We start from the raw sequence: 72,089 nt of genomic DNA, 5'->3' as shown, positions 1-72,089 counted from the left end.
ACTAATTGAAGTTTTAGATAGTCAGATAGGTGGTGCTAATGTTTTACTTTCTTGACACTTTACTTTTACTTCTTGACACTTTACTTTCTTGACACTTTCACTTACAGCCCTATGAATCCCGCTTATTGAAGATATAAAAAAGTCACTGATATTTTCTAACTCCTTCCTTTTCAGTTTTCTCAAGCAAAGGTAGCTATAAATAATCTAAATCACTTGCCATCATTATCACTCTCTATAAGACCTTTAACAGAATATTTTGTAAAAGAACTTGCATTTAATGTCCTTATTCATTACGTCACATGTAGAAATTTGTACCTACCATTTGAATAGTTAGACAATATTTTTTATAAAGTCTATACTTCCTAGGTCACACTGACAGATAGAACGTAGGATACTGGACCAGATCTCCTGTCATGTCATAGCAAAGGACACTATTTCTCAGCTGCACCTTCTTTCTCTTCCCAAGATCCCAGAAAGCTCATTTTTTTTTTCCTTGAAATTAATATAAGTGGTTAAGTTCTCTAGAAGACAATAGTGCAATCCTTGGGCTTCATTGTCCCATTATTTCCACTGCTATTCATGGACCCTGGATGTCTAATAACTTAGAAAAACTCCCTTGTTTTTGCTGACCACTCTTATCTCAATTAGTTTTAGCTGTTCCTTCACTCTTAGGTCATCTGTGGATGTGGAGTAAATGGCATGTCTCCAAGTAACTTTCAATCTTATTTCATTTAAGTCCAAACAAAGAACTTCCTCTCAGTGTATTTCAAAAATTCTAGTTTGCCAATTATTTTTCTTTACTCAATATTTCAGATTTAAAATATTCCTCTTCTTGATAACTTGGCCGAAGTATCTGCAGAGACTGAACTTCAGGGTTGTGAATGACATATTAGTACAATGCCAACTTAAAAATCACTGTACTCACATACACTCAGTGCCCAAACTTAGCTTATGCTCTTTAAATATTCTCACCATAGAAAGATAACTTCTTAGTCAATGCAGAATATGAGATAGATTATAGCATCCTATCTTTCTTTTCTATTTCTGTCATCTCCAAATCAGAAATTCTAGACCTGAAAAATAAGAGTTAATTGTGTCTGGTTATTTTTCCAAGCAGTAGGTTAAACCAGTTTCTCATCAATTAGAAATTCCAAAAGCCAACACATGGAGTTGCACTTATGCCTGAAATCTTATAGTGGATATGCATAATATATCATCTCTTTGGACTCTCAATCCACCTGAAGAGCTAAGTGCAAAAATATATGTAATCAGAAAACTCTTCTTATGCTTCCTTTAGTTTATATGCTTAGTAGGTATTATAATTCATAAATATTTGGTTCTGGATAGTGTCCTATAAAATCAACACAAATCTGTTATCTAACCCCACACATACTTTCTATTGTCATATAAAAAATAGATTTATTTTTACCTGAGAAATTGAGGATTTTTATCTCATTTTGATACATCATCATCATAGTTTATAATCTAATTGTTTATGTCTGTAAAACCCCTTAACAATAAATACCGCTGGCAAGACTGAGAGCCCTAATCACTGTCTAGAGTTCAGCCTATATAGACAACCACCAGCACCTTCCTTTCTGAGATCTTGTTTACCATTCTTACAGTGTTGCCAGTGAGTGGGAACTAAGTTCTTACTACTTGTGGGACCATCATTATCCATCCCCATTCCATTATAGAGGAAATATCTATCTTCTTTGTATTTCTGCCGTCCCTCTTCCCTCTGTTTTTCCCTCAAAATTCACTTCAGATCTCAGTCTTCTGCAAAAGAAATTCAGGAAAGAAAATTGTCTGGGCATGGTGGGTAATGCTCATAATCCCCACACTCTAGAAGGCTGAGGCAGGAGAATCACTTTAGTTAGGAGTTCAAGACCAACCTGGGCAACATAGTAAGACCTCATCTTTACAGAAAATAGAAAAACTAGCCAGATATGGTGGCATGTGTCTGCAGTCTTAGCTACTTGGAAGGCTGAAGAGGGAAAATCATTTGAGTCCAGGAGTTCCATGCTATGGTGAGTTACGATCTTGCCACTGCACTCCAGCCTTGGTGACAGACTGAAAAAAAAGAAAAGAAAGAAAGAAAGAAAAAGAAAAGGAAAGAAAAGACAAAAAAAGTAGCTCCTTGTATTTTTTCCAACTTTTTTTTAAAAAGTAAAACAACCTTGCCAGAAACAAGACAAAGAGCCCTGATGCCTTTCTGGAGCAGGGAAAAGATAACATGAGAATAAAGTAGAAATTAATTTTGAAACATTTTTGCAATGTAACTCTGCATAGTAATTCTTAGTGTTCACTCAAAGAAAACTTACTCTATATCTCAGTGTCCATCACAGGAGAAAAGCATATCCATGCTTATCACAGGTATCTAACTCTGCTCTGAATTTGCCCCAGCCAAACTGCATTTATTCCTTGAAATAAAGAAGCATTTGGATATTCATATGATCCACAAAGGCAAATAATTTTTTGTACATTCAACTTTCCTTATTGGTTTTACCTTCCCATACATAAATTGATTCTCTCTGATGAAACCATATTGTATAAAATTTTCTCCAGGTTTGCATAACATTTTGTTTTACCTAATATTATCCTAAGGCTTATCCTAAAGATATTATATGAGAAATTAATTTTGACTTATACTGTGAGGCATTTCTTCAAGATATATCTTCAGTCTTGACTTTTTCTTTGTTGACGGTATCCACAGCCCATCAACAGCTTTTAGTTTCCCTATGGATTAACAGCCACCTTTGGCCCGGCATCCTTGTAATCCTAGCACTCTGGGAAGCTGAGGTGGGAAAATCGCTTGAGGTCAGGAGTTGGAGAACAGCCTGAGCAAGAGTGAGACCCCCGTCTCTATTAAAAATAGAAAAAATTAGCCGAGCATGATGGTGTGTACTTGTAGTCCCAGCTATTCAGGACGCTGAGACAGGAGGATCGCTTGAGCCAGGAGTTTGAGGTTGCTGTGAGCTATGCTGATGCCATTGCACTCTAGCCTGGGGGACAGAGGAAGACTCTGTACAAAAACAAAACAAAACAAAACAAAACAAAACATAAAATAGCCATAGCCATCTTTGTGACTCTTGGAGGAGAACCTGAGAATGGCAGCTACCTTATGAGTGGTTAGCCCCTCTTACTGCCTAGCTCATTTATCAGATAGGTTTTTAGACCTTTCTCTGTCTTTGGGGGGTGGGGGGTGGAGGTGGAAGGAAGCCCTGCTAAGATTAAAATTTGGTAGTAGGATGTTATGAAGAAAAATGTCTGTAGAGATGAGACATAAGATCACAATGAATCATTTGCTATTTCCTTCCAATTTTATGAGGTAGATAAGGATACGCTAGCTTCCCAGCCCTTTAATATAGACCTTTCCTGAGAGAAAAGTTGAAGTTATGGTCAACTTTCTGATAGGCTAGTAGAAAAAAGGGAAATACTATGCAAAAGCATACACTTAACATGTAAGTAAACTGCCCACAAAATCACTCATTTTGAAAAAAAGTGTGGCAATCTATAAAAAAATGTACTTAAGATTACATTGTGATCACAGATTTAAAAATATAGTCTTAGAGCCGGGTGTGGTGGCTCATGCCTGTAATCCTAGCACTCTGGGAGGCCAAGGCAGGCAGATTGCTCGAGGTCAGGAGTTCAAAATCAGCCTGAGCAAGAGTGAGACCCCATCTCTACTATAAACAGAAAGAAATTAATTGGCCAACTAATATATATAGAGAGAAAAAATTAGCCAGACATAGTGGCACATGCCTGTAGTCCCAACTACTTGGGAGGCTGAGGCAGAAGGATTGCTTGAACCCAGGAGTTTGAGGTTGCTGTGAGTTAGGCTGACGTCACGGCACTCACTCTAGCCTGGGCAACAAAGTGAGACTCTGTCTCAAAAAAAACCAAATATATATATATATATATATATATATATATATAGTCTTAGTGCCAATTTGATGATGAGTAGATGTGTAGGAGGGGAAGGGTATGTACTTACATGGTGGGTTCGGTGCACACCACCTGGAGGATGGACATGCTAGAAGCTCTGGCATAGCGGGGTGGGGGAGAAGGGTAGGGGCAAGATATGTAACCCTAACAATATCTGTACCCCCATAATATGAAGTAATAAAAAATAAAAATAATAAAAATATAGTCTTGCTCTCTTGGCTTCAGATTGAATAGAGTGTTACAATATCTTAGTTTTGTCTACTATCACTGAAGTAAACAGGGACACTAGCATCAAATGTTTCCTATTACTAAATATAGAAAATGTGGACAATGGGGTGTTCAAGAAATATGGTATTGATAAGTTACCTACACTATGGATCTATCACAGTGAATATATTATCTCAATATTATAATATTACAACAACCCAGTAGCACTGCTCCACTTAGAGAAGAAAAAACTAAGTTTAGAGAAGTATCGTTACATAGACAAAGCAGCAATAAATGGAAGAATTCAGATTTGAGTGAGTCTATATTCATCACATAATTTTCAGTTCCCACTACATGTAGTACTGCTTCCTGTCTACCTATTAGTATAGGCATGTGGGCTATTTAAGCAGTACCATATGTTTCTATTTTCAATTGATGTCTGCCTCCTATTGCTTTTATGACATATGTAGACTTGTACTTGGAAAACTACAAGAAAATGAGTTCAAATGTTTTCTATATAATGATATATGTGAAAGTGAAAAAAACAGTTGGATAAACATGAATTTCTATTTTCTATCTTTTTTTTCTCATTTGAAAAAATAAGAAAATAAATTTTTGGCAGCTACCACTAAGCCTATTATATAAAAATATATAGTTTAAATAAAAGGAAAGATATTTTTAATAAAAAGAAAAATATCAGACAAATAATATTACTATAAGTATCTTTGGTAATGCACTATGAATTTTATATACAGACTTTACTTCATCAGAAGTGACTATAAACTTTTGTTTTATTTAAGATATTTTGACTGATAACTAAGATTAAATTTGTATTGTTTTAGATTCTTTGTATACAAAATATGCACCTTTCATTTAATTATGCTTGAGAATAATAAAAAGAATAGGCCTTTGCCTATTCCTTAGTCTTAGCACAGTTAGTAGTGGACTGATATAAACACATTTTAACATTTGATGTTTTAGGTAATAAAAGAGTAACACTCTATCATTGTCTCAAAGATAGGAGAGAAAAACAAAATGAATAACCTTTTCATGATCACTACTTTTGCAAAATACTAATTTTCCTTCAAATGTCATAAATCATGTAAACAGAATGCATTATTTTGTTGCTCATACCATCCATCTACTTAATTTTATAGCCCTTTTGTCATGTGTGAGTTCTTTAAGTTTATCCATGATTTATTTACCACATATATTCAGTAGGGCACAAAATTTTCTATCACCTAGAACATATTAATTACTCCAATTTAGCAGCAAATTGTAGCATACTGGTAGACAAAGCAAAAATGGGAAAGCATTCAGCTATATAGTACTAGCAATACTCAAAAACAGAATTGTTTATAGAGACATCACTTTATACTAACTTTAAATCTTGAGGCAAATGTATGATACAAACATTTTACATGAAATCTACATAATTTTAATTAAAGAGTCTTATAATAAAAATGTTTCTTAAGGAATTAGTTTATATTATAACCTTTTATTGAATGTTAAGTTTAACTTAATGAAGTTTAAATGGAAGTATATATATGACATTATAAACCATAGAGACAATTCAAGACATATAGTATAAGAAGCAGTTAATCAATGAAAAAATTCCCTAAGACTTTAATATGTCTTAAAATACACCTAATCCAACATTGATTATCTGGCTGGAGTCCCCACTGCAAGTTTCTCTCCAATTTTTGGAGAGAAAAATATGCTTTTGAAACTAGAAAGATGTGTGAATTGTATGCCCAACTATCCTACATATTCAGAAGTAGTAACTACTCTAAATATTTGTAGAAGTGAGTTGCAGAGTTGCCAACAGAAAAAAAAATCAACATTTTATCTCAGAAAAGAACTTGATATTGTTCATAATGGAACAAAGAGTACAGGACAACCTGGAGATAGTTTTTCCTTGCAAGAATTTAAGAGATTATGTAAAAATTCAGATCAGAAAATGAATGTTGGTTAAAAACTATACATCTCTAAGTAGGTTCTATCATGTACCAATAAAAATAATTAAAGAAACCACCATTTATGTGATTATATCTAACATCCCTGAATTATGTATGGAGCTAGATAATTTAGCCTGTGGAAATTAATTCTATGGCTTCTCAGAGATCTTTTTTTTTTTTTTTTCCTTTTAAAAACTAACCTGGGGCTGGGCACAGTGGCTCATACCTGTAATCCTAACACTCTGGGAGGCTGAGGCAGGAGGATTGCTCAACGTCAGGAGTTCAAAACCAGCCTGAGCAATATCGAGATCCTGTCTCTACTAAAAATAGAAAGAAATTAATTGGCCAACTAAAAATATATATAGAAAAAATTAGCAGAGCATGGTGACGCATGCCTGTAGTGCCAGCTACTTAGGAGGCTGAGGCAGGAGGATTGCTTGAGCCAGGAGTTTGAGGTTGCTGTGAGCTAAGCTGATGCCATGCCACTCTAGCAGTGGCAACAGAGTGAGACTCTGTCTCAAAAAAAAAAAACACAAAAAAAAAACTACCCTAAAAAGAAAGACCTAAAAACTTAGCTTAGTTTTATGGAATTCTTATAATCTATCTGGATGCCCTCCTTTGTGAACATAATCTGATGATAATTTTAATCTAGTTTGGAAAACAACCACTACCCAAAGGAATATAAAACAAATGATGGTAACTGTTCAATGAGCTATGGAAATTAGTGAGGCAAAGAAATCTTTTAACTCCAATTTGATTTACCTTACCAATTAAGTTCTATTTGCTAACTTATTATCTGTTATTTTGTTTAGGTCCTATTGCACTTAGTTTGTCACTTCTTTATATGAGTGTTCCAAGTGACAGGAACTAATCCTGAAAAGCTATTATCTTATTGTTGTAAAGCTTTTTTGCAAAAAAAATAATAATTATATTTTTTGAAAACAAAGAAAATAATTTTTGATGATGAAAATTAAAACAATTTTAAAATGTGTGGAAGCTGTTTATAAAATAATGCCTTAAAAATAATTAGAGTGAATCTATAATTTCCGAGTTAGCTCTGCCTTGGTTAAAAAAAACTAAATGCTAAAATATTTTCATGGATGGCTTAGAATTGAACAAAGCATTCATTGACCATCTGCCTATATTCCAATTTAAACAGTTGTCTATCCTAATTTCTGTTCTAAATTTGGAAGACTTTAACCATCATTGCAGAAATAAACACAATTTTGAATATCAGAAAACACATTTACAATTTTATAGCCTGTTCAGCATTTTTGGATTATGAAACAGATAAAACTAGTGATGTTATTTAAATCAGGGGAATAAAAATATTTTACTACATTTTGTCACAAACTAAAGCAACCAGAGAAACTATAAATTGTTACATTTGTAATAATTATCTCAGGATAAAATATTTTAACTTTTGAAATTAAGTACATATTGCTCAAATAAAATATAATGAAAGCTTTCTTTTAAGTTGATTTAACCAATAAGTTGATAGCATATTATTCCGTGTGAATTTTATCACACATCTTCCGATTTTTATTTGCGTGTGTCTTGCATCCCCACATATTCACTATACTAGTACTAATAATGCACTTGGCTCAGTTGGCAGACTTTCGGGAGCACCTTGTAAGGCTTAGCTTATTCTACTTCAGTTGTCAATAAAATGTGGTAACAGTGAATCGGAATGGAGCAGAGGCTCCATGACCTCAGGAAGTGACTGGGGTCACTACCTCCGTAGGGAGAAAAGAATTTTCAGAAACATATTATACATGTTTATAATTCATAATGTACAAACATAAGACACTTGCAAAAAATGGGTTATGAGATAAGTATTTTGGAATGATCAGCTATCCATTAAGAAAACTATAATTTTTCATATACCAAAATAAATACTAGTAGGATTAAAGATTTAAATGTTAACACAATTGTGAATCTAAAATAAAAAAATATGAGGAAATGAATAAATGAGTATTTTTAATACTTTTCTGCAGGCAATGGAAAGTCAATATCCATAAAAGAGATTTGTTTGCATAAACATTTGAAAGTTTGGATGCAAAAAAAAGGAAAATTACACAGAATAAAACCTCAAGTGTTAATGTAGATTTGAGATAGTATAAAGAACAAAGTACCACTATACTCAATATATAAGATTTCTTGCAAATCAGTAAGAAAAAAAATCATACCAATCAAGAATTGACACATACATATACATAAAATAAATTCACACAATTAATTCAAATGGACCTCATCATAAATATTAAAATATGTAGGGATGCCCAGTCTGCACAAAATTGTGTAGACCTGTTTTTCACTGCTTCTCCTGCTAAGCACAGTTATAAACCTTAGAAATGGTGCAAGAGAAGAAAGGGGGAATTCTTAAACGTGGTAAGAAAATGGTTTGAGATCACAGGACTAAAAGAACAGCACTGCATCAGGGTGTCTTGTGCCCCACTTCCACCAAACAAAGAAAGGCCACCCATACTCAGCATTTTCTGCTCCCTAATAGAGTAACAAAAGGTAATCAAATAGGCTGATTTTTCTCCACCAAAAAAAAAAAAAAAAAAAAAAAAGGATACCTACTGACATCAGGTGACTGCAATGCCACAAGCGAAGGAAAAAACAAGGAGCCATACCAGAAATAAATATCCAGTGGAGACACTTTATATTCCATTATGCCTTAGAATTCCCTTTTCTACTGTGATAGGAGATAAAACAGGCAAGAATGACACAGCTACAGCAAGCATCTTGGTCCAAATATGATCCTTATTTTACTTGGCTCAACACCCTCTTCCTTACTCAGAGACACCGATAGTGGTACTACCACGCTCTATGAAAGACACCCAGTAACCTGGCTGTGAAAAACTACCTCTGCACCCTCAGATAAGCAGCAACAGGAATCAGTGGAATCCCTGGATGCACCGGACAAAACCACCAAACCAAAATAATACCACAAGGCAACTGAAAATTAAACTATCATTGGATCTCAGCTCATAAAAGTAGACCAATATCCACATGTTAAACCTAAACAAAGTGGCTGCCTACTAAAATAAATATTTTCATAGGATTTAAAGCCACCTAACATAATAGAAGTGTCCAGGATATAATAAAAATCACCTGTCATTACAAGAACCCAGGTAATGGCAATTTAAATGAGATGACAATCAACTAATGCCACCATCAAGATAGAACATATGTTGGAGTTATCTGACAAGAATTTAAAGCAAGCATCATTATAATGCTTAAATAATCAATAACACATTATCTTGAAATAAAAAAAATGTCAAATAACAGAAAATTACTAAAGGTCATAAAAGGAATAATACAGAAATTACAGAAATGAAAAAAATTAATATTTTTAACTGACTGGAAGGTCTCAATAGTGGAGTGCAGATAACACATGGTAGAATCAGTGAATTGGTTAAAGAACAACAGAATTCACCTGATCTGACAAAGTGAGAGAAAATAAATTTCAAAATAAGTTAAGAGATTTTTTTTTCAATTTACTTATTTATTTTTTTTTTATTTCAGCATGTTACGGGGATACAAATGTTTAGGTTACATATATTGTCTTTGCCCTCCCCGAGTCGGAGCTTCAAGCGTGTCTATCCTCTAGACGGTGTGCACTGCACCCATTAGGTGTGTATATACCCATCTGCTCCTCCCCTCTCCCACCTTCCACCTGCCTGACACTCAATGAATATTACTACTATTTGTGCACATAAGTGTTGATTAGTTAATACCAATTTGATGGTGAGTACATGTGGTGTTTGTTTTCCCATTCTTGTGATACTTCACTTAGTACAATAGGCTCCAGCACCATCCAGAGTAATATAAGAGGTGCTATATCTCCATTGTTTTTTGTGGCTGAGTAGAACTCCATGGTATACATATACCACATTTTATTAATTCAGTCATGTATTGATGGACACTTAGGTTGTTTCCACATCTTTGCAATTGTGAATTGTGCTGCTCTAAATGTTCTAGTGCAGATGTCTTTTTTTATAGAATGTCTTTTTTTCCTTTGGGTAGATGCCCAGTAATCAGATTGCTGGATCAAATGGTAGTTCTACTTGTAGCTCTTTGAAGTATCTCCTTATTAATTCCACAGAAGCTGTACTAGTTTGCAGATCCACCAGCAGTGTATGAATGTTCCTATCTCTCTACATCCACACCAAAATTTATTGTTTGGGACTTTTTGATAAAAGTCATTCTCACTGGAGATAAGTGATATCTCACTGTGGTTTTGATTTGCTTTTCCCTGATGATTAGAGATGTTGAGCATGTTTTCATATGTTTTTTGGTCATTTGTCTGTCTTCTATTGAAAAGTTTCTGTTCATATCCTTTGCCCACTTTTCAGTGGGGTTGTTTGATTTTTTTCTTGGTGATTTTCCTGAATTCTATATAGATTCTAGTTATCAGCCCTTTATTGGATGTGTAGCATGAGAATATCTTCTCCCATTCTGTAAGTTGTCTGTTTGCTCTTGTGATAGTTTCCTTGGCTATGTAGAAGTTTTTTAATTTGATCAGGTCCCATTTATTTATTTTTGTTGTTGCTGTGATTTATTTTTGAGTCTTCTTCATAAATTTTTTCCTTATGCCAGTGTTCATAAGAGTTTTTCCAAAATTTTCTTCTAGAATTCTTATAGTTTCATCCCTTAGGTTTAAGTCTTTTATCCACTGTGAGTTGATTTTTTGTGAGACGTAAAAGTTGTGGATCCTGTTTCAGTTTTCTACATGTTGCTATGCAATTTTCTCAGCACCATTTATTAAGTAAGTTTTCTTTTCCCCAGTATATGTTGAATATCTTGAGATAATTTTTTATAAGAACTAATTTTTTAATACGTTAACTGCCATGAGAGTTGTATTTAACTCACTCCAGTTTTGACCATGGGGTTGTGTGAAGCATATATAAAATCTTTTTATTATTATTATTTTTTATATTAATTTAGATTCTTTTTTTAATTTTGTTTTTTTTTTTTTTTTTTTTTTGAGACAGAGTCTCACTTTATTGCCCAGGCTAGAGTGAGTGCCGTGGCGTCAGCCTAGCTCACAGCAACCTCAGACTCCTGGGCTCAAGGGATCCTCCTGCCTCAGCCTCCCAAGTAGCTGGGACTACAGGCATGCGCCACCATGCCCGGCTAATTTTTTGTATATATATATTAGTTGGCCAATTAATTTCTTTCTATTTATAGTAGAGACGGGGTCTCGCTCTTGCTCAGGCCGGTTTCGAACTCCTGACCTCGAGCAATCCGCCCGCCTCGGCCTCCCAGAGAGCTAGGATTACAGGCGTGAGCCACCGCGCCCGGCCTAATTTTGTTTTTTTAATTTTTTTCTCTTTTTACATTCCCAAAAGCACCAGAATTTTTTCAAAAGCACCAGAATATAAAATCTTACTTGTTGATGTTCTTATTGTTACAATTAATAATGACAACTTGATTATAAATACATGGATTAAATGAACAGAAGTCAATACATTTCATCTTTCTACTTGTGGTTACCTTTAAATTACACTCAAAGTTTTTATTCTATTTTCATAATAAAACATGTGGCCCCAAGGGAAAGTTTCTGGGTTTTTTGTGTGGTAGTCAAAGTATTAAACCATTAGATGGATAAATATGTGTATATATGCATATATATGTATGTGATCGTGTATGTATATACATAATGTGTGTGTGCATATATATATATATACATATATATATATATAATTTTTTTCTTACCCTAATTGGTGAGAGATATTAAAATGTCATCTTATGATTCTTGAAAATAACCTAAGTATTTGATCCTAACAAGACAAGGCATTATTCTTGTATTATTTGAATATTTTTCTCTTGTAGGAATTTCTAAACATCCTTTTAGGTTTATAACAACATCACAAAAACATTGTGCTCTAGTTTAACTTCCTGACTGAAACAGAAAATGAGGAATCAGCCAGGAGAAATACTGAGTGTGAGCCCCTTGGATTTGTTTTCAGACAGCACAGTCTCTAGCTAAGTAAAAGGTGATGCAGAACTCCTGTCTGCTATATTTATAACTGGGAGTACCATCATAGTATTAGTCCAAATTGGATAACTCTATTAGGATAACAGAATTTTTTGTGGTACTTCAGCAATTTTTAATAATAACTCAGATTTAGAGGCCAGACTGGGTTTTCTTTCTACCTAGTATATGATTTTGAGTACACAGATACACAAAACATCACATCATTTTGTTTTCTACAAGATATTTATATGATCTCTTCTTATACTACATGATTTATTTGGCTAGGGTTTCAGATTTATTTTTAGTGTTTTACTAAGCCTGATTTTAATCATATAGAATTAAAATACTGACTGTAATTTAGCCAGTATTACCCTTTCCTCAGCTTAAAGTTGCTTACTCCAAAAATCTTTTCATGATCTCCCACAACCAAGTTATTTGCATCCTATACACACTTCAATTACACTGGAGCTGCCCACATTATAAATTTATAATATCACATTATTTTTTTGCTTCTTTTCCAGTATACTATGATATACCATGAAGCCCTTAAAGTCAAAAACAAGTCTTATAAAGTGGTGTTTATATACCTTGCTTTGCCAGAGGGAGTCTCATTTTCTCACTGTTACCTCAACATCCTTCTATATCTCCCCTTTCACTCTGTAAAGTGTCTTAGTTTGGACTATAAATTATATGGTCATTCCACTTATAAAGCACCTTTAATAACTACCAGAAAGCTAGGTAAATGTTGGTTACTCAATTAAGATTTGTGGAATTAATAAATGAATGAACAATTGAGTGAATGAAACAACATGACTACAGTTATGTTTGATTCTGCTTTCTTAAAAAATATGTTAGAATACAATGTTCTCATTTAAAAACTTGATCATTCACATTGCATTCACAAGAGAAAAGGAAGAAATATATAATTGACTCAAATATCTTGCTACAAAACTTCATAACATTTTTATATATTATTTGTGAGAAAACTATTTTTCTGCATTTTATATGACCAGTTATCCATTTGTCTGTTTAATTTTTTGTCTTTTCTATTTCCTGTCTGTCTTTGATTCTTTCTTAGTGGCTTGTTATTTTTCATAATTCTTCATGGTATCAGTGCAGACAAAACTTAAAAGATCTTTATGCAGTGTCTCTGTTAAGTATAAAAATATTTCATTTATAGCTTTCAGGACTTCTTATCTATTTCTTTTTGAAGAATTTGATCATGAATTATACATACCAGCACAGCATGAAATATTCAACTCATGTTCTTTCATTCCATTTCAGCCTACCAAACAAAGAAAGAGTAGTTTGAACATAGAAAAAAAGAGGGTCTGTGGATAGCAATATGCCAGTACTATTTAATAGAATTTTTCCCATAGCAGGGCTGAATGAGAAGTCCAGCATGACAAGATTTCACACACTCAGTGCTCATTCATGTAAGTCATTCAATTAACTGAAAAAGACACTTTGTTTCCAGCATATAAGTTATGTTTCTCAAAATACAATACTTGTTTTTCAAATGTCAGAGAGGAGTAATATTGCTGCAAAATGGAATTATCATCACACAAAGCTAATGTTGGGCATATTTGAGAAAACCAGGAAAAAATAATATAGGTGTATTAGGCCAATAACTACTCTTTGAATCATATTGAAGATGCTTACCACCATTTGAATTTATAATTGCTCAATTGTTCTGTTCTGTTTGATTCTTTATAATTAAAATTGGTTACAATAAATCTTTCTAAATCTAGAAAGACTAAAGTGTTTCCCATTTACTGAGGAATTCTGAGTTATAGCTGAAGACAATGCATGGGCTAAGACCTGAGAGAAGCTTCAGGTTTCTGTTGGCAGACCCTTCCATAGGGAAAAACTCAATGCAATAATATACTTTATTGAGCTAACTTACCTCTCTGACAGCCAATCTTCACTTATTCTCCTTTTATAAATTATTGAATCCAGCATCGGTCATTTTTATTTTGGCCAACTATTAGGGACAAATGCATTCTATTCACCAATGAAAAGTACTTTTCCTACCTACCTGAAGTAGAAAAATAAATAAAACACAACAAAATAAACAAAACTAACAACAATAAATTTGTGAGCTCTGCTTGTCTATTTACTTCATAACACATAGCACATCAACTACTCTAGAAAATGTTCAATGGATGTGTAAAATGTGTAGATTGTTTGTGGTAACAGCTTTTCTATCTAAGCCTTTATGGTTTGGAGATTATTTGCATTTAAATTGACTGGCACAGTATAAACTCAGTCATCTCATTCAATAGGAGGATTTTATTTTCATTTCAAATATCTGTTTTTGGTTTTCTTAAAATCTTCTTAAAGCTAAAGAGTTAATTTAAGATTGGGAATCTGTAACAATATAATTTTCATTAAATGTTTGAAACCTTAAAACACTTCTTTATTAATTCCTTTTAAATATGATGTATATGCCAAATTGTGAAGGTTCTTAACTGTATTTGTTTTTATTTCAGTTCATTTAATATAACTTGATTGAATGTTCATTTTCTATTATTTATATTGGAATGTTTTATAAAATAAGTATTTTATTAATTATTCTTCTATCTCTAAGCCACCTAGATAATTAATAAAGGAAACAAATTGATATTAGATTTTAAATATTTTATTTTGTATTCTAATGAATAATATTTATGGGGCACTAATTCTGTGCCAAGGTTTGTGGCTAGTGGCTTGATATGGATGTTTTATTAAATACTCACGAGAAATCTGCCTTGAAATCATTTTTATCATCACCATTTCACATATAATGAAACCAAGTATAGAATGTTAAGATATATTTTAAGGCCACATAGATACTAACTGGTGGAGTTGGTATTCTAACCAAAAAATTTTATTATGCGATTTCTTCTTTTATGCCTCTTTCACTATCTGTCCACTAAGCCCATTCCCAGAGACACTGTATAACATTAACATTTTTTTCTTATAAAAAAGAAAAAAAAATCAAAATAACAACTAGTCAAATTTTGTTACTCAAATTACTCCTATATTAGTTTGTTTATCATATATTATTTTACAATAATTATAGTACTTACTACAGAGATTAAAATATATATCCTTAACAAACTGCATTCTAATCTAAATTAGATATTTTAGTACTTTCCAGATAATAGAGGGTCTTAGGACACTTTATTTACTATGATTCCAAAGTTTATACTATTTGTGTCATATATTTTAATTCTACATATTAAAATTCAATTTTGATAACTAATAAGTAGATTAACTCTGAGTCTGCTCTATTCAAGTTTTTTCTCATGGCCTGTTCTCATGGCTTTGTTAGTAAATTTTGATTAAATACCAGCCATTGTGTGTGTATATATATACATATATATAACCAATTCTGTAAGATTTTAGTGTTCTACAAAGACAAGCTATCTTTCTCACTAGTATTCAGTTAGAGGAGAAGTAAATCACTTTTCTCTGTCACAGCATGGGGCTAACCAAGCTCGATTTTGTTCATTGTGAGGACTCTTGTGTTCCCACTGCTTCTTACTCCTGGGGAGCTTTTAAAGGATCTTAGCTGAATTTCCTCCTTGAAAGGCCCTGAAATCCACTTATTTTCTCCATTGCTCTAAGAGACTGCTGAAAACTCTTCTTTCTCAGTCCTGCCCTGTTTACCAATGAAGTAAGGGCTTAAGAATGAAAATGGTGTCCACTCTTTATAATCTTTGTCTTTCATTTTCACTGGGTTCTTTAATACTCTAGCTGCTTTAGAAATTCTGCATGTTTGCTTTTTTCTCTTTAATTCTTTTAAGTTCTAGATAGATACTTGTTATTAGACCTTTATCAGAGGTGTAGAGAGCAAATATTTTCTCCCACTCTGTGGGTTGTCTATTTACTCTATCCCTTCTTAGGGAGAGGCAAAGATATACAATGTAACCAAAATGTCAAAAAAAAAATCAAAACTAAAATTTTTATCAGGTGGTGGGCAGGCGGTAGGGGGGAGGAGGAAAGGGGTGTATGCTTCCATAACGTGTGTGATGCACACCACCGGGGGATTGGACACATGGGGGGAGGGAGGGGGGCAGGAGCAACATTTGTAACCCTAACAATATTTGTACCTCCATAATATGATGAAATAAACAAAAATAAAAATAATTAAAATTAAAAAAAAAAAGAAATTCTGAATGTTTTTTCGGCCTTCTTAGTCTCATGACACTGCTAAAACTACTGAGCTTTTGAGCCACTGGCAGTACTTTCTGCATACCTTTCAGTCATATAAAAACTTCTTCTGAATAGGCACAAGCTTTGAGGGCAAAATTGGTAAAATGTTAGGTTCACCGAAATATACTTCTCTTGCACTGGGAAGTCTCAGCAGCCTTTGTGGAAATGCAGTAACTCCAAACAGGTGGCTTTTGTGTGTTATCACGCTACCCTCATGAGCTTGGAAGGGGGATTGTTCTTCTAAAATCTACTCTGTCATAGCATAAAGAGTTCCCCAACATTCTTCACTTGATTAAAATCTATTCATATTTAATTACAACATTTTATTTTATTTTAAAAGTATTTATCTCAGTTTGTGGCCAGGTGTAGTGGCTCATGTCTAAAGTCCTAGCACTCTGGGAGGCAGAGGAAGGAGGATTGATTGAGCTTGAGAGTTGGAGACCAGCCTGAACAAGAGTGAAACTCATCTCAAATATAAACTGAAAAATTAGCCAATGTCAAGGCATATACCTGTAGTCCCAGCTACTCGGGAGGCTGAGGCAGGAGGATGGCTTGAGCTCAGGAGTTTGAAGTTTCAGTGAGCTATGATGATGCCACTGCACTCTACCTAGGGTGACTGAGTGAGAATGTCTCAAAAAAAATATATATATATAATATCTATCTATATTTAGCTTAAGTTTGTAAGCTTGCATTATGCATTAAGCTATAAACTTACTCAACACAGGAAATGGGCTTCTTTTGTCCACCACAAAATCTTAAGTATCTAATTCAGAAAGATTTGTGTGAATTATATTTATTAAAGGAAGACAAATAAATAATAAATGTAAAACACTACCTCTGATAGCTTATAATATTGTAAAAAAATTGCACCGTCCTTTCTTGTGGGAAGATTTTACTTCGTTGTTCATTGATCCCATGGTTGACTCAGGGACTTCCTTTTGTTAAATAAATACAAATGAAAGAAACCCATTTTCTACCAGAAGAATTAAGAATTATCGTGGGGTTCCCTTCTATTCTCCCCATTCCCCCTGGCAAGAGAAGAGACAGCAATGAACCATAGGCCGGTGGTCCCCAACCTTTTTGGCACCAGGGACTGGTTTCATGGAAGAAAATTTATCCTATAGATGGGGTGGGGGATGGTTTTAGGATGATTCAAGCACATTACATTTATTGTGCAGTCAAACCTCTCTGCTAATGATAATCTGTATTCACAGCCTCTCCCCAGTGCTAGCATCACCACCTCAGCTCCACCTCAGATCATCAGGCATTAGATTCTCCTAAGAAGTGAGCAACCTAGATCCCTCCCATGTGCAGTTTACAGTAGGGTTCGCACTTCTATGAGAATCTAATGCCTCCACTGATCTGACAGGAGTCGGAGCTTATACTGTGATATGAGCAATGGGAACTGGCTGTAAATACGGACCAAGCTTCACTTGCTTGCCGACACTCACCTCCTGCTGTAAGGCCCAGTTCCTAACAAGTCCACATTTTGGAGCTTGGGGACCTCAGCCACAGGCTATTCCTTCAGTCTGGGCCCCTCACTGAAGAAACAGAAGCATTAACTGAAGCCAATTATTAGCATTCATGAAATGGAAGAAAGAAATAATTTTTTTTTCCTGTAAGCTACTGACATTGAAAAATCCTTTTTACTGCTACATATTTTGGGTAAATTGAGTGATACTGAAATTAATACCGGAATGGGTGCTGCTGTAACAAAAAATAAAATACCTGGTGCTAGTTTTGAGGCTAAGCAGAAAGGGCGAAGAAACTATTATTGGATGTTAGAAAAATACCAAACCACGTTATGTAATGTGAAATTTTTGTTGAAACTGTAACATGTAATCATTTAGAAGGCCTAAAATATTTAGAGTAAACTTTTTCTTTAAGTAAAGAAGTTAGAAAATTAAAGAGGAGTTTCTATGCTATTGGTTGCATTTGACAGGATATTAAGGTAAACTAAAAAAAGTTGGCTCACTTTTTGAAATGCAGGGATAAAAGAAAATAACAGATTTTCAAATATTCTGGAAATTATCTGCAATTGACAAAAGATAAAAGTAAGAAAGTCTTGAGTGGGTGGGTCAATTAAAACTCAGGTTTGTGTCAAGCATCAAATCAAGAATATGGTTACCATTGCCTTATAAAAATTCTTAATTGAATCAGATGACATTTAGTAAATCATTTACCTAAATGGCTAAGTAAAAAGACAGCACAGTATCAAAAAGACTAAACAATATCAGGAGTATTGCTCTCCCATATTAGTCTAATAGGCTCAAGGCATGGTTAATTTAGTCTAGAAAGAGAAGTATAAAGTTGTATTTTGACAAGGGAGTTGGTTGGGAAAAAAATATGAGAATCTGCTTAAATCCCTGGGACAGGTGGCCTACTGAAAGGCTTAGCAGTGATGTCAGCCAATCCTTTGGCCTTAAACCTTCAGTACCAGATGCAGAAAAGCTGCTTAGTGTCTAAAGATGGAATATTTTCCATATTCTCTCAGCTATGATCAAGAAGGCTAACTATAAAAAAATAAAATAATCTCTCTAAGGGTAAAGTGAAGAAACCATAAAAGACAGGGGATTTGAGAACTACTCCTAAGGAGCAGGACTTCAGCTTTTTCTAGGATTATTCCCAAGGATAAAAGGATCTTCTAACACAGGGGTCCTCAAACTTTTTAAACAGGGGGCCAGTTCACTGTCCCTCAGACTGTTGGAGGGCTGGACTATAGTTTTTTAAAAAACTATGAACAAATTCCTATGCGTACTGCACATATCTTATTTTGAAGTAAAAAAAAAAAAAAAAAAAAAAAAAAAAAAAAAAAAAAAAAAAAACGGGCAAAAACACCTGCATGTGGCCCCACGGGCCGTAGTTTGAGGACACCTGTTCTAAACATTCCTGGTGGGATTTCAAAGTTGCTCTGGGTTAGTAATGCATATACCTACCACTCTTTACATATTTTCCATTCTGGAAACAATTCTGATAAATTACCAGCCATTATTTTCTTAAATGGTGCCTCTTCCCCAAGATCTTCATCAGCTGTTCTCAAACTAATAGCCTTATCTTTATCCCTCTGGTTCAATCTTCCATGTCTCTCTTTGATTCTGATTAATTTCTACTAGGTTAACTTTTTGCCTGCTGATTCTGTCTTCTGAGTTTTCTGACTTCTTTTCAACCATTTAATAGATTTTAAATTTTAAAAAGTGAAACTGTTCACTAATTATTGTATTTATTTCTTTTTCAAAGGTACCCATCTTTTGCCATGGTAAACTCTTTCCCATTATGATCCATATGTTTTCTTTCAGTTCACTTTTTTAATAAAATTAAATATATTTATGGTCTAGTAACTAGTTTTTTTGTTTTGTTTTGTTTTAATTTATGAAGAGTTTTATGTGACTGAAAGTTCTGATGCTGAAAGTCCACAATTGGGCAGCTGCCTCTTGAGGGGCCTCAGGCTGCTTCCACTCACAGTTGATGGTAGAGGGGAGCCAGTGTATGCAGAGATCACATGGTGATAGAGCAAGCAGGAGGGGTGGAGGTGCCAGGCTCTAATTAACAACTGGCTTTTCTAGAAACTAATGGAATGATAATTCACTCACCCCAGGGAGGGCATTAATGTATTCATGAAGGATCTACCCCCATGACCTAAATACCTCACATTAGGCCCCACCTCCAACATTGGGAATCAATTTTTTTTTACATAAAAAGAACAAATCTAGAGGCATCACATTAGCAGACTTCAAACTATACTACAAGTCTATAGCAACCAAAATAGCATGGTATTGGTACAAAAATACAGACATAGATCTATGGAACAGAAAACCCAGATGTAAAACCATCTACCTACAACCTACTGATCTTTGACAAAGCAGACAACAATATACACTGTGGAAAAGAAGCCCTACTCTATAAGTGCCGGGAAAATTGGATAGCCACATGGAGAAGAATGAAACAGGATCCCTTTCACCACTTAGAAAAAATGATTCAGGGTGGATAAAAGGCTTACATGTAGGGCATGAATAAAAATTCTAGGAGAAAATATGGGAAAAACTCTTCTAGATATTTGCCTAGGCAAAGAATTTATAACTAAGACCACAAAGGCAAATATAACAACAAAAATAAATAAATGGGACTTAGTTAAATTAAAAAGCTTCTGCACAGCAAGAGAAATAATCAACAGAGTAAAGAGACAATCTACAGAATAAGAGAAAATACTTGCAAACTATACATCTAGTAAAGGGTTAATATTCAGAATATACAAAGAACTCAAACACATAAAAAAAAAGAAACTCAAAAAATAGGCAAAATAAATAAAAGTTTTTCAAAAGAAGGTAGACAAATGGCCAATTAACATATGAAAAAATGCTCAACATAACTAATCATCAGAGAAACACACACGCTTGAAGCTCTGACTCGAGGTGGGCATGGGCAATATACATAACCTTAACATTTGTACCCCCATAATATGCTGAAATATAAATAAATAAAATAATATAAAACCACAATGAGTTACCACCTTACCTCTGTCAAGTCAAAAGATGATAGATGTTGGCATGGATGCAGAGAGAAAGGATCTCTTTTACACTGTTGGTGGGACTGCAAATTAGTATATCTCTACAGAAAACAGTGTAGAGATCCCTCAAGGAAATAAAAGTAGCCCTACCATTTGATCCAGCTATCCCACTACTGGAGATTTATCCAAAGGAAAAAAAAATCATTTTATTAAAAAGACACTTGCACTTGAATATTTATTATAGCATAATTCACAAATGCAAAGATGTGGCATCAACCTATGTGCCCATCATTTCTTGAGTGAATAAAAAAATTTGTAGTAATATTCAGCCATAAAAAGGAATGAAATAATGTCTTTTGCAGCAACTTGGATGGCACTGGGGACCATTCTCCTAAGTGAAGAATATTAAGAATGAAAAAACAAACACCACATGTTCTCACTAATAAGTAGGAGATAAATCATGTGTACCTATGGGCACAAAGAGATATAAAGGATATTGGATACCAAGAAGGTAGGATGGTGGAAGTAAGGTGGGGGATAAAAACTTCCCTGCTGGGTACAATGAACACTAGTCTGGTGATAGGCACCCTAAAAGCCCCGACTTAAACATTATAATTGTCTCCATGTAACAAAAACTTTTGTACCCTCATAATATTTTGAAATAAAAATAAATACATAAATAATAAAATAAAATAACTATTTTCTGTTGTAATTTCATGTTCTTTGGAGCTCATGTCATTGTGTCTCTTTAATGTCTCTGATAAAATAGTTTTTGTTTTTATTATTTCTAACAAGGAGCTCTTTTATGGTTTTACTACTTTTCTGTTGCTCTACAAAAAACTACCACAAACAGGAACAACAACAACAAAAATACCTGTTTAATATTTCACAGTTTGTACCGGTCAGAGTTGTGGACAGGTGCAGAGCAAGTTATTGTGCACTAGTTATCAACTTCTCTGAGTCTGGTAACACAAAACAAGTTTTAGGCAACAATTTACATAAAGAAGATTTATTACTTAGAGATAGGCAGGTAGGGGCAAAAGAAGCCTGTAATGACTGCAAGCTACTCTTTCAAGGCTAAAAAAAGCTGCTCAGAGTGGATGGAGTCTCAACTATGAGTGCTCCACATGCATCACAGCTAAGAGACCTGGAAAAGGCAGCCAATCATATACATACACTACTTTTTGCACAAAGCTCTGAGGGACATCCTGCTTCTGGGAGAAAGAGAGACAAAGGTCAGCCTGTGCCAAGCATTTCTTGCAGGAAAAATTCTTCCTTATTGTTTCCCCAGACAAATGGACAGTGTTCATGTAGTCTCTTTTTATTAAAGGGCAGCCTCTCCAGTATCCCTACTGTATGTCAGAATCTAAATGTACCCTGAGCAGATCTAAGGTCTCTAAGCATTAAAACTCCAGTGCCAGCCTGTGGCCTGTTAGAAACCAGGCCACACAGCAGGAGGTGAGCAGTATCATCTGTATTTATAGTCACTGTCTTCCATCACCCCCAGATGGGACTGTCTAGTTGCAGGAAAACAAGCTCGGGGCTCCAAATGATTCTGCATTATAGTAAGTTGTATAATTATTTTATTATATATTACAATGTAATAATAATAGAAATAAAGTGCACAATAAATGTAATGCTTTGAAATCATCCCGAAACCATCCCCCACCCATCCGTCTGTGGAAAATAGTCTTCCATAAAACTGGTCCCTGGTGCCAAAAAGGATGGGGACTCATGCTATAAAGAGACCTTGACAAATAACATGACTTTCTTTGTCCTGGTAAGGAGTATGTTCAGGAACAGACAAAACCAATTGTTGGTGGTACAATTCAGAATAAAGTTTCCAAGGAGAGAGCACAGGTGGATATTGATTGAAATTGAGCACAAGGGAACATTTTTTGGGGGGATAAATATTCTATAGTATGATCTAGGTAATGATTATATATGTAAATCATATGTATTTATATTATTATATGGGTAAATTTAGAGTTAAGATTTGTGCTCTCTATTTCCTGAATGACTTTATACTCAATTAAAATGCAAAGAAAGAAAAAATATCAAATGAATAAAACCAACAAAATACCCTATATTTAGAACTGTTGGTTATATATATGCAAATGTTCATATCTCTCATTATTTTTACATGTATTAAATATGAACATCTTCATAATTTCTATTTACCACTTTAACATATTATTCCAATTATTATATTCCCTAATTTTATTTGAATATATATATCTTGTCTTATTAAGTTAATATATAAGAGAACACTTATTAAATACATGGTTTTAAAGAGCCCTTAGTTTCTTGTACATTACTTAAAATTAGAATCTTGTGAAACAGATTTTAGCAATAAATATTACCTTAGAAAATAGCGAGAATATCCAAAGCCATTCCTTCTTTAGTGTGAGAACAAAATTCATTTTTTATATTGATCAAAATAAAGTAGTGAAATACAGAAAATCTAAAAAGGTGGACAATAAACAGGGTGTCCGAATAAACAGATATAACAGAATGGTTAGTATCTTTAGTTCTGATCATAAGTAGATCACATTTTTTGTTCCCTACACTGATGCCTTTAGCTGACTATAAATTCAAGTTTGAAACCAATATAGTGGAAAGAAAATATTTTTAAAATTACAAACTTCCTCATGTAAGTTCCTAAAATCACCCCATTGGCACAAAATGTCACTTTCAAATAAAATCAATATGTCCCCCAGTAGTTCTGAAACTAGAAGTAAAAAGAATTAAAATTAAAATGAACTATGTTTAGTTTTCTGATTTCTAGAATTTAGATATTCTCCCTTTTAAAAGAAGTGGGGTATATTTTTAAAAATGCTTTACATATCTATTTGTAGGAAAATTTTCTACATAGCCTGGAAAGTTCTACTAATCCTTGGCATTTAGTCACAATTCTCTAAAGTAATTATATTACTATTAATGTATCTCTCCTCACAAAGTGTTATAAATTTCAAATAATGAATATTTTTTGGATGATTTTCAGTAAGTTCACTATATCTTAGATAGAAATGTATGTTCAGCAAATAATTGAAACTAATAAGAAATCTTTGTCAGAAAACTAAAAGATTTAGAAGCATCTTCTTGATCATCAAAGGAATGTTGAAATAAGCAGATGAGTAAACAGAAATAAACTACTCACTCTATAATTATGATTAACTCGTTATAGAGAAAGTAGGATAGGAAGAAACATTGTTTATAATGAGAAAACTAAAAGAAACTTTCTTATTATAATTTAGAAAATATTATGGGGACATTTTATCTTTTATTCCTGCTCTCCTAACTCTCCTACACTGTAATTATTTTTAGGTTTGAATTTTAGTTTACAAACCACAAAAGCATATGTTAAAATGATGGCTATGTTTGTCAAAACAAGTGGTCGAAGCCTACATTGTAATTAATAATTAGAATGTTGTAAGTAGAATGAATTGTGATTATTTGTTATTTAGTTTTGTTCTTTAACTTTTTTCTTAGAATTATCTTGATTACCTTAATTTTATGTAAATTTAACTGCCCTACAAATATGACATATAAAATGAAGTCTTAGTGAATTTAAAAATAGATAATTTTGGAAAATTCTATAAATATCTTACTTAGTAACAATGTGGAGAGCAATAGTGAACTACTTTTCATTGGCAAATTGAATTGTTGAAAACTATAACATGATGTACTGGTTAAATAGGAATATAACACACTAACAAATCTGAGTCACTCATCAATCCTTTATCGCTCATTAAATTATAGAAACACCAGGTAGCCCCAGGAGGCAACCTACTCACCCCTCACCAATCTTACAGTTCACTGGAATTGTTCCCTGCGGTGATATTCCACATAACACAGAATAATTCATCTTCATGTGTGCTGACTGTGAACTGCTCATTTTAAATAAATATATTGATCTTTCTTAAATTTCTTTGAAGCTGATTGACTCATCCCTTCTTGATCAGCACTCTTCACCATTAACATTATTGCTACCCATCTAATGAAAGTAAGTTCATTATTAATTACTTGTGAAGAAAGTTATAGCAAGAGGCACACTTCTTAAATGCTGAATCACAGCAAATAAAATCATGTGAAGTTTAAAATCTATTATATTTTCAAGAAGTTGGGTAATGTTTTAAAAACATTTTTTCTAAAATACAGGCATACATCAGGGAGACATTGCAGGTTCAGTTTCAGATGTCCACACAATAAAGTGAATAGTATAATAAAGTGAGTCACAATTTTTTGGTTTTCTCATGCACATAAACATTTATCTTTACACTACACTGCAGTCTAAATGTACAATAGCTTTATGTCTAAAAAACAATTTATATACCTTAATTACAAATACTTTATTGTAATACAATGCTAATGATCATCTATACCTTTAGTCAGTCATAATCTTTTTTTGCTCATCGAAGGTCTTGGCTTGCTGTTGATCTCTGCTAATTTATTAGGGGGGTAGTTGCTGAATTTATTAGGGTAGTAGTTGAGGTGGCTGTGGGAATTTTTGAAAATAAGACAACAATGAAGTTTGTTACAATGATTGATTTTTCCTTTCACAAAATATTTCTCTGTAAAATACAATTTTATTTGATACCCCACAGACGAACTTCTTTCAAGATTGGAATCAATTGTCTGAAATCCTGCCACTGTTTTATCAATTAAGTTTATATAATATTCTAAACTCTTTGTAGCAATTTCAACAGTGTTCATAGCATCTTCATCAGAAGTAGATTCCATCTCAAGAAAGCACTTTCTTTGCTCATGCAAAAGAAGCAACTCCTTAATTGTTCAACTTTGATCATGAGATTGAAGAAATTCAGTTACATCTTCAGGCTCCACTTCTAATTCTAGGTACCTTCCTACTTTAACAGTGACTTCCTCAGCTGAAGTCTTGAACACCTCAAAGTCATCCAAGAAGTGTGGAATCACCTTCTTCCAAACTTCTGTTAATGTTGATATTTTGATCTCCTCCCATACATCATGACTGTTCTTAATGACATATAGAATGATGAATCCTTTCCAGAAAGCTTCAATTTACTTTGTCCAGATCCTTCAGAGGAATTACTATTCATGGCAGCTTTAGCCTTATAAAATGTTTTTCTTAAATATTAATTATAAGATTTGAAATTACTGCAAGACGGTGTTAACAGGCATGAAAACAACATTAATACTCTTGTACATCTCCATTAGAGCTCCTAGATAACCAGGGCATTGTCAATGAGCAGCAATATTTTGAAAGGTGTCTTGTTTTGTTAGTAGTAAGTCTCCACAGTGGGCTTAAAATATTCAGTAACTTGTGCTATAAACAGATATGCTGTCATCCACCATTTGTTGTTCCATTTATAGAGCTCAGATAAAGCAGATTTACCATAATTTTAATGGCCCTAGGATTTTTGGAATCCTAGGGCATGACTTCAACTTAAAGTCACCAGCCAAAGTTTGTTAGAACTTTAAAAGAGTCAGTCTATCTGCATTAGTCCTTTGAAGCTTTAAAGCCAGGTATTGACTTCTGCTCTTTAGCTATGAAAGTTCTAGATGGCATCTTTTCCCAATAGAAGTCTCTTTTATCTACACTTAAAAATCTCTTGTTTAGCATAGCCACCGTAACCCATTATTTTAGCTGGATCTTATGGATAATTTATTGTAGCTTCTACATCAGCACTTGTCTCTTTACGTTGTTATGGAGATGGCCTCTTTCCTTAAACCTCATGAACCAATCTCTTCCAGTTTCAAACTTTTCTTCTGCAACTTCCTTACCTCTCTCAGCTTTCTTAGAATTGAAGAGATAGCCTTGATCTGGATTAGGCTTTGGTTTATGGGAATATTGTGGCTAGTTTGATCTTCTATTCAAACCACAGAATCTTTCTCCATATCAGCAAGAAGACTGTTGCACATTTTATTATTTGTGCATTCACTGGAGTATCACCTTTAATTTCCTTCAATAACTTTTCCTTTGTATTCACGGCTTGGTAATTGGCACAGATGACCTAGTTTTCAGCTTATCTTAGCTTTCTATATGCTTTTATCTCTAAGCTTAAACATCTCTAGTTTTTTATTTAAAGTGAGAGATATGCAACTCTTCCTTTCACTTGAATTCTTAGATGCCAGTAGTGAGGTTATTATTTAGCCTAATTTAAATATTGTTATTCGTCAGGGAATAGGTAGGTCCAAGAGGAGGGAGAGAGAAGGGAGAGTGGCTGGTTGGTAAAGCAGTGAGAACACAACTGACATTTATTAATTATGTTCATTGTCTTATATGGACCTGGTTTGTAGAATTTCAAAACAATGACAATAGTAACATCAAAGATTATCAATAGCAGATAACCAGAACAGATAATAATAATGAAGATAATGGAAATATTGTGAAAATGATCAAAATCTTGTCCAGAGACCCAAAGTGAATGCATGCTTTTGGAAAAATGACATTAATAGACTTGCTCAATGTAGGATTGCCATAAACCTTCAATTAGCAAACAATGAAGTATCTTTGAAGCACAATAAGTGATGCACAATAAAATGAAGTGTGTCCATATATAATTTTATAAGACTCATAAAGCAATGGATGTAATTACATATACCATTACATCTGCCCAAGTATAATTAGATAGTATTTTGAAAAATGTTATAAATCAGTCAGAACTGTCTTGTATTAAATGTCTGTAGCAAACTTGCTCTGTCAATCTTGATCTCTACTTTATGTAATACTCGTAATACTAAATTTTAAAAACATTGTTCTATGACATTTATTCCATTGGTGATCATATTAGTTTTCTGGGACTGCTATAACAAAATACCACAAATTAAGTGGTATAAACAATATAAATTTATTATCTCATATTTCTAGAGACTAGAAGTCTAAGAGTAAGGTATCAGCAGAGCCAATACTAACTCTGAAGACTCCAGGGAAGGATTTGTTCCATGCCTCTCTCCTAGCTTCTGGTGGTTTGTCAGCAATCTTTGATGACTATTGGCCTGTGGTGGCATAATTCCATGGTTCACATGATATCATCCTTGAATGGGTGTCCAAACTTTACCTCTCTATAAAGACATCAGTTATACTGGACTAGGAGCCTAACCTACAGCAGTATGACTTCATCTTGGTAAATACATGTGCAATGACCCTATTTCCAATCAAGATCAGATTCTGAAGTATTGGGGCTTAGGCCTTTGACATAAATTTCAGTGGACATAATTCACCCATAATACAAGTATGAATACTTCCTTAAACATCTTATAAAAATATTAACTTCATTTTTAAAATAATTTTTATTTGAAAGAAACAATAAAAAAACCCATCATCAAATTTGAGATCATATCTTTTGTGAATTGTCTCTGAATCCTGTGTGGCTTAAGATATCATATCAAGCATACAAAAGTGGATATAAAATGGATATTGCTGTGCACTGATTAAATGATATAGGAAGGATAATGCAATCAGGGATTTTAAACTTAGCATCATATAAGACTCATAAACACTATTCTAAAATGAAGACAAGCTAAATGTTTTGCATTCAAGTATACTTTTGCAAGATTGTGTCATTTTCTTTGAGAGAACATTATTTTTGATAATATAGATGATGAATAGATCTTCAATTGTTCATACCTGACTTTGATGCCTTCCACTCTCAAGATGTATGTTTTACTGTGTTTTTTCTACTAAAACTCACCTCACCAGGGGATTCCTCCTTCCAAATAAAGAACAAACTTTTACATAATGGGAAAAATGTTTTTTACCCACAACAAAAAGTTAGATCCTGCTGAGTGTTTCCCCAGGCTTCTATAAAAATTCACAGGTGAAGTTCTTCTACCTTCTTAAGAAAACTAAAACAGCTTTGATCAGCTAAACAGAAACAATTTTTATTCCAAGCACATTAAAATATACAGAGAAATCACAGTACAAGCATTGCTTTTGGCTTTTATTTTCTTGTTTATGTTTTAAGACAGAACTTTGAAATACCCTTAAAAATGCTTTCTAACTTTAAAAGTATCCTTTGAAACAATTCCATGCTGGGTGTGGTAATTAGTTTGATTTCCTGCTATGTTATTACCCTGACTCCATTTCTTTCTTTATTTAAGAAATTATTAAGAAATGATAGCATGCTTATTCAAAAGAGCATTTCAATAATTTAAAAATACATATTTCTGTCTTTTATAATGTAAATCCAGCTATTAAATCTCACAAATTGCTTTCATAGTTATAAAAATATCTCTGACTCTAAAAATGTCTATGGCTGTTAGTAATTTCTTTCTTTTCCTAAAATTGTAGTTTTTTAGAAAATCTAACATCTGTTGTTTTCTGATTATGAACATAATATTTGTTCAGTATATATCATTTAGAATATGGAAAAAGTTGGAAAGAATTTAAAAATACATATGCAGATCACAAATATAGAGGCTAGAACTAATGTTAAAGTTGGTTCCATACACATATATATATATACACACACACACACATTGTGCATACATAACAAAATTAAGATCTTACTGTGTAAATAAGAAGTTCTATTGCTTTACTTATATATTTGTTATGTTCTGAACATTTTTCTAATTAAAGTAAAAATTACATGGTTTCAATGGCTATATTTTTCTCTTTTATAGGTATATGACAATTGGTTAAACCATTCTCCTGTTTGGCTATTTCAAATTTTAAAATTTTTTGTGAATTACGAATAAGTCTGTTATAAACATTACTGTAATATTTCGATTACATCTAAATTTTCACCAAAAATCAACTCATAAAATTGCAAAAATATCAAATATTCAAACCTTTATTGCTTTTAATATGTATAACAAAGTTTTTAAGGAGCCAAATCAATGTATTCTCCCAAAGTAATGTATAAGAATTATTCATAAGCCATAAATATTAATGAAAAATAAGTTTCATTGTGGTTTAGTTGTGGCAATTTTCTATAAATTCTACAGTTAATATCAAAATATTTATTAAATATATTTACTTCTTATATAAGTTATCTGCATTTGTCCCTGTCTTTATTTTTCTGTTGTAATATTTGTCTTTATTGTTCTGTAAAAAACATCAATGCCAAGTTGTGATTTTTACTAATATTTTCTAGTTGTGTCAATATTTTTATTTTGGGAGTGGTAGGAGCCAGTAGCCAGTGTTAATGATATATAACAAAATCTGTTAATATTATGTCTTGTTAATTTTCAAATAGTTTATTTTAATTGTTTCCCCATTGAGAATACTAGTTAAATATTTCCATATTTTTAGTTATCATTTACTAACCTTAAAACTGACATTCTGCCAAGATTGTTTTTGGAAATGTTCTTTGTGTTTTTATTACTAATTATAATGTTTTATTTTGGAGGACTAGTGACATTTTACATTTTGGGGAGTGTATGACTATTATTTGCCTTTGGCATATGCTCATATTTTAAAACTATTATTTATTTGGTAACCTGCCTGTGTTTTAACAATACTACTTTTTACTCTTTGAAAGACCTTGTCATATTTTCTTGTGAGTCTATAAGGAGAAAGAAGAGGACAGTTCTAGATCCAATTATTCTTTCTCTTGACCTAGTGCCAGGATCTGAAAAAAAAAAAAAATCAGACGATTTTATCAAACTGGTGTCATATGCCAGGGTCTATAAAAAATTTCATAACAATTCCCACAATTTTGTTGTTGTTGTGTCCCTGAGAATTACGTTATATAATTTCACCTGGGTCTTTATTTGGTGATGATTAGGTTTAACGAGGTTCCACAAAAGCAAAATTTGGCAAACATACTTCTTAGTAGCATGTTCTGTTCTTATGGAATCTTCTTAGTCTGTTTGTCTGTCTGAACCAGGTGTCAATTGCCCTGCAATTTTAATTCATATACATATCTCTCTAATTGGAATAATTTAATAAAAGACAACTTGAAATCACATTGGCCACTTTGGTAAATATTTGACATTAAAAAATTCTTCATTTGAGAAGTATATTGGACTAGAATAGAAGAAACATTGAACAGCGACTTCTTTGAACTTTCTGTCCAAATGAAACATCACCTGCTTTAATTTAGTGAACTTCAGTTTGTTTTTTTACTTCTGTGAATATTTGTTACTGACTTTGTTTGTTGTATGACTTGAAGGAATTCTCAAAATCCCCAATTATCTTTTATGTTGGCTTACAAATTCTCTCTCTTATGTATGTGTTTAGTTTCAAAATATATTGTCATGGAGCTACACTATCTCACCTGCTTGCAGAATTAACATACTTAGTCTTTCGTAATTTCATGTTTGCTTAGAATAGGCCTCCCTCCCTCCCACTTCTCCTTTATGCTTTTCTTTTCCCATTTCTTTCTTCCTCTGAGAATCTTTGGAGAATAACTAATCATTTCCTAAGGTAAATACACTAAGGAAGTCAGGGGTCTGAAAGAAGCAAGAAGCCTGCTTAAAATTTAGTCAAGTAGAGGGCAACTTTTTGAGACCATCTTGGTAAGGACTCTAGTAGAATTTTTTATTATTATTATTTCAGCATATTATGGGGGTACAAATGTTCAGGTTATGTATATTGTCCTTGCCCCCTCCCCCTCAGTGCTTCAAGCATGCCCATCCCCCAGGCAGTATGCACTGCATTCATTATGTATGTATATACCCATCCTCTCCTTCCCCTTCTCATTTGCCTGACACCTGATACATGGTATTAGTATATGTGCACTTAGGTATTGATCAGTGAAACCAATTTGATGGTGAGTACACGTGGTGCTTATTTTTCCATTCTTGGGATAATTCACTTAGTAGAATGGGTTCCAGCTCTATCCAGGAAAATACAAGAGGTGCTATATCACCATTGTTTCTTATAGATGAATAGTATTCCATGATATACATAAACCACATTTTATTAATCCACTCATGTATTGATGGACACTTGGGTTGTTTCCACATCTTTGCAATTGTGCTGCTATAAACATTCTAGTGCAGATGTCTTTTTATAGAATGTCTTTTCTTCTTTTGGGTCCATGCCCAGAAATGGGATTACTGGATCAAATGGTAGTTCTACTTGTATTTCTTTAAGATATCTCCATATTGCTTTCCACAGAGGTTGCACTAGTTTGCAATCCCACCAGCAGTGTATGAGTGTTCCTATCTCTCTGCATCCATGCCAACATTTATTGTTTTGGGATTTTTGATAAAGGCCATTCTTACTAGAGATAAGTGATATCTCACTGTCGTTTTGATTTGCATTTCCCTGATGATTAGGGTGCTTTCCTAAGTTTGGTTCTATAAGTCATTTGTAGAGTGTTTCTTAGAGATAGGATATTTAACTCCTGGGCCCTTCCTGCATGCCTTGCCTGTGAGAAGAGCAGGCTCTGACAGCCAGAGAAAGCCAAAAGGCAAAGGGACACTGGTGATAGGAGTTAGAAATCAAAGAAACATAATCCCAATAACAAGGGTATGGGTGAGACAACCAAAGAGGTGCCATTATGTCAAGCAGTATGGCTTTCAAGGTTTTAAAAATACTAAACCATTTTTAGGAATCTAAGTAAATATTGAGAATATATATTCATAGGATGCTTAAGTAATTAGTTCTGCCTTATCCCACAAGTTATCAGGAAAATTATTGTATGGCAATAACAAATCATAATTTTATGGTTCATTAAAATAACACTTTGTTGGTAAATATCTGGTAACTTTTATTGTTTTCATTCAAAATTGCTTATTGAATGAAATGAGTTGTTTTTTGGTAAAACAATAGCATACCTATGACTTATATCAGTGATTTAAATAATGAGTACATTTATAAGATTAGTCTTGGCTAGAAATTTCTTTTTCTTGAAAGGTAATGGGATCTCAACTTCAGTTAAGTTCTTTCTCCAGAAGTTTCCTAATTTGAATTTCTTGCTGTAGTATTCTTATACTGAAAACAAACTGTAGAGTAAATGAATTCATAGTACTAATGTTCTAGACACAGACACTAAAAAAAAAATAAATCTAACTCATATTTATTTGGATAAAATAATCATCAATCTTCACCTCAGGGGTGTTTTAGGAAACTTCAAACCTTTAGTTTCCTACTGAGGATTAGCTAACAGCCTTTGATTTGATAGTTGTTTAGGTGGTAAGCTATTGGTTTAAATGATGCCCTAAAGCTACCCCTAGGCAAAATTAAAATTCAGTATTTCGGTTGGTAAATTATACTGACTTTATTTAATTAGAGATATCAATGTATCTTTTTTTAAAAATAAAACTCTGACATGTATTAAGCATTGCTCTAGCAGATTATTAATTACAGGATCAGAATTGATTTTTTTGTATGAATGATAACAAATTCTAGTGATTAGAAGAGGAGAAAACAGATTCATAGGTAATGTTTAATTAAAGTATCAAAAGGTTTAACAGTACATCATACTGATAGTATCACATATGAGATAGTAGCATATATCAAATATAGTTCAGTTTCTTAGTCATACAACTCCAAATAAAGAACATTTTAAATACATTATATTGCTTGACTCTTAAACACCAATGAATTTTTGAAATAAACATTTTTGAACTCTTTTAGAAGGAAAAAGAGTAAAACTTTATCTAGGCATGTAAGACTATATTGTAAAAAAAAGCAAGCAGACACAAAATTATGGAACAGAAATGGTCAGTTTCAGGTCCATGAGAGAATATACACAAGAGGACTTTGAATTAAAGTAACATTTAAATATGTAACATTTACTTTTTCAATTATATATGTTAATGAAAGTACTTTTCTTTCTATTTCAAGAGATAGGGAAATTATATTTATTACCATACAAATAAATCAGATTTTTATGTAAATTTTATATAAAAAATTTAGTAGAGTTTTAATACCATGGTATATCAACTTATATTTAGCAGAATATCTCACTAAGGACAATAATTTAGCACAACGCTAAAAACTCTTATGTAAGTTAGCACATTTCTCTATAGAGAAGTTAATATAAATTAATAGAATAAAAATATTTAAACTACCCTCTATTTGACTTTCTCTAGGCTTCAGGCCTATTATTAAATTATAATAAAGTGTAATTATTATAGTTTAGTTACATTAAACTATATTAAATTATGTTTAATTTGCATTTTACACATCTACATAAATGGCTGTGCCATTTTTGGCAATTGGGCAAATCAAGAAAACTTTCTCTGTGTCAGTTTCCTCATCCATAGAATAGATATAACGAGTATTCACTTTATACTTAAGTATCACTTAGAATAGTACGTGGCACATAACAAATGCTGTATAGATGCTTGTCGAATACAATAAATAAGGCCTAAGTGTCTATAAAGATAGAAAAATTCTCAGTAATTATCTATTATAAAAGGGCTTGGTAGAAAAATATAACAGTAATAATTAAAATATTCTGTGCCATGTAGAAAAATTTCTTCAGCATTTCAGAAATTTTCAAATGTTTTTAATATTTTGCCTATATTTTCAAATAATGACTAAAATGTAAATGGAGAATTTTAGATAATCACACTTTAATCTCTGTTAATGCAGTAATTGTCACCAAGATTAAAAACATATGGCATAGAATAAAAAATATGAAATATTCTCAAGGAAAGCATATGTACACTGTGTAATAAAGTTTCTGTCAATCATCTACATAATGTCAGAAACTTTACCCAGATGGCCAATATGGGATGTTGGATGTTGGTCTAGAAATGATAAATGGTATAGACTTTATGTGATAGAGAAATAAAATATTGTTATTATCATCATATATTTTTTTGACTAACAACATTTTTTATTTCTTTTTATAGTGTACCCTTAGGTGTATTTTTTATCTCACCATATAAACTATGACTTTGGGCAATAAAATATAGCAAATCTGAAGTAGGTGGTCGGATTTCTTTTGTTTGTTATGTCTACCATCTTAGATAATGAGTTTTTCTGTAAGTTATAGTGGCATTCTTAGTGTAACACTGAAGCTACAATAAATATTTAATAGGAAAATGAAATGTAGAAAATATACTTCTTTAAAGATTTAAATAGACAATCTGACTTGGTTTCATAAATCTAGGAATTTTACTCTGCATTTACAAATCTGTAACACTGCATCCTTTCTATCATAGGTTAAATTTATTTTCAAAATAGAACTGTTTTCTCATATCAATGAATATTTAAGTACAGAGTGAAGTTTTAAAAGCAATATCTGTCTGAAGTAATAACTAGCTTATAATTCACAAAAGTCTTTTATTCAGTGCAGGGTATACTAAGCATTTTTTGCAGTAGCTGCTTGACTTGCAGTGAAGTGTTCCTTATCTGGATTCGGCCCCCAATACATCCAGTATATATAATGTATCTCTACTGTACAAGTTTGCACCCATGATTTTACTTCCCATGATTCATGAGTCAAGGTCAAATGCACGACTCAAATTTAGTCAATCATATGCTCTGTCTTAGAAATTTAAAACTTAAAAAAGAGAAACAAAAATCTGGAAGCCTTTGAATCTAAATCTTGTTATCAAGTGCCCTCCTGAGAGGAGATTTGGCCTGCTTCCAGAGGCTCTCCAAAAACCTTTTTTCCCCTGTTAACCTAACTCCAGAGAAATCGGGACACTGTTACCCCAGAGGTTCAATTAGTCAACTTTGGGCATAGTATTAGGATCTTGGTAAGACAGAGTAAACCTCAGCTAGTTCTTGACATTTTTTCCCTAGTTTGCCTCATTTGGACTGGCATTGAACTTTGTCTCTTTAACAATACTGCATTTTAATTAATTTCTTTAACAATACTGCATTTTAATTAATTTCTGTATGCAATTTTTAATAAATGTTGATAGCTGGTCTCCTTCTAATTTTTAGTACATATTTTGCTAATATAGTAAGTATATTTTTTACACAGGCCATACTGGGTATCCTGCTATGCTGCTCCCAATAAGACTTCTGTTTAACCCCTTGGAAAGTATATATCATTGGTAAAACATTATGCTCTCTGGGTTTCATCTGAAACCTGCAGCCAGATCTCTGTTGGATATTGTACATATACTCAATTCTAATAATGACCCGATTTTACATGTTACTATCTGCATTTTTCAAGTGAGCAATTGAGAGTCAAAAATATTAAACCACTTGCCTAAGTCTACATAAGTAATCAATGAAGGAATCATTATTTGAAAACAAATATATTTTCCCAAGAGAAATATTCTCTTCTTTCTCTTTTTCCTGTTGTTTTTCCTTCTTTGTATCTCACACAGTACTTATAACTTAATTTCATATAATAGGTGCCTAATAAAATCTAATTAAAATTATAGTTACTACCTTTTAGTGCATAATTAAATTTTAATTATTGTAACATTTTCTAAACATCTTTTTTTAAATTTTATTTCGAAAGGAAATTTGTGCTAATGCATTTGACAAAAGTTTTTTTTTTTTTTTTTTTGAGACAGAGTCTCGCTTTGTTGTCCAGGCTAGAGTGAGTGCCGTGGCGTCAGCCTAGCTCACAGCAACCTCAAACTCCTGGGCTTGAGTGATCCTTCTGCCTCAGCCTCCCGAGTAGCTGGGACTACAGGCATGCGCCACCATGCCCGGCTAATTTTTTATATATATATCAGTTGGCCAATTAATTTCTTTCTATTTATAGTAGAGATGGGGTCTCGCTCTTGCTCAGGCTGGTTTTGAACTCCTGACCTTGAGCAATCCGCCCGCCTCGGCCTCCCAAGAGCTAGGATTACAGGCGTGAGCCACAGCGCCCGGCCAGTTTTTACTCAATCCTCTGCGAACAGTAGCTCCCAGCCATCCAGGACCCAAATCACTGGGAAGGAAATCTTTTTCATGGGAAATGCCATTTCCACAGTATGCAGGTGGTAAGGTAATCTAGTGAAAGCTTGTCAAGACAAACTTCAGATATGCTACGGTAAGAGCAAGATAGAGAGTGCATGTTTGAAAAACAGCAAGTGATTGGGGGATCCCTGAGTGAAGTAGCAGGGCAAAGTTCTGTAGCATCAATCCTTTGACTTCAGTCCTTGATACAGCCTCAGGAGTTTAGATATTTCCTAGCTTCTTGATTTCAGAGTGAAAGACAATTACTTGCCCATTTGGTTTAAAAATGAGAACAGACATTTAGATGGTGAAAAGGTCAGCTAACACAACTGACCAGCTATACTAACTCGTAATGTATATAAATCAGGAAGACATTAGCATGATTCATTACTGCCTTTTTTTAATGCCCCATGAAAGCAAGAAACAAATATTGATTTTGCTGAGCATAAAATTAATCATAAGGGAATCAATTGCTTGGTATCAGCTACAAATTCTCAACCATCCTGTTATCAACACTTCCATTTAAAGTCATAAATATAGATTGAAAATCTAAAATATAAAATTTATGAATATTTCTAAATTTTATAATAGTTACTTTTTACGATAGCAATCTAAAGTGTTTCACCAAAATAAATATCTTGGAACCTAATACCCAATATAATAATATTAAGAGACAAAGCCTTTTGGGAAGTGATTATGACAGCAGAGACCTTATGATTCAGATTAGTGCCTTCAAAGAAGCAGTTGAATTACTGTCTTGTTTAATGTGTCCATGTGAGGACACAGCCACAACTTGACATGTGTGGAGCAGAAGTGAGCCTTTGGCAGACATCAAATCTGCTGGCACTTCAAACTTGATCTCCCCAGCCTCTAGAATTGTGAGCAACAAATTACTATTGTTTATAAATTACACAGTCTATTTTCTTAGAACACCTTGATGGAATAAGGCAAAGATATAAATGCATTTTTAAAGGAAAGGAAAATGAAATGTACTATTGTGTCCTGTCATCTCCCATCAAGCCATGTAATTTAAACCCTTATAGTAAGCCATTAATAAGTATAACATTCTTGACGTTAACAAAGAAGAAAAGGAGTGTTTTACCTTCATTCTATTGCTTTTTTATATTATATTTAGGTTTTAAAAATTCAACAGAATGTCATTGATTGTGTGCACTTATTTCTAACACTATCAATTTAGAATGAACCTGCTGTGGGAATATTCAGAGTTGACCTTTTATATTGAATTTTAATTCAATATATGCATTTAAGAATCTTCATATAATGCATTATTTAAAATGTATATTACAAAATTATTTATATAGAGTAAAATGGAAATGTTAAGTTTACTAATCTTTATGTTCACATATAATTGGTTTGGTTCATTCTAGTAGTTTCACAATATATCACCCTAAAATTTAGTCATTGAGCTATTAAATTACCCAGAATCTGGTCTTTTCTGGTTTGTTTTGGATAAAAATATGCCTACATGTCTTGTGTTTTCATTGAAAATTATTCAAGTTAAGGCAGTTTTCATAGAATTATTGGTGTTAATGCTGAAAAGTCATTGCTATAATTAAAAGTACACAGTGGGTTCATTGAGATAGCAACAATTCAAAAGATTATAATCAATAAAAAAGGTTCATTTTAATTTTACAGAGGTTAATCTATAAGATTTTCAATAATAGTGTGTGGAAATAAAGAAGTGGAGTTTTTTAAATCTAAATGTCATGTAACATTAGGAAAGTATGATTCAAAAATATATATTGTTTACTTCTAGGGGAAAGTAAACAGTAGATGATGATGACATCTGAGGAGGCTGTATTTTTTATTTGTATGTGAGTAATTTTATGAATTTGTTACAAAATATCAAAATCTACCTGTATTCTGGTGATGTTTTGATATAAATTTTGACTATCAAATTAATAGATTTGCATAGTAAAATGTTAAATCTTTTGATAGATATTTTAAAATGCCCCTCCAAAGTATATGACTAGTTATATTTGGATCAAAAGAGAATATAGAAGTTAAATAAAACACATTTTATAATATTAAATAACATCCTTTAATGAAATTTAATTAACTTGATTATTGTCTATCGAGATCTCCAGGTTACTAATTTATACTCTCCATCACACATTTCTCCCTTCAAATCATGACAAATTAATGTGTCAATGAAAGAAGCTAAGATTGTCAAAGGAGTAATAATCTGTAAAGAAGCCTACAAGGAAAGTAGTTTGTTCTCCCATGAACCAAGATCTGCTGCAGGAAGAGAGGGAAGAGTTCTAAACTAAACATTTATGCTCTTTTGCAAATAACAATAGGGTCCTCAGAAAGCATTTCACTCTTTAGGATCAGTGTAGCACATTGCTATTTGGGAGCTTTGGAATCTCTAATGCTTGCATCAACAGAGATTTCAGAGCCTAGGAACACTCTTTGAGGGAAAAAAAAAAAAGGAAACACTCTCTAAGGAACAGAGACAGGAGAGTAAATAATAAAATAATGGGTATATTTCTTCTTAATTGAAAAATTGAATTTCTATTTGAAAATACCCCCCCCTAAATAAAAAGGGTCAAATTGTAAGGGAAAAAGAATAATAGCCTATAACTAAAAGTACCAAATTATATTGGCAAAATCTAGGATTTGAGTGTTGCAATTTTCAACAAAGCTTTCAGGAATACACAAAGGAGAAAGGAGACTCTATTCAATAAATGGTATTGGGAAAATTGGATATCCACATACAAAAAAGAAAGCAAAATTAGACCCTTCTCTTATATATTAAACAAAAAAACCTCAAAATTGATTAAAGACTTAAACATAATATCTAAAACTGAAAAATCTGAAAAATCTGAAAAAATCTGAAAAAAACTGAAAAATCCCACAAAAAAGAGAAAACACAGGAAAAACGCTTAATGATATTGATCTTCACAATAATTTCATGAGTATGACACTAGAAAGAAAAGGCAACAAAAACAAAAATGCATATGCATACAATGGAATATTATTCAGTGTGAAAAAAGAAAGATATTGCTACCATTAAAAACAATATGGATGGACTTGGAAGATATTATGCTAAGTGAAATAAGCCTGTCACAGATGGGCAAATACTGCAAGATTTCACTTCTATGAGGTATCTAAAATAGACAAATTTATAGAAGCAAAAAATAGAACAGTAATTGCAAATGGCTGAGCCAAGACAGAAATTCAGAGTTATTTAATGGTTATAAAGTTAGTTATACAAGATAAATTAGTTCTAGACAATGTCCATAGTTAACAATACAGTTTTATGCACTTAAAAATTTGTTAACAAGGTAGATCTCATTTAAAGTGTTCTTAAAACAGAAAGAAAGCAAAGAGACACAAGGACACCTTGGAGATTATGAATAATCTTATTACTTTGATTATGGTTATAAGATCATGGGTATACACATATGTCCAAACTCATCAAATAGTGCCTAAATGTATTTTTGTACATCAATCATACATTAAAAAAACTAAAAAATGAAATAAGATAAGATAATTAAAATGAAACATACTAAATGCAAATGAATTTTCATTTTAAAAGATAGATTTGCAAATTGGGTTAAATCAACTTTTCTATGCATTATATACAGATGTCTTTCTTAAAACAAAGTACTAAATATTGAAAACCCATAAAATAATATTAATACATACCATGCAAATGCAAGAAAAGAAGAAGGCATTATGACATTATTTTCAGAATTCAATAGATCTAGTGAAGAAAATAAGTTGAAAGAAGATTTGAACAATGCAATCAATATAAAGAACTGAATATACATAAAGTTGTATTATGTAAATGGAAAATATATTTATATAAAAAGACAAAAAATTCCCAAAGTTACTGAAAAAGTGATATATAAAGCAGATCAAAACTAAATATCTGCCCAATATAATAAGTTCAAAATATATTTTATATATTTCAAAATAATCTTGAATACAAGGTAACCATTATTTGTGTCTTTCTAAGAAAAGAATGCTGACAACATTGCACAATGCTGTTATCATTTAAAATTTTTATTCTGTATTATTGAAAAATATATGTTTTGATATACTTACGTTTTATAAATATCAATATAGTGTATATACAAAGGTGAATGTAGACCACATATCAATATATCCCTTCCATCCTATTCCTGCTTGATTTTAAATTTGTAAAAACTGTAGTTTTAAGAATACTTAACATGAGACCTACCCTTGAAAAGGGTTAAATATATAGTACATTATTGCAGGCTATAGGTACAATGTTGTACAGCAAAGCCTCAGAGCCTATTAATTTTGCTGATAACAACTTAAGTTCAATTACTTATAAAAACTCTACAATTTATTCATCTTCTGACACTTTGTGTTACTGTTGTCCCAATTGAAATCTATTCAGGTTGTATATGCTTTGACATTTTCAGTTATAGTTGTTTTAATGCTTTTGTTTCTTTACACTTTTTCACTTTAATGAAAATCTTAGTATAATTGCATTTGGAAAATTTAGTAAATTATTTTTTTATATACCATTTTAAATAACTATTATTTTTATTAAATATGCAGTATTTGAAATTAAATAACTTGAATATTGAAGGGAAATAATTCTTTTTGTCTTTTTGTTCTTCCTTCCTTAACTGCATGGTCAGAATGGCTGATCACTTACTCCATATTCCAGCCAACAAAAAGGAAAGTTCACTTCAGCCCCTATTTGGATACCTTTGATTCCATTTTCCTGTCTGATTGCTGTAGCCAAGACTTCCAGCACTATGTTGAACAGAAGTGGAGATAGTGGGCAGCCTTGTCTGGTTCCAGTTCTAAGTGGGAATGATTTCAATTTTTCCCCATTCAGTATGATGTTGGCTATGGGTCTGTCATATATGGCTTGTATCATTTTTAGGTATGTCCCTTCTATGCCTATTTTCTTAAGTGTTCGTATCATGAAAGGGTGTTGAATTTTGTCAAAAGCTTTTTCTGCATCTATTGAAAGAATCATGTGGTCTTTGTTTTTGCTTCTGTTTATGTGGTGAATTGCATTTATAGATTTACGTATGTTGAACCATCCCTGCATCCCTGGGATGAAGCCCACTTGGTCGTGGTGGATTATTTTTTTGATAAGTGTCTTGATTCAGTTAGCTAAGATTTTGTTGAAAATTTTTGCATCTATATTCATTAGGGATATTGGTCTGTAGTTTTCTTTTTTTGTTGCATCCTTTCCTGGTTTTGGTATCAGAGTAATATTCGCTTCATAAAAGGTGTCGGGGAGGTTTCCGTTCTTCTCGATGTTGTGGAATAGTTTCTGCAAGATAGGTACTAGTTCTTCGTTGTAAGTATGGTAAAATTCAGGTGTGAAGCCATCTGGACTGGGACTTTTCTTTTTAGGGAGATTTTTAATTGCTGTTTCTATTTCAGCTGTTGAGATTGGTCTGTTCAGGGAATCTATTTCTTCCTGGTTGAGCCTAGGGAGGCTGTGTGTTTCTAGAAATTTGTCCATTTCCTCCACATTTTCTAGTTTGTGTGCATAAAGATTTTTGTAGTATTCATAAATTGTATCTTGTATCTCTTTGGGATCAGTTGTGATATCTCCTTTTTTATTGCTGATGATATGATATGGTATCTAGAAAAACCCAAGGATTTAACCAAGAAACTCCTGGAACTGATCAATGAATTTAGTAAAGTCTCAGGATACAAAATCAATAGACAGAAATCAGAGGCATTCATATACGCCAACAACAACCTAATTGAGAACCAAATCAAAGACTCAATTCCCTTCACAATAGCAACAAAGAAATTAAAGTACCTAGGAATATACTTAACCAAGAACGTAAAAGACCTCTACAGGGAGAACTATGAAACACTGAGGAAGGAAATAGCAGAGGATGTAAACAGATGGAAATCCATACCATGCTCGTGGATCGGCAGACTCAATATCATCAAAATGTCTATACTACCCAAACTGATCTACAGATTCAATGCAATACCTATTAAAATCCCATCAGCATTCTTCACAGATATAGAAAAAATAATTTTACGCTTTGTATGGAACCAAAGAAGACCCCGAATATCAAGAGCAATTCTAGGCAACAAAAACAAAATAGGAGGCATTAATATGCCAGATATCAAACTATACTACAAAGCTGTAGTAATTAAAACAATATGGTATTGGCACAAAAATAGGAATATTGACCAGTGGAACAGATGTGAGAATCCTGATATAAAACCATCCTCATATAGCCATCTAATCTTTGACAAAGCAGACAAAAACATACGCTGGGGAAAAGAATCCCTTTTCAGTAAATGGTGCTGGGAAAACTGGATAGCCACCTGTAGAAGGCTAAAACAGGACCCACACCTTTCACCTCTCACAAAAACCAACTCACGCTGGATAACAGACTTAAACCTAAGGTATGAAACTATTAGAACTCTAGAGGAAAAAGTTGGAAACACTCTCGTAGACATTGGCCTGGGCAAAGAGTTTATGAAGAAGTCCCCAAAGGCAATCAGAGCAGCAACAAAAAAAAAAATAAATGGGACATGATCAAACTACAAAGCTTCTGCACAGCCAAAGAAATAGTCATGAAAGTAAACAGACAACCTACAGAATGGGAGAAAATTTTTGCATCCTATGCATCCGATAAGGGACTGATAACTAGAATATACTTAGAACTCACGAAAATCAGGAAGAAAAAATCAAATAACCCTATTAAAAAGTGGGCAAAGGACTTGAACAGAAACTTTTCTAAAGAAGACAGAAGAATGGCCAACAAACATATGAAGAAATGCTCAACATCTCTAATCATCAGGGAAATGCAAATCAAAACCACAATGAGATATCACTTAACCCCAGTGAGAATGGCCTTTATCAAAAAGTCTCCAAACAATAAATGCTGGCGTGGTTGCGGAGAGACAGGAACACTCCTACACTGCTGGTGGGACTGCAAACTAGTTCAACCTCTGTGGAAAGCAATATGGAGATACCTTAAAGTGATACAAGTGAATCTACCATTTGATCCAGCAATCCCATTGCTGGGCATCTACCCAAATGACCCAATGACACTTTACAAAAAAGACACCTGCACTCGAATGTTTATAGCAGCAGAATTCATAATTGCAAGGCTGTGGAAACAGCCCAAGTGCCCATCAATCCAAAAATGGATTAATAAAATGTGGTATATGTATACCTGTAAGACCCCAAACTAGCCTAACCAGCTCTCTGCTTCTGTAACCACGCTTGCTTTTAGAAAACCAAGACCCCACACCCCTTCCGCCCTTCCAGGAAATAGCTGTTATAGCTGTTACAAGTTCCCGGAACTAAGTGCAACCAGTTATACAAGACAAGACCAGTGGAATTTCCACACCCTAAACTCCCTAACCACCGGCTGAGGTTTTAGCTTATAAAAAAAACCCCAAGCTTGAAAGTGGCGCGGCAGCTCCCCTAGCTTGCTGTCCGCCCCTGGGCTGTGCTGGAAATAAAACCTCCTGCTCTTTTGCATCAAGCCTCTGGACTCTGAGTCTTTTTGGGCGGTCGTCTCTCTCCCAAACAGGCTATACATGTCTACGGCCCAACATACCATGGAGTACTATTCAGCTCTAAGAAACAATGGTGATATAGCACATCTTATATTTTCCTGGTTAGAGCTGGAACCCATACTACTAAGTGAAGTATCCCAAGAATGGAAAAACAAGCACCAGATATATTCTCCAGCAAACTGGTATTAACTGAGTAGCACCTAAGTGGACACATAGGTACTACAGTAATAGGGTATTGGGCAGGTGGGAGGGGGGAGGGGGGCGGGTATATACATACATAATGAGTGAGATGTGCACCATCTAGGGGATGGTCATGATGGAGACTCAGACTTTTGGGGGGAGGGGGGGAAATGGGCATTTATTGAAACCTTAAAATCTGTACCCCCATAATATGCCGAAATAAAAAAAAAAAGAGTATTAGGCTATTGTAAATCCATATAAGCAAGGGCTCTACATAATGATATAAACTGATCCATAAAATGTATTGTTAAGTGAAAAAGGTAATACGCAAGAAAAAAAAAAAAAGGAAAGTTCAAATTAGGGAGAAGATACATTTCTTCCATTTGAAAATATGAACTAGAATTGTACACATAACCTCTGGCCAATATTACATTTGCCATCATTTATTCACATGGTCAAAATTGGACTGGAGGAAAGGCTATGAAATGTAGTCTTACCAGATAATCATATGAACAATGTGAAATGAACCTTGCAAGGTGGCTAATTGTCTGGGTGATACCAACTTACTCAGTGCCTGTGTTGTATTTCATTATGTTTTTTAAGAATGTATACAATCATCTATCAGTACATTAAAAATATTTTTCTTACTGCTTTACCTTCATTTATTAGAGAGAAATTACAATATTTTTAAAAATGCCTTATAATTCATGTAAGATAGCACATATGAAAATATTATTCTTTCAATTAGAATGAAAGCTTTAATTTTTTAAATATAGCATTAACTCTATATTCCACTTGTTTTCTTTATTTGAACTTCTTAATTAGATAGGCAATACTCTTCACAGTTCAAAATGCAGCATGCTTTTCAAAATAATTTTCTTCTTAAATATACTTAGAACTATGTAATATGTCATTTGCTTACTTTTACATATTGGAAGTGTTTCCCCCCTTCTCATCTTGTGTGATGAAAGCTACTTTTGAACTATTAGCTTTAGTCTCTTCATAAAGAATTTAATATCTTTCAATTACATAGACCTTTTAGCACATTGTTAGTACTCATTAAATGAAAAGACATCTTAATCAGAGGTAAACATCAAGATAATTTAAAAACCATATGATGTTAATACATATCAACACAATCATACACACACGTATATATACAGTTAGTACACTGTATCCATGAGTTTCACATCCTTGTATTCAACCAACCATGTATTGAAATCTGTAGATACGGAGTCAACTGTACTGAGCCACTTTATATAAGGGACTTGAGCATATTTGGGTATCCCCAGTGGTCTTATCTTCCACAGATATGGAGGGATGACTATATACACACATACACATAAAACATATTTACAAATGTATATAAGATATACATACAATATACATACATGTGTATATTTTAAATACACAAAATTCAACAGGAGGCTTGGACATGCAGTTTTATACATACTAGCAAATAGAGAGCGAGTAATTAAGGCAACTTATTTTAGAAATAGGGTTTATTACACTTAATATAATGAACAACCTGATACCCTTCTTAAAGTTAGGGATGGATATTTTCATACTGAAATATGGATTAAAGCTTGTGATTCATTTCCTATAAAGCAATTATATTTATCTAAAACTGCACCACAGGTAGAAAGTTGTAAAAGTTCCAAGGAGGATATATTCTCTACTGCCCACTTCATTGGGACAGTAACAAGGAAAAGGATTTCAGAGAGCAGGACCAAGGCCCAGACAGAACAGGAGGATAGCTGCTTCCACAGTATTTATAGGTTCAGAACCTCAAAATCATTGCTGATGTGTGGGTATATATCACACAGAAACAGAACTGGATGCAGAAATTGGTTGATACTACAAGCTTGTATCATTTGAGAATTGGCTGAGTATATTCTTTTAATAGGAAGAAGTATTTATTAGATGTTTGGGTGCAGACATCTGCACTAGAATGTTTATAGCAGCACAATTCACAATTGCAAAGATGTGGAAACAACCCAAGTGCCTGTCAATATGTGAGTGGATTAATAAAATGTGGTATATGTATATCATGGAGTAATATTCAGCCACAAAAAACAATGGTGCACTAACACCTTTTATGTGATCCTGGATGGAGCTGTAGATCATTCTCCTAAGTGGAGTATCATGAGAATGGAAAAACAAACACCACATATACTCACCATCAGATTGGTACTAATTGATCAACACTTACATGCACATATGATAGTAATATTCATAGGGTTTCAGGCAGGTGGGAGGGGGGAGGAGGGAGTAGGGGATGGATATAGTCACACCTAATGGGTGAGGTGTACACTTTCGGGGGGTGTACACTTTCTGGGGGCACGCTTGTAGTTTTGACTCAGGAGGTACAAAGGGAATATATGTAATCAAAGCGTTTGTACCACTGTAATATTCTAAAATTTGAAAAAAAGAAAAAAGGATTCCTAAAACTGAACAGCAGGGCTAAAGTAGAAAGTAGGTTGATGGTCACACTATCAAATACTCCTGTATACTATACCTTCAATTTGCCTATTCCAGAGAAATTGTTAGACAAAAAGCCATGTATACCCCACAAACAAAACAAGTAGCACTAATTGTATTAATATATGTTTGAGGAAATAAAATACTGAGAGAAGGGAGTGGTTAAAAAATACAGGAGTGTTTTATGGTAGTGTGTTTATTATCATGGAGGTGAGAAAATATCTAATGTAATTTTTTCATTTTTGTTTTTGTTATTACTGATTTTTAGTTTTGTTATGCACATATTTTCTTATGGTAAATATAACTGAGAACTCTCCATCAAAAACATTCCCATTCACATATTCAGTTCTAGGAAAAGCAAGAGAAATAAAAACAAAATCTCACCTCCCTTAGAAGAGACTCACAAGATAGATGCCTAAAAGACTTTCCTAGTGGTGATGCCCGAATTAAGCTGCAGGATTCTGACTATACCAGCATGTATATTGTAAATGTGGAGAGGGAATCCTCTTTCCTCTGTGCTGGCACTTTGCAGGATAAAAGTCTTCTCATTTACATAAACTCTTTAAAAATATTTTGCAGCCTGAGAAAAATAGGGAAGTTTACAGAGAAATTCTACTTTTAAAAGTGATTTCCATAAGAGAATAAAGCAAACTTTAGAAAGCAACTATTTTTGTCTTCTCAAATTACTTCATCTTTTAAAATCTGTGATATTCTTTTATAATTGTAGTATAGCTAAAAATATATTCAGTTGTATTTCTTGCTCTCTGCTGTACTGTATGCATAAAATATTTATGAGAAGAATTCTTTTTGACTAACTTTTATAAATAAAACAAAAAGAATAAGTAGCTCACTAACCAAGTAAAAAAGACTTTTTTCTTTCATAATTTTACTGGTTTAATGTTTCTTTTTGCTACTGCCTTTTATAATACATAAAGCAATAAAAGTGAAATCATATGTGTAGACTGAACATAAATGTTTATAGTACCTAAACCCAAAATCTCAAGAAATGACAGACAAGATGTTTTGAGAGAAAAAAATCATAAATCAAAAGCAGTAAAAGGGAGACAGCATCAACAGACCCAAGAAGTTTGAGAACTTCTTCAATAATAGAAATTATTAGGATGACATTTACCAAAAAAATAAATAAATATAGGGAATATGGTAATACAATAAAATTAATACAAATGAATTGATATAGAAGTTTCTCCACTCAGGAAAAGCTAAAGATAAAAATCATGTTAGTACCATAACTACAGTACTAAAAAGTTATCTAATAGGTTTGGAAGCCAAGTAGCTATATGTTTTAAAATGTCCTAACTGATTGTAATATGCCATGAGCATTGAGAAGTATGTCTTAGACTTGGGGGGTCACAAAATTACATCTCTGTAACCAGATTTGGCCCACCACCTATTTTATACGGTACACAGGCTAATCAGGTTTTAAATTTTTAAATGGTTGAAAAAAATCAAAAAGAGTAACATTTTATGATGGAAAATTTATTTAAAATTTAAATATCAATTCAAACAAATTCTTATTGAAATACAGTCTTCCTCATCCCTCACTTATCGTCTAAGGTGCTTTTCACTAAAATGGCATAGTTGTGTACTTGTCATAGAGGCAATGTAAACATAAAACTGAAATATTTACCTTGTGGCTCTTTACAGACTTTACAAAGATTGCCAACCTTGGCTGAGAGAGTAAAACTGTGTTTTCCAAACTTTCTTGATCACAAAGTACTCTAAACAATTATTAAAAATAAAAACAAATAAATAATTTAGAGCCTGACCCAGAAATCAGAATTCCATGGGAAAGGCCTCCTTCTTTTATTATGTACTTCTGGTATTTACCACCACAGGAGTTTGTGAAAACACGATGTAACCATGGAATAAAAGTGTAGAAATTAAAATAAGACTAACAAAGCAATATGAGACCATGGTATCTATAAAGAAAAAAATAATTTAAAATCTTAGAGTTTAAAATTGAATCTTTGAAAAAACTGGAAGTGTTAAAAAACAGAATATAGAGCAAAGAGCAAATGAGTTGAGACATTGATTCAGACTACACTCCAACAGAAAGAGACAAGGAGAGCCAGAGAGGGGATTGGAAAAGTTGAAAGTGAAAAATGCCAATATTTTAAGTAAAATTTATGTTTTAGAGATTTCTTACTAAGCAGGGAAGACCATGTGAATGAATACAAATGGAGAAGGTGGCTACCTACCAAACTGAGGGAGAAGCCTCGGAAAAACGACCATGCCAACACCTTGATTTCAGACTTCTATCCTCCAAAACTGTGAGAAAACTAATGGTTTGTTGTTTAATTCACTCATTCTGTGGCACATTATTATGGCAACCCTAACAGACTAATAAAAGTCACCTCCTGTATTTATTTAGGTTAATTCTGTATTTAGTCTGGAAAGAGACCATCATTCCAACCTACTGCCTAACACATGACAACATTTGCCCTTCACTCATTTCTGCTCTTAAATAAAGAGGGACATTTCTATATGATGCAGTCTGTATATAAAGATGAAATATAGCACAACAAAGCAGGAGAAAGATTCATCCTCCAAGAATGAGTTTCAGTCTATCCTCAGAGCCTAATGGTACTCCAAAACAAAGGTATTAATAAAGTTTGAAGCCTTTCCTCAACACACAGTGATTAAAATCTTCCTCAATTAACTTTCTACTATATAATTTTGTGAAGATATTATCCAAAGTAATAGGTATTTTGGAATAACCATTCTCTGTATTCTAATGGTTCTAAAGGATTTTTGTGGACTAAATATTTTGGATTATTTCATTGAGTATTTGAGAGGTATGACATGTCAATTGTGCCTTCCTCTCACAAGTCTTGTAGCTTATCCTTCCATGTCATCTAATCTAGCACCTTCACTACAATTGATGTTGAATACATAGGTACCTCAAGTTTATTAATTCTTCTATGCTATAAGAAATTGAAACCCCTTCTTGAAAGTCTCCCAAATATCTCCTTATTTCCTTTCTTCCTTATATGCAGTCCATAAAATTTTCTGTGGTCAACCATGATTGAAAGATTTTTATTAACTTGTATTCCTTATCTGTATACTTTTTCTTGTATAAATATTTTATTTTTCTTGTATAAATATTTTTATTGAGTATATTTTATTTCCAAATGTCCCCTTTTTCTCCACCTTCTTAATTTCTTCCCATAGCTTAGAATCTATATAATGCCTGCTTTTTCACAAATCTTTTTTCAACTTCTAACACCATGTGTTGAACTTTTTTTTTTTTTTTTTTTTTTTTTTTGAGACAGAGTCTCACTTTGTTGCCCAGGCTAGAGTGAGTGCCATGGCGTCAGCCTAGCTCACAGCAACCTCAAACTCCTGGCTCAAGCAATCCTCCTGCCTCAGCCTCCCAAGTAGCTGGGACTATAGGCATGCGCCACCATGCCCGGCTAATTTTTTGTATATATATTAGTTGGCCAATTAATTTCTTTCTATTTATAGTAGAGACGGGGTCTCGCTCTTGCTCAGGCTGGTTTCGAACTCCTGACCTCGAGCAATCCACCCGCCTCGGCCTCCCAGAGAGCTAGGATTACAGGCGTGAGCCACCGCGCCCGGCCTATGTGTTGAACTTTTTAAGATGTTCTGACTTGTATTATTCATTTTGTCCACTGTGTTAAAATATTATTTAGCTGTCACTTATCGTATATGTCTGTATATCAAATAAAATGTGGCTGTGTGGGCGAGGACTTTAAATCTTTATCTTCATGTACACACAGTTATTTACTAAATAGAAAAAAATACATAATTAGAAAAACATGAATAATAATAGCTATTTGTTTTTGTCTGAAAAAATATCTATTTTTGCTTTCTTTGGATATCTCTTCTCCATTATTGCTAAGGGAGTGCCTAAGCCAAAAATGTTGACACAGTTCTGTCAAGATTCTTATTCATGCTTTTAATTTCTTTATTCATAGAATATAACTTGTACTCAAAATTTCAAGCTATAGAAACCTTTATTGGTAAAAATTATCGATTGAGAGAATGCTTAGCACTTTATTAGCTGGAGCTATTGTTGAAGAAAATATCACAAAGACAAGATGAGCAAACAGAAGTTGATTTTTTTCTGATATTATTGCCAACGATAGGTGAGAGAGCATATACCAAGCCTGGAAACTCAACTATGATTAAAATAAAGGGAGGGAGAATTTTAAAAATCTGAAGTGCAGGGGGCAGGGGGGTAGGATCACAAGCCATCTGTGTTTGCTAATTCTCTTTACCCAAAAGAAAAATAAACTTTCTCTTATCTGCACAACATGAGATAGTTTTACAACTTGGAGCAAGGTGCCCACTGAAGTTGGACTCCCACGCTCACCCAGAAACTGAGGAATGGAGTGCTATCTTCTTTGATGATTGCATTTCAGAGGGATAGCTCCCAGGTCCTTGAGAAATATAATTGTGGGTTCTAAAACCAGAAGAAGTCTTTCTAAAGAGATTTATATCTCAAAAGGACAGAGAAACAATTTAGAGTTGCAAATTTTCTAAGCAAAAGCTGTAAGAAAAGGAAGATCAGGAACAAGCTTGTCTAAAATCTAGTCAAACAGAAGGAAATGTTAAGAACACCATAGTTACTATTCATTAAAGGACAATACATTTCCTTTTGGTTCAATTATTTTTCTGTAAAATAAATTCCACTTTAAGTTCTTAAAAATGTTTATTATTTGAAAAATCATAGCAACTCCTTAGTAGTTCAGTCTTTTCCTGCTGATGCAACAAAGTACCTTAGACTGGGTAATTTAGAAATTTATTTCTTACAGTTCTAAAAGCTGGGAAGTACAAGATCAAGGTGCTGGCAGATTCAGCATTTGGGTGAGAGCTGGCTTTCTGCTCCATAGATGGTGCATTGTTGTTGGGTCCTCACATGTTGGAAGGGGTGGAAGGGAAAAAACAGATTTCTTGGATGCCCTTTTATAAGGGCACTAATTCCATCCACAGGGGTAGTACCCTCATGACCTAATATCATCCCCCAAAGGCCCCACCTTTTAATACCATCACCTTACGTGTCAAGTTCCAAAATATGAGTTGTGGAGAAACACCAAGATTCAAATAATAGCATTTAGTTTACAACCAGGCTTCATTATTTACTTTAACCCAAATACTCCTATAATGTTTCAAATATTTCCCTGGTCATATTGTATAGATGTCCATCTTACTACATAGTGAATTATTAAAGGTTAGTGATTGTGTGTGTGTGTGTATGTACACACACATATAAATTCATGTACACAAATACACATCCCTATACATTAGAAATGTGATTATTTCTTGAATATCAATTCAGAGCAAGGATGTAATGAATTCTAAATAACTGTGTTGAAATACTAATCTTGAAAAACTAAAAATCTTATGTATAATTGGTTATATATTTGAAAATACAGTATTCTGACATAAAATATATTTTTAAAAATTTTTGATATTTCTAAATTTATCTTTGTTATAGATATTTCAATGATTAAATGTACTAAAAGTTTAGAATAATGTTTCTAATTGAAAAATAAAAATGAAAGATTAACCTCTTAAGTACTTGCAGTAGTAATATAAAAGCTGTATTAAAAAACAATACAAGTTAATAATATATAATGTAGCAGAATAGAAGTAATGATTGTCCAATTTTCCTGCAGTCCCCTATGGATAATTAATCATCATTAATTGTCTTACTTCATAAGGAACTTGGTATTTTTTAATGCTTAGTAATATTAAAGGTATAAAAGAGGTATAAAGCTCTATTTGTAGCACATTACTGATCTCAATGCTGCACTTATTAAGAGATACTGGCTTAGCTAATGATTGAAATTTCTAGCCAACTTTATTATACACATTTAACTTCATAAACAAGTTCACAGTATCTGATATGATTTCTGCTTAGAGTTTTATCAAAATATATTAATTATTTAATATTTATGTGACAAATTATTGAATTTTGGTTATTTTATATTTAAATGTCATTTATGTTTTAGGGAAAATATGATAATCTTGTGCTAACTTTTCTCTGTATTAAAAACATAAATTCCATATATATTTTAATATTTTTCAATAGAAAACCACAGAATATAAATTAAGAGAGAGAAAGGGACAAAGAGGGATGAGTTGTCTAGCAGGATAAAGTTTTAAAACATAAAATAATTTTATTTTAAAACTCAAATTCACAGGGTATTTATTATATATGGTGGATTATGCATTCTGATATCAACTTTAGAACCAATTAAATTATATGAACCCCATTATCATTTTTCCTCAGAGACTAAGTTCAGTGTTCCATCCATAGTCCATTAAGGATAAATGTTTTACACATCTTCTTCAGTAACTGTGTTGGTAGTTGAAGCATGTGAAAATTTTACCACTGGGAGTTTTTAAAATAAATGAGAAAAAAGACACCTACAAAGAAATATTTGCAGGGGAAGTTCCTTCAAACTGGACTTTTCTACTACCATAAGATTTTTTGCTTAAAAATATACATAAAAATGTATATTTTAGAAAATATACAAAATATAATTTAAGAAATAACCAAAACAGTTATTTTTAAATAATTGAAAACTTTATTAAACACCCTACATAAAATTCAACTGTTCTCAATACCTTAGAATGACAATATTTTAAGTAAAGTTTATCTTTTAGAAGTTTCTCATTGTAGTCTTTCTTTTTATTTGTTCATTTGTCCCAGAACCTTCCCTTCCCTCAATTTTCTATTGCCTTCAATTTTAATATGTGTTCATTAAGAGAATAGATTTTCTTATCTGTTGAAGTAAATCCTAGTAAATATTAGAAAGTGAACTTTATAGAGATTGATATATCTTTTATAAATACATTAAAATCATGGTGTTGCTTAACTGTGTACAAATAGAGTTTTAATTCAAATATTATTATTTATAAAGTACATTTTTCCTAAAATGCTTTATGTTCCTTATGGATTTTTATTTGGTATACAAATAAGAAAACAAAAGCAAGTATGTCTTAATATTCTAGAATACAGAATACAAATTATTTCTACCAAGTAATCATGGTAAAATAGAAATATAAAATATGCCATGCAATTTTGTGTATTACACAGTAAAAATTAGAAACTACATATTTGGGAGGAGATAATTTTGGAACTAGATATTGAGAGGGTAGTCTCTAGAAAAAGCTGTATAAGATGAATAATCAGTAGAGGTCAGTGCTTACAAAATACAAAATAAGATCTAGAAAAGATAGCAGAATGGCAGTGATAGCATCAGGAAGCATGAGAGACTTTAGAAAATGCTAGAAAGAAGATGGTCTAAGTGTTTTCCAAATTCAGGAAAAATAGATGTAAATATTCAAAAAGTTAATATAGTTTCAATATCTGATTTAAGAGGATATTTAAAAAAATGAATAATTATCTACCATCATATTTTCCAAATTATATTCAAATAAGTAGTTCTCAGAACATTTACAGTGGTTCTGTGAGTAAAAGGGTTTTATAATACATTTAAGTACAATGTTTAATAAATGGACAGATTTTTAATAAAAGAGAATTCTGTAGACTTTAATATGACATATGATTCATTGTGAATCTCTAAAGAGGGGTACTGCAGACATTATATTAAACTTATTTGACCATAAGGCATGTGTGAGGCAGGAGCTCCACTGTACATACTTTTGGGAAAATACTCTACCCTTAACTGAAAACATTTTTGATGTTTTCTATTGTAGCCGATAAAATCAGTTACTGATAAAATAATGAGTGATGCATGATATTTTAAAGTATTTGCCAAATAATATCACTGTTATATATGACTATTAAGATATTTTAATAAAAATATCTTTTTAAAAATTCTGTACTTATATGACTCATTTACTGCATATTAAGTTCACTATGTAATAATAATATACAAGCAAAGTAAATTCTTAGTTTATGATTACCATTATGGAAATGCCTTCTCCCCCCCCCCTTAGGCTATTAATTGAAGCAGTGGGAGTGGAGAAGAAACAAAGGAATCTGTAACTGGTTATGATCAATTAGTTATAAACACAACTGCACTGGAACTAGCCTACTTTAGTGCTTTTTATACTGTTTTTCATCTATTTGTACTATATCATTCTCCTATTCAGTATTGATCATAACTTATTTTTGTACAGAATATTATTTTTAAAGATTGTTTCTAATTTTATATCTCATTAATTGTTCACAAACACCTTGCAAAGTAGAGGCAGCAGATATAATTTGCCTCACTTGAAATACAAGAAAATAGATAGATATGGAGGAATTACATACTACTGTCCCCAAGAAAGCAAGGTAACCAAGTACCATACTTTTTATTCTGTTAAGGCCTGCTTTATTAGGCAATTATTTTAAAAGTTCTTAAAAAGTGTATTTAGTATTTAGTGTGTACAGTGTTTACTTGGTATTTTTGTTCGTTCGTTTGTTACTGACAAATAGTTGATTTCTAATCTAGAGACATTTCACTTTTAGAAATTAAAACTATTCAACAATGGTGCATTACAGCAGATGTAGAAGAAATGTTTATTCCTCCACTTAGAGGTTCAGCTTCAAAACAATGAATATTATGCACACAACCTAAAGTCTGCCAAAGGGACAGGCTTGCTAAGCTCTCTCACTGGAAATCAGCCCAGACACTTTTGGCTATTCAGAATTATTCTTTCTACATGTTAATTTTAAACATTATCAATCTTTGATTTTTCCTTCCCTCATAAAGGATATTATGCATTTTTCATTTAACAATTTTAATTCATTGAAATAATTGTGAATTAGCAAATAGACACTTAAAACACATAAAATGAATATGAAATATATAGTTATTTGAAATGTTTTTAAATGCTACTCCCTTTCTTATAAACCAAAATAAATTTTATCCATTTCTCCTGCTTAATGGTAGCATTAAAAAATTTTAAAGATATCATTTATTAGAACAAAGCTCTGAACTAAGCAAGTTCCAAAAACCTCTTGGAAAACAATCTCAAGTTTCCAGAGTATAGTCATACTAATTATTAAATAGTTATTAAATTAAAGCACAAATGAAATTAAACATAAAATATTAGAAGATAGAATCACTTTTAGTTTAATATTCTATAAACAAAAAATAAACATAGATATTTATGTAATATATTTGATATAAAACCAAATTATGTTTAAATTATTATAATGCCTTATTATTTATATATATGATGGAATTGTCATGGATATACACATATAAAGATAAAATATTTTAAAGTATCAAATTAAATAAGAACACATTTCTAATGCAATTATAATTTAATCTAAATGCATATTTATATGTAAGAAAATAGACCTCTAGAATTAAATTCCAAAAGAAAACTAGGAATATATTTAACTGTAAATTTCTACAAAGTGATTGTACTCTAAAAAGTGCTAATTGAGCATTTTATGTTCAAGTAAAAAATATCTAATTTGTAAAATGTTCCATGTCTCAATGAAAAGCATGTATATTCTGCAGTTTTGGGGTAGAATGTTCTATAAATGTCAGGTCCATTTGTTCTACTGTTCACTTTAAGTACATTGTTTCCTTGTTGATTTCCTCCTTCCCCGGTCTGTCTAGTGCTGCCAGTTGGGTATTAAAGTCCCCCACTATTATTGTATTGTTGTCTATCTCTTTGATCTAGTAATAGTTGTTTTATGAATCTAAGAGCTTCAGTGTTGAATGTGTGTGTTCTTGATTAGTATATCTTCTAGATGAAGTGAGCCTTTTTTATTATATAATGATAACCTTTATTTTTTTCTATTGTTGATTTAAAGTCCATTTTATCTGATATAAGTATCTCCTACTACTTCTAGATATTGTTGCTTACATTTGTTTTCCATTTACATGGAATATCTTTTTTTCACTTCTTTACCTTGAGTATATAGAAGTGTTTATCAGTTAAGTGAGTCTCTTGTAGGGAGCATATTTAGGTTTTGTGTTTTTATCCATTCCATCAATCTATATCTTTTAAGTGGGACATTTAGTCTTTTTTACCTTCAAAGTTACTATTGATTTGTGAGATTTTGTTCATGTCATAATGTTTGTTAATTATTACCTGGTAGCTATGTATTCCCAAAGTGTAGTTATTTTATAACACCTGTGAATTTTTTGGTTTCATGTGTTTTTATGATGGCAAGTATCAACCTTTCATCTCCATGTTTATAACTGCCTTGAGTATATCTTATAGAGCCGTTCTAATGGTGAGAAATTACCTTAGCATTTGATTGTCTGGGAAATGATGTAGACTTTATTTCTACATCATTTATAAAGCTTAGCTTAGCAGGATATAAAATTCATGGCTTACAGTTTTTTCCTTTAGAATATTGAAAATAGGACTTTAGATTTCTCCTGGCTTGTAAGGTTTCTGCTGAGGAGTCTGTTGTTTGTTTGATGGCCTTTCCTTTATAATTGATTAGAGTATCTCTTACCATATACAGAAACTAACTCAAGATAGATTAAAAACATTAATATATGACCTGAATGTACAAAAATTCTAGAAGAAAACCTAGGAAAAACTCTTCTGGACATTGGGCTAGGTAAATAATTTACAAATAAGACCCCAGAACAAATAAAAAAAAATTTAAAAAGGGGACACAAACTAAAAAGATTCTGCTCAGCAAAAGAAATAATTACAGAGTAAATAGACAACCTGTAAAATGTGAAACCTATTTGCAACATGTGTATTATGGAAAGGACTAATATCCAGAATCTACAAGGAACTCAAACAATTCAAAATGGAAAAAAAAAATTTAAAGTTGGCAAGCAACATGAAGAGATATGTTTCAGAAGAAGACATAAAATGACCAACAAACATGAAAAATGCTCAAAATCACTAATTATCAGAGAAATGCACATTAAAACCACAATGAGATACCACATTACTTCATCAGAATGTTCATTATTAAAACATCAAAAACAATAGATGTTGGTTAGGATGTGGGAAAAATAGAAATCTTATTCACTATTGATGTGAATGTAAATTACTACAATTTCTATGGGAAAAGTATGGAGATTTCTCAAAGAACTAAAAATAGATCCACCATGCAAACCAGCAATTTCACTTCTGGGTATCTAACCAAAGGAAAAGAAAACAAAAAGACATCTACACTCATATGATTATTGCGGCAAAATTCAGTTTCAGACATATAGAATCAACATAAGTACCCATCAGCTGATAAGTGGATAAAGAAAATGCAAAGGTATATATACCTATGGTGTGTGTATACATATATAAACACACACCATGGAGTACTACTCAGCAATAACAAAAAATGAAATAATGTCTTTTGCTGCAACTTGGATGGTATTGGAGGACATTATCCTAAGAGAAGTAACTCAGGAATGGAATATTGAATACTACATGCTCTTATAAATAGGAGCTAAATTATGACTACACAAGGGCACACAGAGTGATATAATAGACACTGGGAAAAGGAGGGATGATGGGATGGGGTGAGGGATAGAACATTACATCTTGGTTACAATGAATATGATTCAGGCAATGGGTACACTAAAAGCCCAGACTTTATCACTATACAATATATTCACATAACAGAGCTGCACTTGTACATCCTAAATTTATTTTTTTAAAAAGCTGGTGGTTTAACCCATTTCACTTATAGTGGTTATCTTTTTGCCTAAGTATTAATGAATTTTTCAAAATAGAAAATATTTCTGAAAAGAGGTAATTTTGGTAGCAAGGTAACATAGAGAACACAAAGGAAACTCAGTTATCCTGTTTGTTTCTACCCTTCAATACTATGAAAAAGGAAAGAAAATTTATCAAATTTTAAAATAATTTTATATCAAAATAATATATCCAACAAATATACTTTAATTTTAATATTTTGCAAGTTTTTGAATTTTGTCAAAACCGCAAACCTTAGTGAAGTAGGCAAATATGTTGGTAATATTGAGTAACAGCATTTATCCACTAAAATAAGAAAATTCTGTTTTAAAGTAATATAAATTTACTTAAACCATATTTAAATACAGTCTTTTTTGCCTTCAACTCTATAACATTTTTTAAAAAAAACACATTGAAATATACAAAGATGATTTAATAAATACAGAAAATACAAATTAATTCATTTAAAATAAAAATATTAAAGGACACTCTTGTGACAGTGAGGGACCTCCAGCTCTCCTGGGGACAAAAGCAGGTGCCCCACCTTGGTGCTGCCTGAGCAGTTGTCACACATGGGGAAGAAGTGTCACTGTGCAATCTGCTCTTGGTTATTGGCATGTGAATTACCAGACACGCTAGTGTCAGGTCCAGCCTCTCAGTAGACTGTTTTCCTAGTTCTTTGGCTCCTTGCTTGGAAAAAAATTTCACAAGCAGGGCCAGTGCATCAGAGTGACCAATAACAGGAAGCATTTTCACAGGAGTAATTTTGTATTATAAAATGAAACATGGAGTACTATTCAGCTTTAAGAAACAATGGTGATATAGCACCTCTTGTATTTTCCTGGATAGAGCTGGAACCCATTCTACTAAAGTGAAGTATCTCAAGAATGGAAAAACAAGCACCACATGTACTCACCAGCAAATTGATATTAACAGATCAACACCTAAGTGGACATATAGGAATAACATTTATCAAGTGTCAGGCGGGTGGGAGGGGGCAGGAGGGAATAGGTATATACAAGCATAATGAGTGAGATGTGCAACGTTTGGAGTTACTCTTGAAGCTCTGACTCGAGGGGAGAGAGGGGCATGGACAATTTATGTAACCTTAACATTTGTACCCCCATAATATGCTGAAATAAAAAATAAATAAATAGATAAAAAAAGAAAAAAAAATGAAATAGGTCTGTCTCTACTAGTGGAGAGAGACAGACTGACTTACTGTTTAACTGACTCTATCTCTGGGGATTCTTGAGTTGTTTACTTTTATTGGTCAATTCTGGGGAAGGGCATTCAGGAGGTATGGGATGTTACCAAATGCTTAACAGGTGTTTTCAAGGTTGTATCTTTATATTCAAGCTCCTTCTCTAAAAGCCCTACCTAGGAGGGATTAACCACAATGTAGATTTAGCTAATAACATAATAATTAGCCTAAGGTTACTCTAGGTCACTTTCCAAATCCTATTAAGCCTAGGCTGGAGAATTCCCAGATTGGTAAAGGGTTCCCCCACCTTCCCCAGGTGTAGCAGCAGATCCTGATAGAATTAAGGATGGGGCAAGACCAAACAGAATGTGTGCCCTTATCCTTCTTCCCAGGTGGGGCAATTGCTTGAGTCAGCACCAAAACAGGGCACCCTTATACCTAGAAGAGCCAGAGATTCTAGCTATCTACCTAACATTAGGAAAGGGTGGCTGCCCCACCTTGGTGCTGTCCCAAGCCACAGCCAAACCTGGAGAAGGAGGAATGCCAAACCAATCTGCAAAAGAAAGCAGAGAATTTCCCAGCCCCCAGGGCAAACAGCCCAGGCACAATAGGGTCTGGAAAAATGACCCAGTTGAACCTAAGGCTAATTATCATGTCATTAACTGACCATCTAAGTGGTTCAATAGTGATGTTTGAACCATGAGGGGGCCTAATCCAGACAATATAAAATAGGACCCCAGACCATAAACAATAACCAGGGACTCTTATTAGAATAGGGGCCTGTTCTTCATCTGTGGTGGATGTATCCTGTTCTTGCTCTATAAACCTACCTGGATCTTCCTCATAAACTTCATTTCATGCTGGCCTTGCTATCAATATGTCTAATCATCTGTAGGCTAAGAACACACCAATAACTGAGAATACACTGTCAACCTGACACTCTGTTATTGCAAGGCAATTTAAAACATTATTCAACTTAGAGTACCTCACACTCTCCAATTTAGGATATATTCCCATTCTAATTGTGACCTTTCCATTACAGGCCACATTTTACTATCAAATCTGGTAGCCACTAGAGCAGGATGACTAAGAATATATATTTTTTTAACCACATCCTGCATCTGACACATATTTTTGTTAGGTGGGGAAGAGAAATAAACAAACAAATAAATAATCTAGTCCTAAAACATAAGAATAAAATAATAAGAGTAGTCTGTTGAGCCAGCCTGTGTAGATTCACATCTTGGCTTGGTACTGATTAATCATGTCTACAAAAGTTGCATAATTTATAAGTGCCTCATTTTTCTTATTTTTAAAATGAGAACAATTAAAGTACCTAATTCATAGGTTTGTTCGGTAGTGTATGTAGAATAAAAAGCACTTTCCTTTATAAAAAATATGTGCATAGATATTCTAGGGAAATATGTCTCTATACCATAGAAATTATTTTTTAAAAATAATCTGGAGCTCATAATGCTACAGACATATTTCTTGTCATTTTCACATTTCAAGAAATTTAAGGAAGCTGCCACTTTTAAATTACTTCAGATTATCAGATAAATCTCTAATATAATTGTGATGGAAAGAGAGAGGGAGTATAGATTTTAGCTAAAAAAGTTACACATTGTTAAATGCATACTGATAATATATTTAGAGATTTAAATGTGAATATTGCATAACAGTGATATTTATTGCTTGATCTATTGATTTGATCCTAGTAATTATTATAAGGTGATAACATGTTCCCACTTGCTTATTATTAAATGACCTTGATCAGACTGTCTAAGAGCAATCCTGAAACTATAGGGCAAATTCCCTATGAAGAAAAACTTATCTGTTATCATTCATAAGAGAACATGTTGTTTATCATAATTCTGATTCCTCAAAAAAAGATAGTGTCACTTTAAAAGTAGTTTTTCTGGGTCTACAAATCTAGGCTGCATTCATTTAAAGTTCTTTGGTATTAAAATATAATTTTTCATTACCAATTTAAATAAGTTCTTCATATAATATTAAAAACTAAACAACAAAAACAAAAATAGGAAAAGTTATATAATACTAAGGACCTCTGGTTCACTTTGACCATCATGTATGCAAATTATTCAATAAGAATTTACCTGAAATATTAAATAAACAATGAAAAATAGTACAGAACCTGTGCACCAGAGCTCCTTGATATACGAACTAAAGCAATGTTTTGTTTTTGTTTTTGTTTTCTTTCCTAGAAAGCCAGTACTAACCAAATATGGAGATTGGCACATTAAAATGTTCCCCTACTTACAGCATTTTAATTAGAGCAAGTTCAGGGGAAAAATCTCATTTTCACAGGCATCAGTCATCTGTAAAATCCCTAGCTTTTGCTGAATGCAAATTCATTCTAAAATATACATGCCAAAAGATAGGTAAAGTGTGAAAATTTTCCCAGTAGTTATTGAAGAATTCTCTGATGGTTTATGGTTGAGCAACTTTAATTTTTTTACATGCATTTTCTAAATTACTAATTTTTCATTTATTTCAATCTAATTTCAGAATTATTAGTGCACAAGGTTATTCCATGAATCTCTCCTTCAGTGCTAAGGAAAAAAAAAATGACACTGTAGTTAAAAAAAAGACCACCAAGTAATTGTAAAGAATTGTAGTTAGGATAATGGGAAAGAGTTTGAGAAAAGTAAAATGAAATAAGAAAAGAAAATAAGACTCAGGCAATTCAACTTTTTAGTAAACACAAAGTGAGCATCTTTAATCTAGTTTAAGGGATCTGAATTCATTAAGAAAAATTAAAAAGGCCTTTATAGAGGCTTTAAAGCACTGTTGTTTACTATAAAGTAAAATATAAGTATACATAAACCACTATGCTCTGTATTATAAAATATTGCCTCAATGCTGAAGATATTGAATGATAAAGTTCAAGCCCTGCATCCCTCAGCATCATCAACATTGGTCAGTTAATAGATAAGAGAAATACGAGCACTTTGGTGTCTTTATTTCTACTGTACACTTTACCTAGCATATTTTTCTTCCCTTTTCGTTGTGTCAGTCTTGACAAAGTTCTTTTCACCCTTCGAGGTGCTTACTAGTCTGGGGCAGGCTCCCTAAGGGTTGACTTAATATCTTATGAGACCATGTAAACCTAGCACTTAGGACCATGCGTGTAATATTTTAGACACTGGAAATGTGTCAGTGGATGAAAGTCCAACTCAAATTTCTTATTCATTTCTGGCACCAGAAATCAATCCTACCTGCAGATTAATTCCCACCTTTCCTAAATAGATGTAACTGATTGTGTTTGTTCCTAAATCGATTGCAGTACTCATTAGATTATATTATTCTTAGCGGATAAATGATGTGCTATCCATCCTCCTGCTGCAACTGTGTGCACTACATAGTGAGCTATTTGAGAAAAACGATATGTCTTAATCAACTTTTAATTCCTAGCATCTATCACACTATGAGGAACATAATAGATTCTCAATATATTTTCAAATTAAAATTCAAAGGTAATTGCAAGATCTTTCCTGCAACAAGTAGCTAAAAGAAATGTAATTTAGAAATATATATAAAATATACATACACACATCTACCTACCTACATGGTAAAGATTTTTTTCCAATCATCTCAGAGAAATATAATGAATAAATTAACACAGAATGAGTGTTTAAAACAAAATTAGTGTTTCGTGCATTTTTATTATCTTTTTTTTTTTTTTTTTTGAGGCAGAGTTTCACTCTGTTTCCTGGGGTAGAGTGCCATGGTATCATCCTAGCTCACAGCAACCTCAAACTCCTGGGCTCCAGGGATCCTCCTGGCTCAACCTCCTAAGTAGCTGGGACTACAGGCATGCATCACCACACCCAGCGATGTTTTAAATATTTTTAGTAGAGACAGGGTCTCGCTTTTGCTCACACTGGTCTCCAACTCTGACCTCAAGCGTGTCCTAATGCCACAGCCTCCCAGAATTCTAGGGTAGCAGGACTGAGCCACCACACCCGACCTATCATCCTCAATCCATTAAAAAGAAATTACAGTGTTTAAGCATTAAATGATTACTTATATGCTAATTAAATATGCTTAAAATATTGTGACTCCAAATCTATATTAAAATGTATACATGTAAGTTTTTTTCCTATAATTTCTGTATGATGGAATTTCCGTAAAGTAACTCTATTGTGCCAATTTATTAATAGCATTATTTAATGTTAAATGCACATTCGATACAAAATATCAAATTATAATGAAATGAGAAATTATATGTCTGTTTTGCTAGAAATATCAGATTTATTCATATAAATATAATAAATATAAAATCAATATCAAATGATGTACTATTAACATTTTAAATATTTCTAAATTTATATTTGAAGTGAAAATAATCAATGAATTTTATTTTCCATTTAAAAATTTTACTTTTAAAATAAATGTCCATTTAAATATATTGTTACAAACTTTAGATATATAGAATGTTAATTCTTTAATAGTGTATGCTTGCTTCAATGATATGATCTTAAAACTTAACAGATATACAATAGCTTCTGTATAAAAATGACGTAAATTCAGAAATAATTTAAGAGATAACATGACAAACCACATAAAATCACAATCCTAACAAAATTTTTGAAGCTGCTGGATTGCAGAAAAATGTGTTAACAGCTTTTAAAATAAACAGCAAGTCTATAGTATAGTTCCAATAGTAGAAATAGAATAGCAAATACGTAAAAATTGACATTTTATCGGTGTCGTATATATGACATTGTAAGCCATGACAGGATGGCTCACAAAGGATTCTGGCATATTATTAGCACTCAGTCATGACCCCCACCCACAGCCACTATCTGCCATTATCCATTGAAACTCTGATTAAATAAGTCATCATCTACTTTCCTTAACAACCCCTGGGGTCTCCACTCCTCTTCCAAACCTCCTCTCCCCTCCCTCCAAATACATCATCAAAAATTATTCCCCTCTGTTATCTTACAACATGTATACACCAATTGACATATTGTGGTGAAATCCATGGTTGGTTCCATTAGAAAATAATTTCCTAGAGGTCAGGGCTACATAATTGTAATTACATCCCTTATCTCCACATAGTCCTGGGTGCATAGTAGCCATTTAATAATGTATGAGCTGAAGTCCTTTGCCTCATAAATAGAAAAGTAATAAAATCATGCATGGGATGGAAGTTCATACATTTTTTTCTTCTTTACTAGAGTATCTCAACTATGAGAATGAAATAAAGTATTTGAAGACATGTGGATATGGTTTCATGTGAGATTTTCAAGATAAGTGATCATTGTTCAGAAACAGTTGTATTGTGTGTGTGTGTGTGTGTGTGTGTATGTGTGTGGGAATTGCTCATCTTCAGATTCTGCTTGAACCAAGATATTCCACAGTAGATCTAATCCACGACATACTTTTAGTAAAGGATATATAGTTTCAAAACTACTAAAAAGGAAGTGCAGAAAAATGCTAGTTATTCTGTGTTGGATAATCCTTGTTGGCATCTTCCTCCTGGATTTGCAACATTCTCTTTGGCCCTTAGTCCCCGAGCACCAATAGGGATATTAGAGTTGGCTATAGCCAGGTATAAAGAACAAAAGAACACTCCTCCCTTGAATGGCTACTATTACTCAAGCTGGTAGCATGTCGGGAGCTGTCCCGGACACGGAAGAGTTAAAGTACGGTTGCTGCATGGAAAACTGGAGCCCTTGAAACATAGCACCTGGCACCTTGACTCAGAGCTCTGACATTCTTGGCCTTTCTTCCAGCTCATGGAGGGTGCTGGAGATAGCAGTAGCAGTTATAGAAGGTCACTGAAATAATCCTGTGCAAGTAGCCCTCATAGTTTAACTATTAATAATTGTGCAACAACCTAATACTTCTGTTTTTTAATAGTTTAAGAATACTTGCCAAATTGGAATAAATTCATGCATTAAATTATTCGCAGTTCATTTTAAGCTCTGTCTTCTGTAACTATCATCAAATAAATAATAAGATTTATGTAAGTACATTTCTAAAAGTAGTATCAAGAAAATTATATGTCTATATGAGGAGAAGTAAAATACTTAATTTGTATTGGTATAATTTTGGTTAAACTACAGGCAAAGTTGATTAATTTTGTAAAAATAGGGAAACAAGACAAATCTAAAGATGTTACAATGAAAAAAACCTTCAGTAGAATAAGCATAATCTCCATATGACAGATTTGCATTATGACATTTACTCTCATATTATTATAAAGACATACCACACAAATAAAAGTAAAACTCTGTAATTGGTCTATGATATTGACAGTTTTGCATCAAAACAATAGTTCTTTTTAAAATTTTTAGTTAAATGTTAAAATGTCAAGTAACATAGATTAATACTGTAACTTAAGAATAAAATAACTTATTGATCTTATTATTTTCTAGTGATTATCAACCAAGAGAATTTGGGAAACTGTTTTCAAATGCAGCCATCCCTTCTTATCAATGGGTTCCTTATCCATGGATTCAATTAACTATGGAAAAATTAACTATGTATTTGAAACTATGTATAGTTCAACTAAGTATTTTAACTATGTATAATTCAATTAACTGTATTTGAAAAAAACATTCTATCTTTACTGAACACATACAAACTTTTTGTTGTTATTGTTCATAAACAGTACAATATAAAAACTACTCACATAGATAGCATTTACCTTGATTGAATATTATGAGTAATCTAGAGATAATTTAAAGTGCGTGAGAGAATGTTCATAAGTTATATGCAAATGCTACACCATTTTATTTCAGAGACTTGAGATATTTTATTGTCTGTGAGATGTCCTGGGACCTATCTCCCATGGACACCAAGGGAGGACTGGACTAAGAATTTCATGTTGGAAAGACAATTATGCATCAGCAATTGCTGAAAGAGTATATAAGGTTTAAATATCATATAAGTATTAAACTTTACATGTAAATATGATGCACTATGGTTTCAATAACTGTTCACATAGCCTCAGGTACACTTGACCAGAGATTATGGCAAGCAGATGTTTCTGTTGTTTTACAAAATCTACTGAAAGAAGCCAAGTTGATTCTGGTTTTGAGGTAATGTATACAATCACATATACGTACACACATGAATAAAAAGCATATATGGTATCATACACATATCACATGCATGCACATATATGCACACATATCCATATAACATACACACAGAAATTTATACCTATACCCTTTTCTTACTCCACTAGTTTCAAAGACTCTTATGTCAATTTCAGAGGATTAATTAAAGTCATAAGTATCCATGTACAGCTGCACTCATAAAAATATGTATTTCTGAGGGAAGGAAGTAGGAGGGGACATTTTGGGTAGTTGTACTTGGAAGACTAGATTTTAAGTAAAAGAGTATATCATTATTTCAATTATTTGTAACACAGTGGCATATCTTTCATATTCTCATTGATCTTCACTCTATTTGTGACACATTATCACAAGAATTAAAAACAATGTTATTACAAATTGTCCTCATAAGCTTATATAAATATTACTGGTAATTTGACCTAGTCATATTAGTTCATATCTTTCATAGTTTCCTGAACAGGGTTATTCAATAAGTAGTTAACAAAGACTGGCCATTTTGGCTGTCATTTTTTATTTGTTGCTATGGCAGAATGGTTTCTGAGTTAGCTTGGGTAATTTTAGACAGCATATTTCATTTTTCCTTGGTCCATCTGCACATTTGATTTAACTTAGAACTGTGTTCATCAAACATGTAAAAATAAAAAGATGCTGATTAATATCTGTTGCATAACCAAAAAGAATTTGAATCAGTCAACCAAAACCCAACTCTCCTATCTCTACCTGTGGGTGGGACTGCTGCCCTAGAGCTCCCGAGTCAGCCTTCATATCAGACACAGAGGATTTTAGAATTTAAAGGATATCTCCTAGTGTTTCTTAAAAGCCCCATTCCTCTCCATCCCACTTCACCACCATAATACTGTAAGACCTACATTATAAGTAGCCTAATTCACAAGTACCAAGAAAAAACCTGTAATAAATTGTTATATGCTACTCACAAAGCTATCAAAAGCAATCTCCTTGTACCTTATATACTCATGAATGCCAACCAAACACTAAACACAACACATAGTTTATATAGAAATCTAAACTATGAAGACACTGACTATTTAACTAAAGAGAACATTTCCATAATTGCTCTATACTAAGTGAGATATTAACATTAAAATTATAGGTAAGAGTGTTTTTTATATTACTTTGTGTTAGTTACATAGGAAGAACAGATAAAGTATTAAGTAATAAAGTAATATTTTCTTTGAGTAAATAAGTGAAGAGTTACTAAATTTGTAAGTCCTCTAAAAGGCAAGTGAGAACTTGGCACAAAAGATTAGCAACACCTGTAATAAATGCCAATTACTTTAATCTATAAAGAGTTATTGTAAATTACACTTAGCAAAGTATAAAAACAGATAATTCACAAAAGATTAAATAAAAGAGGATGTTACATATATATGAACATATTTTCTCTGTGTGTAGCAAAGAAAATATATAAAACATATATTAAGATGTAATGCTAATTTTACCAATCAAATTTTCCTCAAATAGGTTTTCCATCCTTCTAGTTCTTTCTTCTTCTCTCTCAAGGATACCTATATTTCAAATGTTAGTTCACTTACATAGTGGAATATCTGTCTCAGTATTGCTTAGACTTTTTTATACTCTCTTCTGCCTCTTTGCATGACTGGGTTGGCTCAAGAAGCTTGTCTTCAAGCTCTTTGATTCTTTCTTCTCCTTGGTTTAGTCTGTTGATCATGCTTTCTGCTGTGTTTTAAAATTTCCTAAATGACTCTTTAATTTATATAAGTTCTATTATATCCTTTCGTATTTTGTCTGGCTCTTTAGTGACTTTTTCGTTAATTTCCTGGAAATTTTTTTGGCTTGTTTTTGTTGGTTTTCAACTTTCCCTACAATTCCATTCATCTTATTTGCCATCCATAGTCTGAATTCCATTTCTGACATTTCAGTAATTTCCTTGTAGATGGAGTGCAGTAGTGTAGCTCCATTGTGATCCCTTGGGGGTGTTGAGCTATTTTGTTTTTTTCATTTTGCCAGACAGAGGTCTTATTTTTTTTTTTTTTTTTTTTGCTGGTTTCTTCTCATCTGGCTTTTCCTCTCAGCTCTTGGTTAATAGGATTTCAGGGTACTCATTCTCCTTTGCAGAGAAACCTGTTTAATTAGGAGAGGGAGAGGACCCTAGATGGAGCTTTTATGACCTAATCTGAAATGTTGAACCATCAGGGGAGGGGCAGATGCAGTCATAGCCTATAGAATAGCTGTTCTGTTTTAACCTGTTCTCTTGTGATTGCTTCAGTTTGAGCCAGTGCTGGGTGATCTTGGTGTGGGGTGGAGAGTTCTTCCCCAGCTCATTGCTGGAAATTTGTGTTGGAGATTGGATGCAACCCCCTCTACCACAGCTGTTGTTGTGGGAGATTGCTCTGACAGAGTAATCCAGTGGAAGTGACAGTGGAAGCTGGTGAGTCTGTTTTGGCAGTGGTCATGGATGACCAGGCTGTGGGCTGTTGCATAACCTAGGTCCAGAGTGATGTCTGCTTATTGGTGGTGGTGGTGGGGGGGTCCCAGGTGAAATGTTGGACCTCAGGAAGGTCCCACCAACCTAGCAGCAGTGGTGGAGACTCAGGGGTAGTGTTGTGGGGTCTAGGCTCAACTCTGGAATCTCAGGGGTGGTATCACAGGCCTGGCAGGGGCTCTGGAGCTACAGGGGCAGAGCTTCAGGTGCAGTGAGATCTTCAGAGCTGGCTCTGGGGATTTCAGGGCCAGACACATTTATGGAGAGCTGTTCTGCCAGCATGGAGACTGATAATGCTCAATCACAGAGATAGTAGTTTGTCTCAACAGCCCAGGGACTGTGTATGTAGGCTGGAGCTGCTGATTGGCCAGTGTTCACCTTCCACACCTAGAACCTGCTGAAGCTGTCACCCAAGGCTTCCCAGATGGTGCTTATGGTGTCTGTGACACCTTCTTTGCTTAGATTTTGTGCAGGAGAGGATGTGTGCTCAACGCACAGTCACAGGGTACAACACAGGGGAGCTTCTGTTCTGTCTGCTTCTTTCTCACCCCAGCAAGGATGATGCAAAGGCTAACTGCTGGAAGACTGGGTTCCAAGCAGACCTACCTCTGTACTCCAGAGCAATCAAGGTGGCATCAGTTCAAGAAACCTGACAGTGGAAGTCAACAGTTCTTTGCTGCACCTGCTCTGTGGTGCAATGTCTCTGCACAAACTCTGAGCAGCTCCCCAGTCTGCAGTAGGTGAGGGAGACCCCTTGCAGCTCAAGTTGCCTACAACTTTTACTCCTCTCCTAAAAAAGCAATGCTCCCTCTAGTTGCTTTTATTCTGCTGACTTCCCCTCTTCCTAGCAGTGTGAATTGTACTGGGACCCCCAGTTTAATCTCTGAGTTGGTGGGTGATGCTCGTGAGGAAGAATTGGCCACGCTCTGTTTGATTGAGTCAGTAGATGCTGTAATGAACTATGCAGTTGTTCTCCCTATCAGTGGTTGATGGTTGCAGGAAAGAGCCAAATGCAAAGATGTTCTTTTGTGCCTGTAATAGGCTTTTGCCACTTAGGAAGCCTGCATGGAATGTCCAATCTCCAGATTGCACCAGTTCTCCACATAATTCAGTGATTGCAGCAGTGTCTGGGCTCACAAGGGCAGAAAAGCTTCCAAACAACTCAGTAGCCTACTGATTACCAAAGGTGTGTGGGAAGGAGAAACAGATCCCCTTATCCCTTCACCGGGTTCCAAGCCACTCTGGGTTTGATTCTTGCTGATCTCCTCTCTTCGTTTTCTGTTTTCTTTTCCTTTATCTTTTTTTCCCTTTTTCCTGTTCTGCTTCAAAATTTCCCTCCATGAAGTCCCCAGCAGGCTCTGACACCTCCTTCTCCAAACTATACCTGGGCTGTGGCCATTCCCCCTCCTTCATTGAAAACCTTTCCTTCCCTCCAGGATGCTCTGACAAGGGATGTCTCTAGTCAGCCACCTTGCCCCTCTCCCTGAATAGTTACATTTTAAATGGGCAAAATAGTTATAGAATTTAAAATCTCAATAACATCACATGCCTTGCAATGGATTCTATACTTGAAAACAAAAGATGTTTAATCATCTCATTTTTATATTTGCTAAAAATACAAAACTACTTATGAAAATTTTATTTTGTTATAATATTTAGACTTTAATATGTCCAAATGTCCAAAAAATGGACACACTATGGTCATTTTAGTTTCTTTACATTTTCAACAAACATTGTAGTCATTTCTTAAAAACATTGATATCAGTATCTAAACATTTCCACTAAAAAGGTAGTTACAGTGAGAAAAATTATTTTGCACTTAGAACAACAATAATTTCACAGTAATTTATGTGGGTTGATTACCTTTCATACTATAGTTGGTAAAACATATCTGATACATTGTGTACAGTATATAGAAACCTCTTTCAACCAACATATATGGTCCTTTATACCCTACTAGATAAATTAAATTTTAAAAAGTTATTCTTACAGCCTACTTGGAAAGGGAACATAGGGAAAAGCAGAAAAAAACATGTAGCTCTTTTAGATCATCCTAATTATATCTTTATTACATGGCTTACTTTGCCTGGTTAAATAGGGATGCTTTTGGAATCTTCAAATAACAAGTTCTCCATTTTCTATATACGTTTCCTATGTGCCAGCTTGGTTTAACTTCTGCAGTGGGTCTTGGCTGATTTTCTATCTAGTGGTAGTTACTGGAAGCCCTGAGGAGCCCTTACCTTTGTTCTCATCAGTAATAGCTTCTGTTTGTTTTTAGTTACTTAAAGATTTCTAGTAGTTCTAAGGGCAACCTATAACTATTGCAGTAGTTCTGGAATATAGATGGACAAGCATTTTCATAAGTTCATTGCCTCCTAGAAAACCCTGGCACCCTTCATTGCCCCATAGTTACTACCCCAGTGATGACTTCACAAGCTGGTCTCTGCTAATGCCTTTATGGGCAGCAGAGGTGTTACTTAAGTTTTTCAAAGATAACAGTTAAGAAAGTCAACCAAATCCCTCTAAATAAAGCAGTTTCTTGAGGTGAGAGGAAGAAGCATGGTCTATAGAAACCAGGATTTTCTTAATGTGTTTAAGGATTATTATTTTTACTTTCATTTCTGTTATAGCAATAACATGTATTCCCAGTAGAACTACTGCAAAAATGTATTTCCTACAATTTCTTCTAAACTTGAAGGAATAAAATTTATAAATAGTGTTTGATTTTTAATGATTAATGAAGTTATTCTTGCTTATTATTTTAACAATCATAGTAATAAAATTCAACAATGTTACTGCTATTTTATATCCATAAAACGTATTATTAGTGAAAAATATAACATCACAAACCTATAAACACATGTCATTCCCAGTAAAGGTTTGCTTTTATTATGTGAGACCCAGAGGCACACTATATTTTCAATGGTGAAACTAATTTCTCTCAATATTCTCTT

Source organism: Microcebus murinus, chromosome 6 (genome assembly GCF_040939455.1).
Source record: "Microcebus murinus isolate Inina chromosome 6, M.murinus_Inina_mat1.0, whole genome shotgun sequence".
Taxonomy (NCBI): Eukaryota; Metazoa; Chordata; class Mammalia; order Primates; family Cheirogaleidae; genus Microcebus; species Microcebus murinus.
This window is presented reverse-complemented; position numbering follows the sequence as displayed.